Source organism: Cheilinus undulatus, linkage group 8 (assembly GCF_018320785.1).
Source record: "Cheilinus undulatus linkage group 8, ASM1832078v1, whole genome shotgun sequence".
Taxonomy (NCBI): Eukaryota; Metazoa; Chordata; class Actinopteri; order Labriformes; family Labridae; genus Cheilinus; species Cheilinus undulatus.
The window spans coordinates 53,160,149-53,231,494 of record NC_054872.1 but is presented as its reverse complement, the minus strand read 5'-3'; the positions used below and the strand labels follow the sequence as shown (position 1 = coordinate 53,231,494).

Here is a 71,346-nt window from a genome sequence, read left to right as displayed (position 1 = left end):
TGCTGTGGGGATGTTTCTCAGCAGCATCGTGCTGTGGGGATGTTTCTCAGCAGCATCATGCTGTGGGGATGTTTCTCAGCAGCATCATGCTGTGGGGATGTTTCTCAGCAGCATCATGCTGTGGGGATGTTTCTCAGCAGCCCGCCCTGAAGGCTTGTAAAAGTACAAGGTAAAATGAAATATAGGAAAATCCTGAGGACAGTCTTATTCAGTCTGACAGAGAACTACGGCTAAGAGAAGATTTATTTTCCAGTAAGTCAATACAAGGGTAAAATGTCACAGGGATCAATACTTTTATAAGAACTGTATCAATGATGTAAAGTTGATGATTATTAAATAATCAGGCGTAGTAATGATGTTTTAATAACATTACTGATGAAGAGTCTAACCTGGATTCCAGTCCATCATGGCGTCGTTCTGCTCGTTGTTGTGGTATTTATCCGAGTATCTCTCCACGTCTGACAGACAGAAGTGGGCTGATCAGCTGATGACCCATGTTACTCTGACTGTGTGTGTGTGTGTGTGTGTGCATGCGTGCGTTACCTCTGAGAGCGGCAGTGGGTTGGATGAAGCTGGGCAGAGTCTTCATGGCTCCTCTGAACTCTTGTTTTAGAGCTAACAGATACTCCGCCTCCTCGCCACCTATCAGGGGGAGGGGCTTCTGCTCCATCACCTGCAGAGAGCACACACAGTCAGGAACTGCTCTGAGTCTGTGCATGAGTGTTAGCGTTTCTTTTACTGTGTGTGAGTATCGTCCAGTTCAGACTCCAGATTTACGAGACCGTTCTGGAGCGTTATCAGCTGTTCCCCTGGTTTAGCGTTTGCCTATACCGCCTACGCCATGGGCTGGTCCTGTTTGTAAAATCCCCAGTACACTGAGTCCACGTCTCACCTGGTCACCAGTCTTTGGTCTGAACTGGACTGTACTGAGTGGGCTAAAACATTTATGATTCTTACAGGATAGATGGGCGTGGGCTGTTGGATGGATGGAGGTAAACTGTCTCCTCTGTTGATGCCTACAGCCTCGACGCTGAAACTCATCAGCCTGCGGCCCCGCCCCCGTCCTCGACCCGCCATCACGCCCGCGATGACCGAGACAGACAAGTACGGGTCAGGTCAGACCAGGTATCAGAGGAGAATCTAAATCCTGACAGATGAAACAAAGAAAAAACAAAACATTATAGTTCACATGAGCAGAACAACTCCTAAGAGGAGAACAGTCTGGGATTGGTCTTCAGTTTCAACTCCAATTTCATTTATCACTTTTAGTTTTTGATTTCATTCGTCTTTACTGCCGTTTGTTAGCTTGTTTTTGTCAGTTTTTACTGCTGTAGTTTAAAATGTTGTCATAGATATGAAACACTGAAACAGCTGGAACATAACGACAACTTAAAGCCTGTAAAGCAGGAGTCACCAGCCTGTAGATCTGGATCTGCTGGTACATCTGAGAGACATTTCCAGGAGATCTCCAGACTATCATGGATGAGCTCTGAGTCTTACTGAGTAGGGCTGAACGATTTGGGAAAAAAGTAGAAAAACGAAGAGAGTAGGATGTTTTTTAAAGACCAGTGATACTCAACGTGTGGCTCTTTAATGTCTTAATTTTAAATATTATTCACCCAGGAAACCTTAGAAAAGGGAAACTTTTTGACCTTTTTCACAATTTTTTGCCCTTTTTCATCCATTAAAGCTACCTTTTGCCAATAAACACCACTTTTTTCCCTACTTTGTGCCAATTTTTGACACTTTTTTTCCAATTTTACCCATCTTTTGCCACTTTGATCCCATTTTTCCCTTTTCACAGTTTTTTCTCCATATTTTCACCCACTTAAGCTACTATTTGTCCTTAAAATATCACTTTGTTCCTCGTTTTTGCCCATTTAATCCACTTCTTTTTGGCAATTTTATACCTTCTGTTGTAGCTATTCACATCATTTCTTTGTTTGATAATTTTATATTTATTCATTATTTGTTTGAGGAGAATTTAAGGATTAATTTTGATACAGCTGATGTTATCGTATAGAGTAATTAATTACTGATTGGGGCTTTTGTTTTGATATATTTGGTAGTTTGGCACAAGGTGACGTCTATATTATGGGCAGGTAGGATAGGATGGGCGTGCACCAGGGAAGGTGAATGGTTTTTTACCAGGAAGGCATGAGTCAGACAGACGGGGAGAACGCCAATTGTTTGTGAGAAGCTTTTGTGAATAAACGCCTCAAAAGTTATAATTTTTGCATGGACGTTGAAACTTTTGATCCTGCGTAAGATCGACTATCCCGGGCCACAGTGGTCGCTTTGATTTTTTGAGTTTTGAAATTGTTTGTTAATTGACAAGAACAAATCACCGCCACACCTTCTTTGCCCTTTTTCTTTTTTTATTGGCCACTTTTTGCCCATTGAAGCTACTTTTTGCCATTAGCTAAATAAATACCACTTGTTTCCTCTTATTTTGCCCGTTTCTGCCACCCCTTTCGCCACTTTTATCCCATTTTTGCCCTTTTACATCACTTTTCACCCATTTAAGCATCCTTTTGCCATCAAATACCACTTGTTTCCTATTGTTTGCCCATCTTTGCCACTCTTGACTGCTTTTTGCCCATTTTAGTCACTTTTCACTCATTTTTTACCTTGTTTTTGCCACTTTTGGACCTTTTTGGCTACCTGCTACTCATTTTTATGTCACTTCTCAACCATTTTTGCTCCTTTATGACCTTTTTTCATGTTTTCCTCCCCATTTTCACACATCTTTTTGCTTTTTGACCATTTTCGCCTCCTTTAACTTATTGTTATTGCTACTTCAAGGTTCTTTAGCCACTTGGCTCTTGCAAAGGTAGTTTTCGACAGTTTGGTTCTTTGGTTGGGTAGGGTTGAGTAACACTGTTATAGACTATTCTAAAAAAAAAAGGCACTTGAATGATTGCATGATTGTGCATTGCATAGCATCTCTGCTGCAAAAAAAAGCTTTAAACTGACATTTTGACATAAATTTCAGGTTAAAAAATTTTTGCCTATTCCGCAATTTGAAAATTGTAGCAGGCCACATTGCGATTTATTCTTATTTTTGATTAATTGCCCAGCCCCATTACTGAGTTTTCTTAACCCCTTTAGTTTTCAGCATGGGCCAGTGATCATACAGTTAAAAATGTGTTTAGTTCAAGTCTTACACTGAAAAAAATATTATGTGACAGAGCTGACAATAATCTGATCAAGGTGACAATGGTGATGTCTTAAACTAGCCTTTTGAAACAGACATAAACACCTTTATTGACTATAGATAAAGAAAAATGATGAAAATGAATGCTGAAACCAAGCTCTCTGCATGCTCTGATTAATATTTTGATCTACTGATTACTGTATCTACCTCAGGTTTTGATCCTGGTTCTTGTAAATGTAATTTTTAATTTTTTTGGCTCTTTGGTTGATCAGGTTAGAATAACTCTGGTTTAGTCAGTGTACAGGAGTCAGAGCAGCTTTAGATACAAGACTATCTGGGATAATAGATGCAGTTTGATTAAAGTTTTCAGTACGTCTCAGTACTTAAAATCACGGAGGACCAAACCTGCCAAAATTAAAAATATGCCTTTACAGCCCCAGTGAGGGTACTGGTGTCTGTGGAAAGACAAACTATTTTGAGGTTTAGCGTACCAAACCAAATAAACTTTAGGTTAGCTAAAGTGAGAAGTAAATGGATAACTAGTTACAGAAGAGAATGAACTGTTCTAAGTAGGGGTGCACCGATCGATCGGCCAAGATCGGCATCGGCCTCGATTTCCTTGATTTTGGGAGATCAGTGACCGGCTGATCCTTGTAAAATAAGATCGGTGAATAAGATCAGTTTCATATGCCTCTACCAACTCAAATGTGAAAAATGAAAGACTAACAGAACTGATATTATTTAGTAGTTTGGACAGCAATGCTTTAAACTTTTCATTTATATTTGAGAGAACTACCTCATGTGCAGTTAAAAAACAAGTTTGTATTGTTTCACAGGTATTGTTCAATGTTATTCAATAAAATAAGACTGGAACATTGAAGGTGTACGCTGTCAGTTAAAAAGAAAATCGGTGTCGGACAAAATCAGAATCGGCAGGTCAGGCTTTTTAAAGATCGGTGATCGGCCAGAAAATTGCAATCGGTGCACCCCTAGTTCTAAGGCTTCATATTCACAAAACTTCAGCATTAATTTCGTTTCTCATCCATCGTGGATAGACCAGGCTGTTATGAGCCTTCAGGCTTCGTGTTTTTAAAATCAGGTCCAGAAAAACGTCAGCAAACTTGATCTGTGGCCAGATACCAGTGTCCACAGACTAGGAAACAGTTTGGATCTCCGTCGAGTCCAAATATTCAAGCAGATATTAGTCCGTTGTCCTCCCGTTTTCACCGCTCCTCACAGAGCAGACTTCCATGTTTTCATGCAAAGAAGGTCTAAGGTTTAAAAGGTCCAAAAAATGACTTCCTAAGTTCTTTCCTATTCACTTTTCCTTAACACCAACGAAAAACGTCACAGAGTGAAGGAAAGGTGGGAATAAGAGGACAGGAAAGGAAAACTGTGGTGATTAAGGAATCTGACTGCACTTTCCCTCGGCGAATGTTACGGACGTGACGTGTGTTGTTTGTGTAAAACCACCACTCTGTGATTCTCTGTGTTATGTGCTGCGAATGAAACACTAAAACGTCAGAGATATGAGCTCATTAAGATTTTTATCTCCTAAAGTCTCTTCAGGAAGAGGAACAGTGACTGTGAACGTCAGGAACAGCAGATAATTTTCTCTTAATCTGGACTTTCTGCTACGTCAATACAACTAGATGAATAATGTTCAGGTCCTTTAATTTCACAACCATATTAGATTGTTTTGTTTTATTCCCCACCTATCCATTTTTTCTTTAATTTTCTCGTCTCTGTTATTTTACTAGTCTACTCTGGTCCTGTCTTTCTTTCAGCTCGTCATGTGAAAAGCTCTATAAACCTCGTCTTCCCTGCGTAATTATGATGATATAATATTCACAATATAGCAACACAATGACTTTATCGCTTTAATTGGTTGTGATTTACAAACTAATCACGTTTACTTTAATATTTCAAAATAGCAAAACAAATACAGTTTAAAATACTGACTGATCAGTTTACTGTTTGAATAAAATGGAAATGAGAAGAAATAAAATCATTACTATAAGTTGAATGAAATAGTTTTCATGTCTGTAATATTCCTGTGTTCGTCCCTACTGCCTTTCATTTATCACATGTATTATAAGTTTGACTGAATTTCAGGGTTTAAATCGGTGCTAGTAAAGTTACAGTCAAGTTATTCACCTGTTCTGATGAGCGGTCAACAGGTGCGTCACTTTAAATGAAGTTTACGCAAAGCATTGTGGGTCGTCTTTTCATCTCTCCTTTGGTAAAGGATGCTCCAGTGTTTCCTAGGCTAAAGGAGAGAATAAAGGAAATAGTTAAGCTCCTTTCCTTTTCAGTTGGAGAATTCGAACGGCCGTTATCATGGCCGACACTAAAATGCTTCTGGGTCGTTTCACTCAGTTAGGAACCTTCCTAAGAAAAACGGGCTATTCAAACAGACCCTAGATCTCTGCACTCACATGTCCATCAACCAATAGGCGAACAGTTCAACCCAAGACACACTTAGGACCGCCCCCTCATTTGAATATTATTTTCGGCTGTATTTCATGCTGACAGTGTCTGCAGCATGAAATAAAAAAATGTGAGAGCAGAGCACTTTTATTTATTGATATTTAATTCTATTTATTTTTGTATTTATTTCCACTTTTATTTTTATTTATTTTTTTTGAGTCTCATTTTCTTATTTCAGTATTTATTTTCACTTTTATTTAGTTATTTATTTATATTTAATTTTTGAGTCTCATTTTTCATTTGTGTATTTATTTTCACTTTTATTTATTTATTTATATTTAACTTTTGAGTCTCATTTTTTATTTTTGTATTTATTTTCACTTTTATTTATTTATTATTTTTATATATATACATATACATATATACACACACACACAAATATAGTATTTACTTTTTGAATTTTTTTACTTTTTTATTAATTAATCAATTTTAAATTTTGGCAGGTTCGGTCCTCCATATCAAATAGATAAAGTTCCTCAGATATAATCATAAAACTGTGGTATCTGTGAAGTAGACAGAACCACTACAGGACTATTACAGCTGTATAAGAGCACAAATACAGCTCTGAACCTGCTGCTTGTTCTCTGTTTCTCTGGTTTGTTCAGATTTAGTGGTTTGGTCACTGGTTCACGTTATTAGCTCAGTTAGCTCAGTTAGCTCTGTTAGCTCAGTTAGCTCAGTTAGCTCTGTTAGCTCAGTTAGCTCAGTTAGCTCTGTTAGCTCAGTTAGCTCAGTTAGCTCTGCTAGCCCGGTTAGCTCCGTTAGCCCGGTTAGCTCCGTTAGCATGTTTCTCGGTGTTTCTCTCACCGGTTCAATGAAGCTGCTTCTTCCTCTTCTTCCTCTCTTTTCATTTTCACACCAGGGGTTAAAAAATCACCATAAAAACATCCTAAAACGATAAAACATCTTTGTTTACATCCACCATCGCGCCATCTTTTTCTTCTTCGTTTGGCACAGACGAACTCGACGTCCACATACCGCCCCCTACCGCAGAGAAGGGCACTACAGGCCTGTGGTCAGGATTTTCTTCTTCTTCTGTGGAGTTTAATGGCGTCAGTATGTGTTATTGTCTCATTACTGCCACCTACTGGGCTTAGTGACAGTCTACATACAGGAACATCAGAGGACAGCACACATGATGATGATTTCTGCTATAAGAGGTGTAAATAGTCTTTTTTTATGATTATTTAATTAAAATCTTTGAATTTCATGGTCTATTGTGACTTTAATCTGTGATAACCACATTTTATCTTAACCTAAATGATCACCACTATAATTCAAGACACACAAAAAATGTATTAATTTATTTATGCTGCAAAGCAATATGGCATTTCTAAAATATAAACTCATTTTCTTAAAACAAAACCACTTTGTGGTGATTTTAACGATGAGGATGGGCCCATTAAACTAAAGCATTAGGGTCTTTAGGGGTCTTCTCTCTGGGTCTTTCTGGGTCTTCTCTCTGGGTCTTTCGGGGTCTTCTCTCTGGGTCTTCAGGGGTCTTCTCTCTGGGTCTTTCGGGGTCTTCTCTCTGGGTCTTTCGGGGTCTTCTCTCTGGGTCTTCAGGGGTCTTCTCTCTGGGTCTTTCGGGGTCTTCTCTCTGGGTCTTCAGGGGTCTTCTCTCTGGGTCTTTCTGGGTCTTCTCTCTGGGTCTTTCGGGGTCTTCTCTCTGGGTCTTTCGGGGTCTTCTCTCTGGGTCTTTCGGGGTCTTCTCTCTGGGTCTTTCGGGGTCTTCTCTCTGGGTCTTCAGGGGTCTTCTCTCTGGGTCTTTCGGGGTCTTCTCTCTGGGTCTTTCTGGGTCTTCTCTCTGGGTCTTTCGGGGTCTTCTCTCTGGGTCTTCAGGGGACTTCTCTCTGGGTCTTCAGGGGTCTTCTCTCTGGGTCTTTCGGGGTCTTCTCTCTGGGTCTTTCGGGGTCTTCTCTCTGGGTCTTCAGGGGTCTTCTCTCTGGGTCTTTCGGGGTCTTCTCTCTGGGTCTTTCGGGGTCTTCTCTCTGGGTCTTTCGGGGTCTTCTCTCTGGGTCTTTCGGGGTCTTCTTTCTGGGTCTTTCGGGGTCTTCTTTCTGGGTTTATCAGGGGCCCAGACACTTCTGCGAGCAGACCTGCCCCCTCTTCATTTCTGATGCCGTCCTCAGCTGTGAGGCCCCCCTTCACGTCTCCAGCTGACCCTAGGGTCATTGTCACCCCCACCCATCAGTCCCTGCCCCCTCTCTGTCCCAGCCCCCGCTCCCTCCTCCTCTGGTCCTGCAGGTCAGTTCAGTCCAGGTCTCTGAGAGAGGAGCAGCGAGAGGATCGGGGGACAATAATCCAAAGAGAAAGAAGCAGCAGAAACAGAAACAAGGAAGAAGAAGAAGAAGAAGAAGAAGAAGAGGAGGAAGAAGAAGAGGAAGAAGGATATTTCTGTGATATTTTTGATTGTTGGTGATGTGAGTGATGATCCGGGTCTAAAGATGAAGATGATGAAGATGCTTCTGCTGCTGCTGGGATTCTGCTGCTCAGGTCTGACACTAAACTCTTTATTTATTTAGTTATTAATTATTGATCATATTTATGTTTGATTTTATGGATCACAGACTCTAACAGGATAAATATCCATGTAGATTTGCTCCGTTCAGACCATGAACTCAGCTGAGAACAGAGTTATTGATGATGAAACCTCCAATAAAAGCCTTCTTCAAGACTTTGAAGATTCAGGACAATAATCCCAAAAACAGCAGAGATGATTTGTGTGTTTGTAAAGTCCTGGGATGTAGTTGCAGCTCTGAGGATCCACGGCTGTTCGCTGTCTTAATCTCAGTGAAGTTTTCTCATAAAGGTGAAATAAATCAGTGATAACAGATGGAATTAACCCTTTAAAGCTCATTATGATGATAGAATAAAGCCTCCATACTTTCGTCTGAGCCGTAGGCTGAATCATACCAATGTTGTCAGCTGAGTGAGGAGTAAGGGTTTCTGGAGTTGCCTTTATAATTTCAGAACCAAACATTACCAGCAAGGAGAGTCCAGGTTGGAATCAAACACCAGTCAGGCTGTTTTTACTGGAATCAGAACTCCATGAAGACCATTAAAGCTGGTAGAAGATTCTACGTCAGAGCAGGCTTTTAGTGAAGGTTTTACTGCGATGCTGATTGTTGACCATTAAAGTTTGTGTCTCAGAGAGCAGACGCTGTCAGCTCATCTACATATTCATGTCTTCATCTCCATACAGACGGGCCGGCTCTCTCTTTGTGGGGTTTGCTCTTGAACTTGAGCGCTGTGATGGAGAGGCCTCTCATTGTGTGTCAGTGTCAGTCGCTCTCATTGTTATTGGAGACGGACGGTCCTCCACAAAGATGAAGTTTTTATCTGATTACCACTAAATCATCTAAAACACATGGATGCTTTTACCATCGGATATAGATGGGTACCCTAACCCAGGTATTTTAGGTCTGCTTCACATATGAGGGTCCATCTAAACTTACTCTCACTGATATAGACGTGTTAATCAATGTCAATTAGAGGCCAAGAAAGAATAAAACAACATAAAGTAGAGCTGGATTCTCCTGAAAGTCCCTGAGGAGGACCCTGGATCCAACATCAAGGTCCAAACCCCTCACAGAGCCCCCAAAGATCAAAGCCCCCTATAGACAGACTTTACATTACCGAGTGGTAAAATGGATCAGTAAATCCACATGTGTGATCTGAGTCTGATTCAGATATCAGGATGGAATGGGGCTTACTTATGATGATATTTTAGACTGGGATGCATGGAAGACGCAAGGATGGAATGTTTTACAAGCGTTGATGACATCATCTTCAAAGATAAGAATGGAATGTTTTATAAGCTTTGACGACATCATCTTCAAAGATAAGAACGGAATGTTTTATAAGCTTTGATGACATCATCTTCAAAGATAAGAATGGAATGTTTTATAAGCTTTGACGACATCATCTTCAAAGATAAGAATGGAATGTTTTATAAGCTTTGACGACATCATCTTCAAAGATAAGAATGGAATGTTTTATTAGCTTTGACGACATCTTCTTCAAAGATAAGAAGGGAATGTTTTATAAGCTTTGATGACATCATCTTCAAAGATAAGAAGGGAATGTTTTATAAGCTTTGATGACATCATCTTCAAAGATAAGAATGGAATGTTTTATTAGCTTTGACGACATCTTCTTCAAAGATAAGAATGGAATGTTTTATAAGCTTTGACGACATCATCTTCAAAGATAAGAAGGGAATGTTTTATAAGCTTTGACGACATCATCTTCAAAGATAAGAATGGAATGTTTTATAAGCTTTGATGACATCATCTTCAAAGATAAGAATGGAATGTTTTATAAGCTTTGATGACATCATCTTCAAAGATAAGAATGGAATGTTTTATAAGCTTTGACGACATCATCTTCAAAGATAAGAATGGAATGTTTTATTAGCTTTGACGACATCTTCTTCAAAGATAAGAAGGGAATGTTTTATAAGCTTTGATGACATCATCTTCAAAGATAAGAAGGGAATGTTTTATAAGCTTTGATGACATCATCTTCAAAGATAAGAATGGAATGTTTTATTAGCTTTGACGACATCTTCTTCAAAGATAAGAAGGGAATGTTTTATAAGCTTTGACGACATCTTCTTCAAAGATAAGAAGGGAATGTTTTATAAGCTTTGACGACATCATCTTCAAAGATAAGAAGGGAATGTTTTATAAGCTTTGATGACATCATCTTCAAAGATAAGAATGGAATGTTTTATAAGCTTTGACGACATCATCTTCAAAGATAAGAATGGAATGTTTTATAAGCTTTGATGACATTATCTTCAAAGATCAGGATGGAAAGTTTTATAAGCTTTGATGAAATCACCTTCAAAAGCAGAATACAGGATGTTGGTGAAGTTTGGGATGTTTGGGTCTTTTGTCAAATAGTAGGCTATAGTTGGCAGCTTTTGGAAAACTGGAAGTGGAGGTGGAAGTGGTGAGAAGCAAGGTAAACCCTGGCTTCTCACCACTTCCACCAGCTTTTCTTAAACATATTCATCTCCTCATCTCCATACTGACTCTCTGGTCTGTCTCTTTGTGTGATTTGCTCTTGAACTTGAGCGCTGTGGTGAACAGACCTCTTCATTGTGGCTCCGTCTATTGTTGGTGAAGACGTGCAGACAGCCGGTCCTCCACAGGCATGAAGTTTAATTTCATTTGAGCTCACCACAGAAGAAGAAGAAGTGTGCAGTAAAAGGAATATGCTTGAATCTGTAGACAGAAAAAAAGTAAAAAAAAAAAAAAGTGTTAAATGGCTGAGAGAAAGTGAAAGCAAACGAGTCAGAAACAGTGAATAGGGAGTGTTAGAGTGACTGAGAGAGACAAAGAGGTGGACAAAAAAAAAAAAAAACAGAGATAGGAGACAACAAACAGCTGATCCAAACTTTTAACTAAGGTAAGCATCCAAGACATTAATCTTAATGGCAGGTCATCTGGAAGAAAGAATGTCAACAATGGCCCATTGGCAATAAGGAAGGAGAGCCCCCAACATCCCCAGCTTCTCCAACATGCCATCCACTGCCTTTGAAGATGATGTCATCAAACTTATAAAACATTCAGACGATTTCCTTTGAAGATGATGTCATCAAACTTATGAAACATTCAGACTATTGCCTTTGAAGATGATGTCATCAAACTTATGAAACATTGAGACTATTGCCTTTGAAGATGATGTCATCAAACTTATAAAACATTCAGACTATTTCCTTTGAAGATGATGTCATCAAACTTATAAAACATTCAGATTATTTCCTTTGAAGATGATGTAATCAAACTAAAAAAACATTGAGACTATTGCCTTTGAAGATGATGTCATCAAACTTATGAAACATTCAGACTATTGCCTTTGAAGATGATGTCATCAAACTAATAAAACATTCAGACGATTTCCTTTGAAGATGATGTCATCAAACTTATGATAATAATAATAATATCTTGAATTTATATAGCGCCTTTCAAGAAACCAAGTTACCAACTTATGAAACACTGAGACTATTGCCTTTGAAGATGTTGTCATCAAACTTATGAAACATTCAGACTATTGCCTTTGAAGATGTTGTCATCAAACTTATGAAACATTCAGACTATTGCCTTTGAAGATGATGTCATCAAACTTATGAAACATTCAGACTATTGCCTTTGAAGATGTTGTCATCAAACTTATGAAACATTGAGACTATTGCCTTTGAAGATGTTGTCATCAAACTTATGAAACATTGAGACTATTGCCTTTGAAGATGATGTCATCAAACTTATGAAACATTGAGACTATTGCCTTTGAAGATGTTGTCATTAAACTTATGAAACACTGAGACTATTGCCTTTGAAGATGTTGTCATCAAACTTATGAAACATTGAGACTATTGCCTTTGAAGATGTTGTCATCAAACTTATGAAACATTCAGACTATTGCCTTTGAAGATGATGTCATCAAACTTATGAAACATTCAGACTATTGCCTTTGAAGATGTTGTCATCAAACTTATGAAACATTGAGACTATTGCCTTTGAAGATGATGTCATCAAACTTATGAAACACTGAGACTATTGCCTTTGAAGATGTTGTCATCAAACTTATGAAACATTGAGACTATTGCCTTTGAAGATGTTGTCATCAAACTTATGAAACATTCAGACTATTGCCTTTGAAGATGTTGTCATCAAACTTATGAAACATTGAGACTATTGCCTTTGAAGATGTTGTCATCAAACTTATGAAACACTGAGACTATTGCCTTTGAAGATGTTGTCATCAAACTTATGAAACATTGAGACTATTGCCTTTGAAGATGTTGTCATCAAACTTATGAAACATTGAGACTATTGCCTTTGAAGATGTTGTCATCAAACTTATAAAACATTGAGACGATTGCCTTTGAAGATGTTGTGATGCTTATTTCATGTGAAAATCAGCTTCAGATTAGACCTGCAGGTTTTGGTATTGATGTGTGAAAATATAGGACATTACTGTGATTCTGACATGTTTGTGTGACGGATCGTTTTGTAAGCTTTGATGAAATCACCTTCAAAGGCAGAGGACAGGATGCTGGTGAAGTTTGGGATGTTTGGGTCTTTTGTCAAATAGTAGGCCATAGTTGGCAGCTTTTGGAAAACTGGGGTGGAAGTGGTGAGACGCCATTAAAACCGTGGCTTCACACCACTTCCACCAGCTTTTTCAGAAGCAGCCAACATATGAGAGTCAACATGAGAGAAAAATTGTTGGTTTGTGTTCTAATGATGATAGAGAGCTATAGGATGCTGTTTTTGTTATAAATCATCAGTTTTGGTTTGTTTGGATCAAGCTGGAGTTTGTGATCTTAAAGTTTTGTGCATCTCTGAGAGAGCAGATGTCTCAGCTGATTTACATATTCATCTCCTCATCTCCATACTGACTCTCTGGTCTGTCTCTTTGTGTGATTTACTCTTGAACTTGAGCGCTGTGGTGAACAGACCTCTTCATTGTGGCTCTGTCTATTGTTGGTGAGGACGTGCAGACAGCCGGTCCTCCACAGGCATGAAGTTTAATTTCATTTGAGCTACCACAGAAGAAGAAGTGTGCAGTAAAAGCAGAGGGAGTAGCAGACTATCCAGTTAAAGTTCAGTTACTTTAGTTAAATTCACAGCAGTAGAGGAAAAAGTTCTGCTCTATTGTGTGCTCTAGAAGTGTTCAAAGTTCAAGAGCAGTATAATAGATACCTTAGAAAGTTTAAAACTTAGACAGGATGTTTCCTTGAAGTGAAAAAGCAGGAGGATGAGTATTTCACCGTTATGCTGAGTTAAAGGTACATACAGAGCAGCTGTAAATGTTGGATATAATGTGAAAACTTTCCTCCTAGCTTCATTTTTGAATGTCACAGGTGTATGGAGAAATCTGCACCTATCAGATGTGACAGCCCTGAGCTCCATTTTACATGAACAGATATTATTATAACAACTTTATTTGGAGCATTTTTAACCCTCAGATGGACTAAAATAAAAAATGACGCTGGGACTGCACATGACCAAAAATGGCACCACTCATAAACAACAGAAATATATTTACAATATGTTTTTTTGTATTATTTTTAAGAATCAAGATCAGACCTGATCATTACTATTAAATATTTAATATTTTTTTGTGAATTTAGCCCCTTAAATGTAGGTTTATGTTAAAACTTGGCTGTTTGCGATGTAAAAACACAAACATTAAATATTTCTCATATACCATATGCAAACTGGATTTCCTTGAAGGGGATTAGCCCAGCCTTGAATATTCTAATAATGAGAGACAACCTTCATTAAAATGCATTATTATTATTTAATAAACAACAGTGCCCCTGCAGGAAACCAGAAAAATCAACTTATTTCCCTCATGCCAAATATGGTAAAATGTCTGATATTTGATGACTAAAACTGTAAATGTGAAACAGTGAGTCCAGAATAAAGAATAATATTATAAATTCATGATTTTTTAATGCAATGGCTGGAGCTTTAAATTTGTGGTTTTATTGGGACATTTTTGGTCACCAACAGGCTGAGAGGGTACAAAATACTACAGAGGTGATAACTGAGCCGTTACAGGCTCTCATAGTTAAATATTACACTGTCTTTGAAATGCTCCTTTAAATTTGAAGGCCCATAATGCACTGAAACATTAAATTATTATAATTGTTGTCATTCTCAGATCTTGCTCATGATTCCCAAGGCATTCTGGGAGATTTTCCATAACACTCACTTTCTTTAACACCTGCTAAGGTACTAAACCATGAACACGATTAAAATCTGCAGCTTTTTAATGTTATAAACCCGATCATTTAACGGTTGCCTTCTCTAACGTTCCTGGGGAATTATCACGTAATAATCAACGTGTAAAACTGCTTTAACGTCCCGTTAAATTTGATATTAACAGCCTTTAAAACTGCCAGTGGGTTCAACTTAAGCTCATGCCACATAAAAAACCAGTCATGGTGACTTTTGACTCGCCATCAAACAGGAAGTAGTTCCCAGAGTCTTAAAACTCTGGTGAAGCCATGAATCTGAGATCCCGTTTGGAGGGTTCTGCTAAATCCAAGGGCTCTTTCCTGGATTAATCCCTCAGAGCAGGTTCATCTGACCTAATGTGGTTTTACCGTTCATAAAGAGCTGATAAAAACAAACTTATATCACACACCATCCAAACTCACAGGACAAGGCTGCCCTGGCTCCCCCTGTTAAAACAAGAGACCGTGTCATACAGGGTTCAGGCTTCCCGAGACTAAAACCAGATTTTGTGAGGATGAGGATTTTAGTTTTTGTGGGTGAACCGTGTTTCTGTGGGTTATCTAGAATTTCCTCTAGAGCTGTTTTTGACACATTCATGGCTCTACCAGAGGTTCAGACCCTAACCCTGTTTCCTGCATTGCCCTAAGAGCTTGTGTTCTCTCACATCAGAGACTCGTAGTCCGGTCTAAGTGGACCACATTCACACTGCTGTTAGTGACACTGACCGTGTTTTCATGCAGTTTAGCCAGTGCGTGGGTGATCCTCTGCAGTTACTCATTAAAAAAATAAATTGCCCATTATTGTGAGTCAGGACTTCTGTAATTGTACAGGATACTGATCTGACCTAATCAGCTGATGACCAGGAAGTGACTCAGCAGTCATAATTAGCTCTAATTACCACCATCAAAGTCTGAGGGGGGTCTGGTTCTCACGATCCAGCCTCCATCATCGCCGCTGTCATTCTGATCACGTCTGAGCCTCCTCCAGCACAGACGGCCTGGGAGGGGGGATGATGACGATGGGGGGGGGGTCCTGATTAAAATGTGTGAAGTTCACGGTCAGATCTGGGCGTGCGACAATACGCCACAGAGAGAGAGAGGGAGGGGCGGAGCTTTAGGGTCTGAACTCAGGCTCTCATGACCTCTGAGGTCACCGTGTGTTGGAGGGGGGTCAGGGGATTTAGAGGGCAGGTCAGCATGAGGGGGGTGTATGTCTGCTCCTGTGTTTTAAACGACCCCCCTGTATAATGAGGACCCAGATGGAGGATTAATCCAGACCAGACTCACATCAGACCCTGACACCCACAGACTGCAGGTTCAGGGTTTTTACGTATCAGGAGGATTCACATGGATACTAAAACCTCTGACAATCAGAGTCCTGGAGAAGACATGAGAAGGTCCACACAGATCCTGAACTGTAGACCAGAACAGGTACATCCATCAGCCAATCAGACGCCTGCAGCAGGAAAACATGTTCAGACACCAATCACATGACCCTTCAGTCACAACGCTCCGGTTTAAAAACATCAAACACCTCTTCTGGTTCCATGATGGATGGTCTCTGACTAAAACCCCCACTTATTCTGGTCCTAAAAGCCGGTCTCAGCCTGCTTCCTCCTGACCCACATCGCTCAGACAAGACAGGGACTTCGACTACTCCACCCAAGGACAGTTCAGACTCAGACCTTCAGGTGTCCTCAAACGGGACAGGGACTTAGACCCTCCGGCCAAGGACGGTCTAGACTCAGACCCTCAGGTGTCCTCAGACAGGACAGGGACTTAGACCCCTCCGGCCAAGGACGGACTAGACTCAGACCCTCAGGTGTCCTCAGGCAGGACAGGGACTTAGACTCCTCCACCCAAGGACGGTCTAGACTCAGACCCTCAGGTGTCCTCAGGCAGGACAGGGACTTAGACTCCTCCACCCAAGGATGGTCTAGACTCAGACCCTCAGGTGTCCTCAGGCAGGACAGGGACTTAGACTCCTCCACCCAAGGACGGACTAGACTCAGACCCTCAGGTGTCCTCAGACAGGACAGGGACTTAGACTCCTTTGATCTTTGTTTTTCTGAGAATTATTGAATGTTTGGTAGTTTTGAGCAGGTCTGAGGTTGTTAAAGAAATTTATGAAAAAGAAGTAGAAAAAATATTGATGTACGCTGATTTAATGGCAGTTTTATTGTACGTGTACATTTTTGCCTCGAAGGTGTCCAGAGAGTGCTCTAATGTTTAAACTGGCACTACATAAAAAATAAAACTGCAATAAATCAATTTTTTTGCTAATCTTTGACCCATCCAAGACTCTCATCAGCACCAAAGCCCCATCTTTCTACTATTATTTTATGGGGAATAATTCACTTTTAGTGTTGTTTGTACTAAAAAATATTTCTAATAATCAAACTGGAATTTAAAGAGTTAAAATCTTTAAAATTATTGAATGTTTGGTAGTTTTGAGCAGGTCTGAAGTTGTTAAAGAGATTTATGAAAACAAAGTAAAAAAATATTGATGTATGCTGATTTAATAGCAGTGCTTTGTATGTGTACATTTTTGGCCTGAAGGTGTCCAGAGGGTAGAAAATTCACTGAGAGTCTGAAGGACATTTAAGAGTTAAACATGTTGGATTTACAACATTTAACTAGAAAGGAAAGTTCCCGTAAAAATTCATGCTACAAGCTGTAAAACTGACAAAGATAATCACAAAATGGGCAAAAATGTCTGAGGAGGGCACAAGGGTTAAACTGTTCATCAGACTCAGACACAAACAATGAAAATGGGTGATAGAAACAGGAGACGTGTTTGTTTACACTTTAAGATGAGTCAGATTTATAAACAACTAAAAAAACAACAAACAATAAACGTAAACATGAAGAACATAAACACAAACGTAAAGATGGAAAGAAAAGATCAACAACAAGATAAACGTAAACATGTAAACATCACAATAAAGCTGTAAACAAAATAAGCAACAAGATAAACGTAAACATGTAAACATCACAATAAAGCTGTAAACAAAATAAACAACAAGATAAACAAGATAAACGTAAACATGTAAACATCACAATAAAGCTGTAAACAAAATAAACAACAAGATAAACGTAAACATGTAAACATCACAATAAAGCTGTAAACAAAATAAACAACAAGATAAACGTAAACATGTAAACATCACAATAAAGCTGTAAACAAAATAAACAATAAGATAAACAAACATAAACCATAAACACAAACGAAGCTGAAAACTGCAGAAATGAGGAAGAGGAGCAGAGATGAAGGATGAAGGTTTGTACACCAGCAGCTGCAGGATGAAGAAGTTTTTGGGTTTGGGGGTTTTAGGTTGTTTTTGTGCTGGGGCTGTTGTGTCTGGTTTATGCTTTGTCGTCATTATTGTTGTCATTCTTGGGGGGGGGGGTCGGCTCGTTTCCTCCCACATGATGTCGCACTGCAGCTGAGACCAGAACAAGAGAAGGACGGGGAGGTCGGGGGGGGGGGGGGGGGTCAGCGGGGTCTAGATCAAGTTCAAGTTCAGAAGCAGAGACAGACGGACAGTAAAGGTTGAATGTAAAGAATTCTTCAATCAAAACTTTATTTATCCCTCAGTTTATTAACAGGACTCTGTGATTACCGTAAAACTTCTAATAAAAGCTCATCCTGATTGAAGGCAGAGGATGGAGACAGCCCAGGGCCACGGGCTCCTAGGGGCCCAATAAAGTCATTATAGGCAAAGCTGGACAACACATGGAGATTTATTGACTTATTGTCTAATCAGTTATCAGGTTGTTGATGATTTTAATCCTAAAATTCTACTACACATGATTAAAACTGCACAAAAACATTGGCAACATAATATTTAGTCATTCTTTATAGCAAATGAAAACCTGCAGACGATCTCCTGCATGGTGTTTTAATCAACTCTCTGCTGTGGACCTCTATAAAAATGTAAGGACACCTCAGAACAGCAGACCTCCAGCCCTCTGACTGGCCCTCTGGTTGCCATGGTAACTGTCAGATCTACTCACTGACATCTGAAAACATCCTGTCCTCATCCAGGTCTCTCTAAAAACCCCCTCTGAGTCAGGAAATGAGCTGCAGGACCAGGAACTGGCAGACAACCAGTGATTTTATCATGAATAGTAAATTAATACTGGATTTGGGTTAATGATCATCAACAGCTTCATCACCTTCATCATCAGCATCACCTTCATCATCATCATCACCACCTTCTTCATCATTATCATCATCATCCTCACATTCATCATCACCTTCACTCTGACAGTCAGTAAGTACTTCCTGTTTCCTCTTACTTCCATGTCGAATATTTCAATGGCCTTGAGTTTCCTGTTTGTTTATGTGCACAAACAAAACAAAGAAAGAAAACAACAACAACTGGTCAAACCAGATACTGAAGTCTCACAGAAGTGTCTTTTATTTTGAAAGGACTAATCAGTGATGGTGATGATTGATTATTATTGATCACATTTTTATGTCTCCATCACAGACGCTGTGACACAGTGTAGCTTTGGGTTGTTTTTTGTTGTTTGGTATTGTCGGGTTGCCTGTGAGACCTTACTGAGGGCAAACTGAGCTCACAGAGTTATTGTGCATTGTTGTGTGTTGTTGTAAACATTGTGTTGTTGTGTATTGTTGTTTATTTGTGTGATGCCTGTGAGGCTGTACTGAGGGCAAACTGAGCTCATGTGTACTTTGTACTGCTGTTTATTGTAGTCTATTTTTGTGCTGCCTGTGAGACCGTACTGAGGGCAAACTGAGCTCATGTGTACTATATGTTGCAGTTTATTGTAGTTTATTTTTGTGCTGCCTGTGAGACCGTACTGAGGGCAAACTGAGGTCACATGTACTATGTGTTGCTGTTTGTGTGCTGCCTGTGAGACCGTACTGAGGGCAAACTGATCTCATGTATACTTTGTGTTGTTGTTTATTATTGTTTATTTATGTGCTGCCTGTGAGACCATACTGAGGGCAAACTGATCTCATGTATACTTTGTGTTGTTGTTTATTATTGTTTATTTATGTGCTGCCTGTGAGACCATACTGAGGGCAAACTGAGGTCACATGTACTATGTGTTGCTGTTTGTGTGCTGCCTGTGAGACCGTACTGAGGGCAAACTGATCTCATGTATACTTTGTGTTGTTGTTTATTATTGTTTATTTATGTGCTGCCTGTGAGACCATCCTGAGGGCAAACTGATCTCACCATGTTTTTGTCTCAGGTGTGATGGGTGCCACCGAGCTTGCCTTCCTCAGAGAACCTGCTGATGTCATCGCTGTTAGAGACCGCCCCCTGATGTTGGACTGCCAGGTGGAGGGAGAGGGGCCTATCACCATCACCTGGAGACGAAATGGTGTTCCCGTGGTAACAGGTGACCGGGCCATGGTGCTCGCTAACGGAACCCTTCTGATCAGGAGCGTCGCCAAGAGACGAGAGAGCAATGAGACCGACGCTGGAGAGTACGACTGTGCCGCTCAGAACCACTATGGACGCCTGATCAGCCGCAAAGCCCGCGTACTGCTTGCCTGTGAGTCACATGACCTCTGAGGTCACAAACATGGTATCTACACAAACACACAGGTATGAATAACAGCTTTATTCCTACCCCACAGCTCTCCCTAAGTTCCTCTCACACCCTGAGTCCATGGCGGTGGATGAAGGGGGCGTGGCCAGACTCACCTGCCAGGTAAACGGAATCCCAGAAGCCAACATCACGTGGCAGAAAGACCGACGCCCACTGAGCCTTGATGATCCAAGGTACAGGTCACATGACCAGTGCATGATAAATACTGTGATCTAATTGACCAATAAATGATCAATAACAGGAAGTCACACACTGATTTATCATTAATCTACCTGATATCTTCCTCTCTCTCAGGTACACTCTGCTGCCCAATGGCGTGCTGCAGATCAACGGCGTACGGCGGACAGACAGCGGTTTGTTTCGATGTGTTGCCACAAACATCGCCAACACACGATACAGCCACGAGGCCCAGCTGTCCGTCACCGGTAAGACAGATGTAACCTTTATGCTGAGGTTAGCTTTAAGTTTAGTGTTAAATAAAGTAAAGGTAAGTGACTTTAATCTACAAGGGCTAGATAAGAAAAGAAGCTTCTAGGACTGACTGTGGAGCCTATAAGGTGCACCAAACAATACCACAAGAAACACACACAATAACTGATTTTAAAGGAAAAAAAAATCTCTCATTTAAACACAGTAACAATATTTTTCTAAATCTATAGATTCAAACTTATCAAACAACCAATAAATAGTGCACTTTAAATCACTTTACCAGTAATACAATAATGAAATAATGCACTTTACCGATCAAATAATGCATTCTTAAATGATTGTATGAGTAATCCAATAAAAAATGCACTTTACAAACCAAATAATGAACTTCAAATCACTGTATCAGTGATACAATAATTAAATAATGGTAACATTGTATACAAAAATAAATTAATTAATCTACACCATGTACTGGGGATTTAAACTCAAATTTGCCACACACTGAAGCCATTAACTGCTTCAGGTAACCAAAAATAAAATGCTTTTAACATTAAATAAAGTTGCTCTTTAAAGTGCTAAAAAGCAGTTCAGGGATTTAAACAAAGTAATGATTTACTCAGAGCATGAATAAATGTGTTGATCATTAAGCACATCAGATAATTCAACACGTGACACACCATTAAGATCCACTGAAGTTAGCATTGCTAATGTGTGCTAGCTTGGCTAATGGCTACAGCTAAATGAATAGAGTTTTGCTTGGGGAGTATTAGCCGCGGCTAGCAGAGCTAACATTAGCATCGTATTATAATATACATAGCTCAAGGTATTAGCAGCCGTGGCTAGCGGCGCTATCGTTAGCGTTAACTTTTGAAATGTTTGCATGATAAATGATGCTCACCATGCGATTCTTTTACTGCAACTGACTCTTCAGTCTTCTTCTCTTCCAGGAGGTAGCACGTTGCAGGAGATGGTTCTGACATTCCATCCTTGTCATCCTTTAAGATATTAAAACATTCCATCCTAGTCATCCTTTAAGATATTTAAACATTCCATCCTTGTCATCCTTTAAGATAGTAAAACATTCCATCCTTGTCATCCTTTAAGATATTAAAACATTCCATCCTTGTCATCCTTTAAGATAATTAAACATTCCATCCTTGTCATCCTTTTAAGATAATAAAATATTCCATCCTTGTCATCCTTTAAGATATTTAAACATTCCATCCTTGTCATCCTTTAAGATATTAAAACATTCCATCCTAGTCATCCTTTAAGATATTAAAACATTCCATCCTTGTCATCCTTTAAGATATTAAAACATTCCATCCTTGTCATCCTTTAAGATAATTAAACATTCCATCCTTGTCATCCTTTTAAGATAATAAAATATTCCATCCTTGTCATCCTTTAAGATATTAAAACATTCCATCCTTGTCATCCTTTAAGATGTTAAAACATTCCAGCCTTGTCATCCTTTAAGATATTAAAACATTCCATCCTTGTCATCCTTTAAGATAATTAAACATTCCATCCTTGTCATCCTTTAAGATAATTAAACATTCCATCCTTGTCATCCTTTAAGATAATTAAACATTCCATCCTTGTCATCCTTTAAGATATTAAAACATTCCATCCTTGTCATCCTTTAAGATAATTAAACATTCCATCCTTGTCATCCTTTTAAGATAATAAAACATTCCATCCTTGTCATCCTTTAAGATAATTAAACATTCCATCCTTGTCATCCTTTAAGATATTAAAACATTCCAGCCTTGTCATCCTTTAAGATATTAAAACATTCCATCCTTGTCATCCTTTAAGATAATTAAACATTCCATCCTTGTCATCCTTTAAGATAATTAAACATTCCATCCTTGTCATCCTTTAAGATAATTAAACATTCCATCCTTGTCATCCTTTTAAGATAATAAAATATTCCATCCTTGTCATCCTTTAAGATATTAAAACATTCCATCCTTGTCATCCTTTAAGATAATTAAACATTCCATCCTTGTCATCCTTTAAGATATTAAAACATTCCATCCTTGTCATCCTTTAAGATAATTAAACATTCCATCCTTGTCATCCTTTAAGATATTAAAACATTCCATCCTTGTCATCCTTTAAGATAATTAAACATTCCATTCTGTCATCCTTTAAGATAATTAAACATTCCATCCTTGTCATCCTTTAAGATAATAAAACATTCCATCCTTGTCATCCTTTTAAGATAATAAAACATTCCATCCTTGTCATCCTTTAAGATATTAAAACATTCCATCCTTGTCATCCTTTAAGATATTAAAACATTCCAGCCTTGTCATCCTTTAAGATATTAAAACATTCCATCCTTGTCATCCTTTAAGATAATTAAACATTCCATCCTTGTCATCCTTTAAGATAATTAAACATTCCATCCTTGTCATCCTTTAAGATAATTAAACATTCCATCCTTGTCATCCTTTTAAGATAATAAAATATTCCATCCTTGTCATCCTTTAAGATATTAAAACATTCCATCCTTGTCATCCTTTAAGATAATTAAACATTCCATCCTTGTCATCCTTTAAGATATTAAAACATTCCATCCTTGTCATCCTTTAAGATAATTAAACATTCCATCCTTGTCATCCTTTAAGATATTAAAACATTCCATCCTTGTCATCCTTTAAGATAATTAAACATTCCATCCTTGTCATCCTTTAAGATAATTAAACATTCCATCCTTGTCATCCTTTTAAGATAATAAAACATTCCATCCTTGTCATCCTTTAAGATATTAAAACATTCCATCCTTGTCATCCTTTAAGATGTTAAAACATTCCATCCTTGTCATCCTTTAAGATATTAAAACATTCCAGCCTTGTCATCCTTTAAGATATTAAAACATTCCATCCTTGTCATCCTTTAAGATAATTAAACATTCCATCCTTGTCATCCTTTAAGATAATTAAACATTCCATCCTTGTCATCCTTTAAGATAATTAAACATTCCATCCTTGTCATCCTTTAAGATAATAAAATATTCCATCCTTGTCATCCTTTAAGATATTAAAACATTCCATCCTTGTCATCCTTTAAGATAATTAAACATTCCATCCTTGTCATCCTTTAAGATATTAAAACATTCCATCCTTGTCATCCTTTAAGATAATTAAACATTCCGTCCTTGTCATCCTTTAAGATAATTAAACATTCCATCCTTGTCATCCTTTTAAGATAATAAAATATTCCATCCTTGCCTTTAAAGATGATGAAATCAAAGCATATGAAGCATTCTGAAACAGTTAATGTGAATCTTGTCCTGTGAAGCCAGGCTGTTGTAACTCATTTAGAAAATCTCTCAGTACTAATGATGGTTTCGTGGTTCTGTTCCAGTTGCAGGATCCAGGATCTACAGAGAGCCCGTCATCCTGTCGGGTCCTCAGAACCTCACCATCAATGTGCACCAGACCGCCATCTTGGAATGCATCGCCACAGGCAACCCGCGCCCCATCGTGTCCTGGAGCCGCCTCGGTGAGACCAGAGATCCATCAGAAACCAGACTGTGATTCTGACGGTCTGGTTACCGTGGTAACATCATGTGTTTGTTCCAGATGGGCGGTCAATCGGTGTGGAGGGGATCCAGGTGTTGGGGACAGGTAACCTGATGATCTCTGACGCTACACTACAGCACTCGGGGGTCTACGTCTGCTCCGCTAACAGACCTGGGAGCAGGTCCAGGAGGACGGCACTTGGACGACTCGTAGTGCAAGGTACACGTCCAAAAACCTGGATCAGAACCAGACTGGGCAGACATTAATGTTAATAATGTCAGTAAATGGATCTGGTCTTCTTGAACCTTTATAACCCTCAGACCTCAGTAACATAAAGTTCCTTATCAACTCTTTAGTAACATAAACATCGTCATCTAAAAACTTCCATAACATAAAAATCAAATTCTCAAATTTCCTTTAGAATACCTTAAACTCTGAAGCAAATACCCCAAAAAATTGTAATAAAATTCTCCAAAACACCAGAAAATTTCCAGAAAAAAAAGAAGGTCCAGGAAAAAAAAAAAAATCCTGAAACATCTGAAAAAAAAAATCCAGATTTGTAATATAAATACTCAAAGATTTTTTGGCAACAAGCTTCCAAAGAAACAGTCAGAAATATCCTTGAAAATTGCTAAAAATGTCATAGCAAATCCTCTCAGTATTTTAAGTGAATTTTTAGGGTCTTAGGAGGTTAATGAACAGAACAACTGATTGTAAAACATGTTTCATTTATTTTTTCAGATAAAAACATTTGTGATATTGAGTGACATGAATGTTGTCATCCAAAAACTACTATTCAATTATTATTATTATTTCGTTGTCATTTTTATTATTAATATTATTATTTTTTATTATTATTATTATTTCATTTTATTGTTATTTTTTTCATTATTATTATCATTATTATTATTATTATTATCATTATTATTATTATTATTATTATTATTATTATTATTATCATTATTATTATTATTATTATTATCATTATTATTATTATTATTATTATCATTATTATTATTATTATTATTATTATTATTATTATTATCATTATTATTATTATTATTATTATTATCATTATTATTATTATTATTATTATTATTATTATTATTATCATTATTATTATTATTATTATTATTATCATTATTATTATTATTATTATTATCATTATTATTATTATCATTATTATTATTATTATCATTATTATTATTATTATTATTATTATTATTATTATTATTATTATCATTATTATTATTATTATTATTATTATTATCATTATTATTATTATTATTATTATTATTATTATCATTATTATTATTATTATTATTATTATTATTATTATTATTATTATTATTATTATTATTATCATTATTATTATTATTATCATTATTATTATTATTATTATTATTATTATTATTATTATTATTATCATTATTATGCTTGCTGTACATGCAGAAGTGGAAACAAGCTAAACCAGAGAATTCTATTAAATTAGAATAATGAATTTTTTTTTCTTTGAAATACTCTGTTTTGGCCATCTTCAGTCCTGGTGATTAAACATAAATACTCACATTTTTATTTATTTATTTTAGAATTTTAACCCCTTAAATGCCAATCTAGGGGCTAAAACCCACCTAGTAAAAGATACAAAGAAGTCTTGATTTCCACATTCTTTGTGGTAGGTGAGATGTTTTTAATACATGGACACAGTGGTAGAGATGTCACTGATGCATTAGTTCACGTTCAGAAAAATGTGGAACCAAAAACGACATTTTCAGTGGTTTTCAACGGGACATTTCTTGTCCTTAGGAACAGGGTTTTGGTGTAGCTCAGCCATTTTAGGCTAATGTAAGGAACTGAGACTAAAATCCTGAAAATTTTACAAATGAATATCCTCTGGCAAGTTGAGCTTTTTTCATTCAACAATGCCAAAATGGTTTGAAAATAAAAAACTGAATGGCATTAGATATTCCTAAGGTCTCTCAAGGGTTAAACTCCCTCTGTCCATCTATAGATCCTGATCCTGATCAATAACCTGACTGATCAGCTGGAGTTCATCTTCAGCTCTCATCAACGCTGCTGTTTACAGATGAACTTGAACTCATCACGCTGCCTTGAGGAACGTTTGTTTGTTTTGCTCTCAGAGTGTGTGAAAGGTCAAAGGTTGGCTCTCCATGAATCAACTTTATTTCTATGTTAATGACCCCCCCCACACACTCTGACCTCTGACCCCCCCTTATAGCAGAGTGGGCGGTCCTTCAGGAGGTTATTTAAGGTGACAGAGACCCTTGTGATGTAGTGTCGCTGGTGGTTACCGTGGAGATGGAGCAGACGGAGGCGAGACAGCACCTGCCAGTCTTTGGGGGGGGGGGTCAGGGGTCAGAGGTCCACATGGTGCTCTAGCACAAAGACAAGTTCAAGTTCGGGGGGGCAGAGAGGGAGGGGGTTCTCACAGATGATGAAGAGACAGAAACTCTGAGAGCCAATCAGAGAGACAGAAATTATCAATACATAAAAATACACATAAGAGCCTCTGAAATTAATCAGTCTGTAAATAAATAAAGATAAGAGCTCTTACTAGAAGGATAATAGTGACTAATAAATAGAATAATAATCATTTATTCATGTTCACAGCAAAAATAAAAACAGAAATTTGAGATAATTTTGTGTCTACTCTCCACCAGATGGTGTCGTTTTAACCAAATGTGTAGAAAAAACTTGAAAAAAAAAAGCATAAAACTGAATGTTGCTGCTTCTCATTGACATAACCTAGGCTGTAATAATTCAACACAAAAACTGCTTTCCATGTAGTATACTGAAAATAAATCATTTTTCTGTTTTTTTTCATCATAAAGATGGTGGCATCATGCCAAAAAAAAAAGACATTCAAAGGGTTAAAATCATCAAAAATTAATAATTATTTAATATCAATAATTAGGCCTGCTGTGGATAAATAAGCTTAATGACAGTAGAATAAAATATTAATGTAGAATTTTTTTTTTAGCTACTGTATGAAATGATTAGCAGCTTGAGTGTGACTAATATTAAACTAACCCTAAAGGCTTAATAATGGTGTCTTCTTATCCCAGTTTATTTATCGTCATCATCTCTAGGGGAGCTGAGAGATCCTGTAGAACTGATCCTGGAGTCTGATCCTGAATGTCAGGTCCTGGACTCTGAGAGTTCAGTTTTGTTTCTTTGAGTGTGCCGCCCCCTGCTGGTCACATCAGCCTCTGATAACAGCTCATACTGCAGAGAAGTTCCTTGTCTCCATAGTAACAGCAGTGATGTCACTCATTGTTTCCCAACCTGGGGTCCAGGGTCCCTGGAGATCCCCAAAGACAGAGAGGCTGTGTGTGTGTGTGTGTGTGTGTGTGTGTGGGGGGGGTAATATTTATGACCCTGGACCCTCAGTATGAATGTCCTGGAGGATAAAAGGGGCGGGGCTAACCCTAACCCCATATTCAGAGGGAGTAAAAGAGACCAGGGTGGGGGAAAGGAGTGACATCAGCAGTTTCCACCAAATATCATCAGCATCACCCTGTAGTCACAGCGGCTGGAGGGCAAAAAGAGTTTAGGCCTGTAGTACTCAGAGACAGATGTAGGTCAAACAATGACCTCTGATCTGATATCTACAGCTGACTGTTTCTGGTGTAAATGTAAGACAGAGAGTCTAGAGAGTTTAGAAAAAGGAAGGATGGATGTTTGGGGAACTGGACTGAGGAAAATTCTTCACAGCAGGGTTCACTTTGTGGTTTCATGGGTCAAGGAGAACTTCTGGAGTCACTGCTGTAACAATCCTGTTCTCTCTTTTCCTTTATCCTGTCCCGGTCTCTCCCGGTCTCTCCCGGTCTCTCCTGGTCTCTTCCGGTCTCTTCCGGTCTTTCCCGGTCTCTCCTGGTCTCTCCCGGTCTCTCAGCTCCTCCAGAGTTCGTGCAGTGGCCACAGTCCGTCTCCAGACCACCAGGGGGCAGTGCGGTCTTCAGCTGTACGGCATCTGGAGCTCCTGAACCTCACCTGATCTGGCTGAAGAACGGCAAACTGTTGACACCGAGTGGCAACGTCAAACTGACCAACGGAAACACGTAAGAACCCGGAGATACGTGGACGTGTTCATAGGCGTCAGACAGAGTTAGCATGACTGCTAATTTAGTTCAGCCATGCAGGAATGAGATAAACATGCTAATCTGAGTCAAAGCGATATTTTTAACACGTTTGTTGCTAACATGAGTCCAGAACCAGGGTACAGGTTACAGAAAGTTTTTAAAATAGTAACTAGATCAAAATTGCAATGTCAGCTGAAATTGCATGGGGATGCTGAGAGCTGAATTGTGGAAGAACTGCTGAAAATAGCGTAAGGCACAAAAATAGCTGAAAATAGCATAAAGTAGCCTAAAATGGCATAAAAGTAGCTGAAAATGGCATTCAATAGCTCAAAAAAGGATAAAAATAGCTGAAATTAGCCTAAAAAAGCTGAAAATAGCATAAAAACAGCTGAAAGTAGCCTGAAAATAGCTGAAAACAGCATGAAAATACCTGATTTTGGCCTAAAAGTAGCTGAAAATTGCATTCAATGGCTGAAAAAGCATAGAAAAAGCTGAAAATAGCATGAAAATAGTTATATTTTACAAAATTATAAAAGTTAGAAATGAGAAATGTCATAGCAGTTGAAACTGAATTTCTAAAAGTTTAAATGTGTCGATATGACAAAGTTTGAAGGAGGAGATAGCTGGCGTGGAAGAAGAATAATAAACAAAATGGCCAACATGAAAATCAACAGTTTGGACTAATAACAACAAACCGTGGCTCCCAGCAGCACTGAAGGGCCCTCGCAGCCTGGTGCATGCTGGGATGTGTTGCAGCTGCAGGAGTGTGGTATTAGTCCATGCAGTGTTCGGCAGAGAGAACATGGAGATCCTCCTAGGATGGTTATTTATCACATGAAATTAAGAAAAAAGAGTTCCTTTCAGTAGATGGCGCTATAGCAATAAACATTCCCATGTGTACAGGAGCAGACCCTGATAATACTGTATATGTGAGCTTTAATGAAATCAGATTTTTGTGACAGTTAAGTCTACTTCCTGTTTGTTGGTGAAACACCAGAATGTTCGCCATAGCCGCTGAGGCGTCCTTCAGTGAACCCTGTCAGTGTTATAGACAAATACAGCCTTTCTTGATTTTTAAAAACAGACTTAGAGGAGTGAAGAAATGACTACACTGTTTGCCTTTCTTTTTTTTATGTAGGTCTAGTCCAGATGTATAAGCCCACCAATGTTCATAGTCCTGCATTCAACCTGGAAAAAAATATTCCAATCCACTTTGTTGCACAGTTTACTAAATATTATAGAAGGCACCTTTGAGCCATTAGGCCACACCCACTAATCACAATCATATGGTATGTAAGTTATTTCCAAGGATCATGTGACATTTAAATGTGTAGAGGAGCGGACCCTGATAATATCTGTGAGATATTAAGGAATTCAGATATTTTCTATGGGAGTTAAGTCTACTTCCTGTTTGTTGGCGAGCCACCAGGAGTTCACCATAGCCTCAGAGGTTTTCTTCAGTGAACCTTGTCAGTGCAACAGTGACTGAATAAAGGCCTTTCTTTACAAATATGAGATTTATGTTTTAAAAAGAGAGAAGTGAAGAAATGACTACACTGTTTGACTTCCTGTTGTCATCAGAGGGCGCTGTGGTTACATATTTACATGGTCAGGTTCAGTCAGAGACAGTGGTGTTAGGAATGATGGTGTTTGTTCACTGCTAAAAAGTAGACCAACTTTGGGCCCAGTTGTGTATCTGACAAATGTGGTTTAAGGTCGGTCGTTACGGGTCATTTACAGGTTAAATTAAAAAGGTCACAGGTTCAACACAGCCCATTTTCTCAGCCACTCTATCGCCCCCTGCAGGACTCTGGCCATCACCCGTATCACCCCTGAGGACGAGGCCATCTATCAGTGTATCGCAGAGAACAGCGCCGGCACCAACCAGGCCAGCGCCCGCCTCGCCATCAGCCAGGGGCCCGAGCTGCCCGAGGCCCCCGCTGGCCTGAAGGCCACCGCTCTAAGCTCTGGCAGCCTGCAGCTGAGCTGGGATCAGCCTGCAGAGGGCGCCACCCAGCAAATCATTGGATATGTCATACACATCAGGCGACTGGGAGGTAAGAACACGAGAGAGAGAGGATGTACCAATCAGAAACAAGCCTCAGTCTAACATCTGACCTTTGACCCCTCAGAGCCTGACAGCGCTGAGCTCCAGGAGGCTGTCAGCACGACTACGTTCAAACACGACTTCATCAACCTGGAGCCTGCCACCACCTACTCCATCTACCTGAAGGCCTACTCTGCCCAGGGAGGCAGCCAGCGCTCTGACACCATCACCGCCACCACACAGGGTGGAGGTATGTATGGCTTGGCATGCTCAGACCGCCACCTTTGACCGCCGACCACCTGAACCTAACCTTAACCTGCTCTTCTCTATCTGCCCCACAGTTCCCAGTCCTCCCAGTTTCTTCACCAAGGTGTTGAACCAGACCGCCATGCAGGTGTACTGGGAGCTGCCCAGTAAGCCAGGGAAGCTGGAGGGCTTTAGACTGGAGTACCATGGGGTCTCCAACCCAGAGGTCAAGGGGCAGGAAACCTTCCCGGCTCACATCAACACCCACACCATCTCCCATCTAGGTCAGTCTCTTAAAGGGACAGTACGTCAGTAACCCTAGAGCATTGTTTGTGTTGTCTGGGTTTTGCTCAAATCAGCTTTAACCTTCAGCTTCAGAGAGTCATGAGATGTTGTTTGCTCAGGCTCTGATTGGTCCATAAATATGTGTTTAGATTGCTAATATGCTAACTGTTGCTAACATCCCCACAGAGCCAGCAGACGTTTATGAGATCCAGCTGGTGGCGTTTAACGGGAACGGGGACAGTCCGTCGAACCGGCGCCTGGTGTCGCTGTCAGAGGGAGGCAACACTGCACCAGGTAAGAGCCTCACCTGGACTCACCTGAGCCTCCAGTGAAACAGTAACACCAGTTTAATGATGCGCTCTGTGTCCCACAGCTGGCCCCACCTGTAACTGTGACCATTCCTCCGGCGCCACGTCACCCCTGCTGGTCGGGATCCACAGCAGCCTGGCCTGCATCCTCTGCTGCCTGCTGCTCGTCCTGCTGGGATACAGACGCAGGTAGGACCTCTGTCACCATCTTCATCATCATCACCACCATCAGTATCCCCATTATCACCCCCAGATTTTTAGCAGAGGGTTAAAGAAAGGCCAGGTGCAATCTGATAATGTCATCATGACCTACTGATGATGTCATCTCTGCTCCTTGTTCAGTCTGTTCTGCAGGAAGGAAGTGAACTGGGAGACTCCACCCACTCTGAATGGTGTCAGAGGTCACAAAGGTCAAACACATGAGAGCATGGAGCTGAGCCAGGTAATACATCGGCTCTATCACAGGTGTTTTAGTGTTGATAGGTATGGTTACCATGGTTACAGTTGTTACTCCCATCAGGGTCTTTACAGGTTTGATCATATTTAGTTTTATTTTGGTAGTCTGTAGAGGAAATGCCTCATCCTGTCCCTCTCCTCCGCCCACAGAGATGTGACCCCAGCCCTCAACCACTGATGGTCATGGTTGAACCGACCCCACTGGTCCGACACGGCACAGGATAACCAGCAGACCGACCCCCCCACCCCCATCCCCACCAGCCTGTTTGTGCCTCCTCTGCTCTGACAGCCTTACAGCCTTTAGAATGAGTGAGATTATAGAGTTTATTATTGATTATTAATGATGAGGAACATCTGGAGAGCATCTGACACCACCAGGAACTAGAAACCTACCAGACTGTCAGATGTCCACGAGCTAAAACTACAATTCATTCACCAAAACCCAGACCTGAACTCGTCAGACCTTCTCTGTAGGCTGGCTTAATATCAGACAGTTTATAGTCTGTCTGAACCCCGATGATGGGAGTCTGACCTACTGACCCTGAATGGATCAGTGTCTCATGTGTAGCCAGCCTAGAGACTCTTATGTTTGAACCATGGGGAAGATGGTCACCTGGTTCCTGGCCACATGGTTTCATGGTTCCTGGTCTCCTGGGTACTTGTCACATGGTTTTTAAACTCATGGTTCCTTGTCATCTGGTTCCAGGTCACATGGTTCCTAGTCACATGGTTCCAGGTCACATGGTTCCAGGTCACATGGTTCCAGGTCACATGGTTCCAGGCCACATGGTTCTAGGCCACATGCTTCCAGGTCACATGGTTCCAGGTCACATGGTTCCAGGTCACATGGTTCCTAGTCACATGGTTCCAGGCCACATGCTTCCAGGTCACATGGTTCCAGGTCACATGGTTCCTAGTCACATGGTTCCAGGTCACATGGTTCCAGGCCAAATGCTTCCAGGTCACATGGTTCCAGGTCACATGGTTCCTAGTCACATGGTTCCAGGTCACATGGTTCCAGGTCACATGGTTCCAGGCCACATGCTTCCAGGTCACATGGTTCCAGGTAACATGGTTCCTAGTCACATGGTTCCAGGTCACATGGTTCCAGGTCACATGGTTCCTGGTCACATGGTTCCAGGTCACATGGTTCCTAGTCACATGGTTCCAGGCCACATGGTTCCAGGCCACTGGCTTCCAGGTCACATGGTTCCAGGTCACATGGTTCCTAGTCACATGGTTCCAGGCCACATGCTTCCAGGTCACATGGTGTCAGGTCACATGGTTCCTAGTCACATGGTTCCAGGTCACATGGTTCCAGGCCACATGCTTCCAGGTCACATGGTTCCAGGTCACATGGTTCCTAGTCACATGGTTCCAGGCCACATGCTTCCAGGTCACATGGTTCCAGGTCACATGGTTCCTAGTCACATGGTTCCATGTCACATGGTTCCTAGTCACATTGTTCCAGGTCACATGGTTCCAGGTCACATGGTTCCAGGTCACATGGTTCCAGGTCATATGGTTCCAGGCCCCATGGTTCCAGGTCACATGGTTCCAGGTCACATGGTTCCTAGTCACATGGTTCCAGGTCACATGGTTCCAGGTCACATGGTTCCAGGTCACATTGTTCCAGGTCACATGGTTCCAGGTCACATGGTTCCAGGTCACATGGTTCCAGGTCATATGGTTCCAGGCCCCATGGTTCCAGGTCACATGGTTCCAGGTCACATGGTTCCAGGTCATATGGTTCCAGGCCCCATGGTTCCAGGTCACATGGTTCCAGGTCACATGGTTCTAGGCCACATGCTTCCAGGTCACATGGTTCCAGGTCACATGGTTCCAGGTCACATGGTTCCTAGTCACATGGTTCCAGGCCACATGCTTCCAGGTCACATGGTTCCAGGTCACATGGTTCCTAGTCACATGGTTCCAGGTCACATGGTTCCAGGCCAAATGCTTCCAGGTCACATGGTTCCAGGTCACATGGTTCCTAGTCACATGGTTCCAGGTCACATGGTTCCAGGTCACATGGTTCCAGGCCACATGCTTCCAGGTCACATGGTTCCAGGTAACATGGTTCCTAGTCACATGGTTCCAGGTCACATGGTTCCAGGTCACATGGTTCCTGGTCACATGGTTCCAGGTCACATGGTTCCTAGTCACATGGTTCCAGGCCACATGGTTCCAGGCCACATGCTTCCAGGTCACATGGTTCCAGGTCACATGGTTCCTAGTCACATGGTTCCAGGTCACATGGTTCCAGGCCACATGCTTCCAGGTCACATGGTTCCAGGTCACATGGTTCCTAGTCACATGGTTCCAGGCCACATGCTTCCAGGTCACATGGTTCCAGGTCACATGGTTCCTAGTCACATGGTTCCAGGTCACATGGTTCCTAGTCACATTGTTCCAGGTCACATGCTTCCAGGTCACATGGTTCCAGGTCACATGGTTCCAGGTCATATGGTTCCAGGCCCCATGGTTCCAGGTCACATGGTTCCAGGTCACATGGTTCCTAGTCACATGGTTCCAGGTCACATGGTTCCAGGTCACATGGTTCCAGGTCACATGGTTCCTAGTCACATTGTTCCAGGTCACATGGTTCCAGGTCACATGGTTCCAGGTCACATGGTTCCAGGTCATATGGTTCCAGGCCCCATGGTTCCAGGTCACATGGTTCCAGGTCACATGGTTCCAGGTCATATGGTTCCAGGCCCCATGGTTCCAGGTCACATGGTTCCAGGTCACATGGTTCCAGGTCACATGGTTCCAGGTCACATGGTTCCAGGCCCCATGGTTCCAGGTCACATGGTTCCAGGTCACATGGTTCCTAGTCACATGGTTCCAGGTCACATGGTTCCAGGTCACATGGTTCCAGGTCATATGGTTCCAGGCCCCATGGTTCCAGGTCACATGGTTCCAGGTCACATGGTTCCAGGTCATATGGTTCCAGGCCCCATGGTTCCAGGTCACATGGTTCCAGGTCACATGGTTCCAGGTCACATGGTTCCAGGTCACATGGTTCCAGGTCATATGGTTCCAGGCCCCATGGTTCCAGGTCACATGGTTCCAGGTCACATGGTTCCAGGTCACATAGTTCCAGGTCATATGATTCCAGGTCACATGGTTCCTGTGTGGTGTCAGACGCTGGCGCTGTGGTTTGCTGATGCTTCCTGTTTAAACCAAAACCTTTTTCTTCAGTTTGAGGTCATTTTGAGTTCGTCACCGCGCGTGCCCAGTTTGATGACGAGGCCTTCCACCGGTCTGACCAGAGTCCGGGTCCTCAGAGGGGTCGAGGTGGTTCCTCTGAGGCTCACAGCCAAAGGGATTTATTGTAGCTCTGGTCAGACGGTGTCTGTGGAGGATCCTAGTGTTCCTCTGCCATGCTTTAGCCTTTCAGTGTGTTTGTGTCACCAAGTTCGCCTCAGATCAGAGCAAAGAGGAGGCCAATAGTCCGCTGCCCCCCCCCCCCCGACACTTCCCCGTTCCTCCAAAGAGAGCTACCTCAGGCTCAACGCCAAACGCCTGACCTACAGGCCCTCGTTAGCCTCCTGCTGCTGGCCAAGCTAACCTACCTCAAACCAAAAGGCTCCTGTGGGGCCACGCTGCCATTTTACTGCCTTTTTGTACCAATGCTGAAGTCCTGTGCCCCCCACCCAAAAACTACCAGACTCTGAATGTCCTCTGAGCCCCTAGTGATGGATCAGTCCAGAGATGGATCAGTCCATTGAGGTTGAGTGAAACCGTCTCTACCAGGAAACCTCTGAAGAATTTTCGCTCTTATTTGACTTTAATGACTTCCTCCAGTGATGCTACCAGGACCCTGGAACTGTTCAGGATCGGATCCCCCAAAGTATGACACCATCTGAGCCTCTAAACCAGTTTATACTTGATAGTAGAACGGTCTGTGCTGAGTGTTCAGGTTTGAGTCTACCCTCTTTGCCAGCGGGGTTTAGAAGGTTTGAAAGTGCATCAATAGTCTGAAAAGAAGCAGTCCAAGGCTGGGTTCATGCCAGGGATCCAGTCCTGGTTTTAAGTACCCTTGACCTCAAAGTCCCCGTTCCATTTGATCTGGGAAAACGAAGCACACCGTACTCAGGAGACTTGCCCGATTCTGTACAGAGAGGTGGTCTTCAGTGTGATCCAGGTAGTCTTCAGGAGATGTGAGGGTTAAAACCGGTCTAGATCTAGTGTTAATGAAGACTGCCTGCTGGTTCCAGTGAAGAACCAAAGTTCTGACCTTTGACCCCAAACAAACTCAAAGAACCTCAGCTCAGACTGACCACAGCCCAAAAACCAGGTCCTGTATCTGATCCAAAGTATTTGCAGGTGTTGATCCGTGAACAGTTCTGGTCTGGAAGCTCTGGACTTGTTTGAGACTGAACCGTGTCCATTAATGGCACCTGTCCTGGTCGTCATGGAGACGCCTCCTCCGTAAACATCTCACCTCCACCTGATGAAGAGGAGATCAGCGTCAGACCGGCAGGTGATCCAGGATGGTCGGACTCAGAAGACGTCTCACTGTGAGACGTAACCAAACGAAATGTTTCGATGTTTTATTTTGTAGGAGGCAACCACTGCCTGTCACCTGTGTGCAGGTGTGTGTAGCCTCGTCGGCCATGTTTAAAGTGACCTCCTTCTGTCTTTTAAAGTACTTTAATGTTTTTGTAGATGAACAGCAGCTTTCTGTCAAGTTTTAGCCAAACATCCAAATATTCTTTAAAAAATACGACCGATGACGTCCAAAGATAAAAACAAATATCGTTCCACCACTTCCTGTTGACGTTTGTTTTCAGAGTCGAAGAACAAACAAACCAAAAGAAATTCTCATCTCTGATTTTAGATTTCAGATAAAAACTCTGGAGGAAAGAGAATTTATATTTTCATAAGTTTGAACATGAAGCTCTGTTTGTTTAGAGAGCCAAAAATAAAATAAGATAAAACCGAAAAACACTCCAACCAAACACTCCAGAAATAACCGAGAAATAAAAATAACTGAAATATAAAAATAACCGAAATATAGAAATACAAAAACATGAGCTCAGATCTCTGAGCATAAAAACACTCTGTCTTTATGACCGCCGAACATGGGAACACCCCCAAACCCTAAACCCCTAATCGTCTTAGAACCCTGGACCCCATGAACCCTGAATCCACCAAACCCCCCCAAATTAGAGAACCCCAAAACCTAACCATGAAACTCTTCAAATTCTAAACCACCCATGCTCTTAACCTCAAACCCTCCAGGCCCTGAACCCCACAATCCTAAAGCCCTTAAGCCTTGAAACTCTTGAAACCTTGGCCCTCCAACTTCCCAGTACCCTGAACCGCAATCCTTAAACCTCTCCATACCCCAAACCCCTAACCCTGAATCTGCCAAACCCTAAAACATTTCATACCCTGAACCCTTTGTCCCTTAAACCACCAACACCCTAAACCTCCCTGACCCCAAATCTGTCTTTACCCCAAATCCCAGAACTCCTAAAGCTGTTAAACACTGAAGTTCTCAAAGTCTGAAACTCTTCGGACCTTGGCCCCCTCCAGACCCTAAACCCCAAACTTCTCTGAACTGTTCAACCCGTAAACCCCAAAACCCCAACGACCCAAGCTCATTAACGTGCCAAACTACGGACCTATCCAAACCCTAAACCCTTCTGACCCTAAATCCCTCAAAATCCCAAACCCTAACCTTCTCAGAACCCTAAATTTCCACCAAACCATTGACCCCAGTATTCCCCAAAACCTTAATGACCCAAGCTCCTTATCATGCCAAACCATGAACTCATCCAAACCCTAAACCCCTCTGACCCTAAACCACCAAACCCTTAAACCCTTCCATGTACCATGAACCCCCTTTCCCTTAAACTACCCAGGCCCTTAACCCCCAAATCTGTCTTTACCCTAAATCCCAGAACTCCTAAAGCTGTTAAACACTGAAGTTCTCAAAGCCTGGTACTCTCCAGACCTTGGTCCTCTCCAAATCCCTAACCTCTACCAAACTACTAAACCCAGGAATCCCCCAGACCTGAACCCCCTAAACTCCCCAAAGTTCTAAACATGCTAAACACTAAATTTATCCAAATCCTGAACCCTTCCAAAACCCTGACCCCCTTACAAACCCCTGTTCCCTGTTCGTTACTGTCCTGTGCGGCGGTCGCCCCCTGACCCCGCCCCCTCTCATGTGTTTATAAATGTCCATTGCTGTTCTGTTTCTAGAACTTTCTTCTTTCAGTTCATTCGAATTTTTCCGTCGCCGTCGCTCGGCGGTGAAGAGGAAATTCTGCCAAAATGAAAAGCTGTGAAGAAGAGCATTCCATGATTATTGATAATAATATTATGATTATTACCTGTTTTTATATTCTTTGACTTTTCTGATTATTTTTGTAGTTGAATGATGTGAAGATATTTCTAGAAGGTCGAGTTTTCAGATGAAGGTAGAAGATTTTACTGTCAGCTTAAACTTTACAGCCATATTTAATAATAATGAAAAGCCATACATGTGAAAAGCCATAAAAAGCCCTACAGTGTGGTTCCTGCTGTAAAAATCCTCTTCATGTTCTCCATAGTCGCCATGATGTCATTACCATCTGCAGTAGACTGAACACGGGTCTAAACAGTGGTCAATGCTCCTGTAGAAGACAAAACTTGTGTTGTTGACCTTGTGGTTTCTTCAGAATGAGGGGGAAATGAACTACACTACCCACAATCCTCAAGCATTAAATACTACATGCACTAACGACCATGTTTCGCTGGGACCTCTTCGTCAACAAACATGATTTGTGGTCATAAATATTTGTCTTTATTAGCAGTTATTTTCATTATTTATATGTAGCGGTGTGGGATCCCCCCTGCCCTTCCAGGAGCCTTCACACGTTCCTGCCTTTCCTGTTCCTACCAGGGAAGTCTGAGGCAGGAAGAGAAGCAGCAGAAGCCCAGAGCAGAGCAGAATAACAATAACTAAATCAGATGTAGCTGGGGTGGAGGAGGGTTGGAAAAAGCAGCTTTCAGAGGGAGCAGGCTAGAACTGTTTAAATATGGCAGCATGTAGCCAATAGCATGCTTGGAGTGAATCAGCTGACTGTCAGCTGATGAGGGCTTTTGTGATGCTAACGCTATAAGCTCAATATGTTGACGTTATTATTATAATGTCAACATATTGAAATATATAACATATACATATATACATAACTTTATACCACAGTGAGATAAATGTAGAATGAAGGTCTTTGTATGGTTAAGAAGTTTAAAAACTATCATTTAGTGAGGGTGCTGAGCATCCACACTATTGATATATATTGGCCATTTTGTTTATTATTATTCTTCCGTGCCGGCTATCTCCTCCTTCATACTTTGTCGTATCGACATGGTTTGAACTTTAAAAAATTCAATTTCTCATTTCTAACTTTTAGCGTTTTTAAAATATAGCTATTTCATGCTATTTTCAGCTTTTTCTATGCTTTTTCAGCCATTGAATGCAATTTTCAGCTACTATTCGGCCAAAATCAGCTATTTTTATGCTGTTTTTAGCTATTTTCAGGCAACTTTCAGCTATTTTTAGGCTACTCCTAGCTATTTTAATCCTTTTTTGAGCTACTGAATGCCATTTTTCAGCTATTTTTGTGTCATTTTATGCTATTTTCAGCTATTTTTATGATATTTTCAGCTATTTCTTTGCTTTTTCAGTAATTGAATGCAATTTTCAGCTACTTTTAGGCTAAAATCAGGTATTTATCTTCTATTTTCAGGCTACTTTCAGCTATGTTTAGGCTATTTTCAGCTTTTTTGGGGGGCTACTTTCAGCTATTTTTATCCTTGTTTGAGCTATTGAATGCCATTTTCAGCTATGTTTGTGCATTTTAAGCTATTTTCAGCTATTTTTATGCTATTTTCAGCTATTTTTGTACTCTTGGCTATTTTCAGTAGTTCTTTCACAATTCAGTTCTCAGCATCCCCATGCAATTTAAGCTGAAATTACAATTTTGATCTAGCTAGTAATGAATTAAGGGAATCCCAATGGATTGTGGGAAGTGTAGTTCTTTCACCCTCAGAAAAACACGATACACCCAGCCTCATTCCTCTGCTTCATTCTCAGTTTTCCGGTCTGTTTTAGCGCTGAATTAAACATTTTCTAGTCAGGAGTGTTCAGGCCGTCTCCCTTTAAGATTAACCTCCTAAGACCCTGCATCCACATATGAGGACAATACAATACTATACATACTCTATAGTAACCATTTCTGTATTATAATTGATCAAATAATTGTCGTAGCTTTTAATTTATCAGATTTTCTTTTCCTTTCTTTTCTTTTCTTCTTCTTCTTCTTCTTCTTCTTCTTCTTCTTTTTTTTTTTTTTTGCATTTTCATGGAAAAATAAGGAATTTATGACTAAATATGGGGGGAATTGGATTGGAAATTTTGGGTTTAGGTTTGTCCTTTGAAATTTTCAGGATTTTTCTTAGAAATTTTAGGGGCTTGGGATGATTCCATCATTTTTATGGAATTTTGGAGAATTTTTTTAAAAGTCTGCCAAGAAATTTAATGGGGAATTTGCTTGAAAATTTTCAGGAATTTGCATTGGATTTTTTGGGGGAAAATTTGATTGGAATTTTCAGGCTTTATGACGGATTTTCCCAAAAAAAAAAAAAAAAATTGAGGACAATGTAAAGAAATAATTGGGTATTTTTCATAGGACTCTTTAAAAATATGTTGAAGAATTTTCATAATAAATTTTGATTTTTTTAAATTATGGAACTTTTTGGTTTTGGGAAGGAAAATTTTTTAAAAAATTCCTGTTCAATAACAAGACTGATGTTTGAACCTATCAGACTGTATTTATCCTAAATAAGTGGGAGAAACTGGAAATGCTCTCCAAACAAAGGCTCGGGTCTTAGGAGGTTAAGAAATGTAAATCAGGACTTTCTCAGATGTGATTGGAGGATTTGAACAGGCGGGTTTACAGCAGGACCAGGAGCTGCTGAAGTATTCTATTAAGAGTTTATATTCTGGGTTCTAATGAGACTACCTCGCCTGTTAAACCGCTGTAGAAACTAAACGTAGAGCTCGTAGTGACCGAAGGCTAGAACCAATGAGAAAAGTAATGCTTTAATATTTCTGATTTCTTTTCTCTCACATTTTATTTTCATAAATGTGTCATAAAAAGAAGAAAAGCATCTGTAAGCTTTAAAAGAGAGCAGACAGAAGGAGATGGGAACTTCAACCCTCAGGTTTGGTTTAAAAACTTTAATTTAGACAATTTTTGGTCTGAAGTTTTTCTCTGAATACCTCACACCGTCATGTTTATGTTCCTCTGTGGATGGACTTCTTCTTCTGTGGTTTTTAATGTTTCTGCTTCTTTCCTGTCTGTTCTCTGCTCTGATGTTTGGACACATGAAACCAAATAAAACTGAACTCCAGTAGAAAACCGTCTCTGTTCACTGACTGATTCAATTAAAACTTTAGTGTGTGTCCACTCACTGATTCAGCCCATCATCAGCCGCCTCTTTAACAGCTTTTCTCCCTCATAAACATGGATGATGGACTTCTAAATCTGTGATGTCACATGGTGCTTCAGCACACCTGTTCATCTCTGCAGACAGGTGAGACGTTTACACAGACTCACAGATTTAATCAGACATGAGCTCAGAGAGTCTGAGATGTTTAACAAATCAATAGATCAATTAAATAATACAACAACAATCAATCGATCAATGCTGGATCAATAAAAGGTCTCCTGAGGCTCCAGACCACCAGCTCTAAACAAAAAAAAGATTAAACTATAAATATGAAATATGTAGTCCTGTTATTTTTGTCCACCAGAGGGCGTATAACATCTGTTGCAGCCCCCAGTCCTGATCCACCTGTTTTCACTGTGACATCACCATAGTCATGGCCTCTGATTGGTCAGTCTGCAGCAGGCTGCTGGTTGGTGGGCGGGTCTGACCCCCTGCTGTAAGGCCTGGCGGACAGAAGGTCCGGAGAGCATGATGTCGTGTCTGTCCTACGGTGGCAGCAGGCGGCGAGGTCGGCCCTGAAGGACGGCGTGTAGAAGCCATAGATGACGGGGTCGCAGCACGTGTTCAGGTTTCCGAACAGGAAGAGGGCGTGGTGGACGTACTCAGGCGTGACCCGTAGCATGGCGGGCTGGAACCAGTACCAGATCCCTAGAAGGTAGTAAGGCGTCCAGCAGAGCACGAAGGTCAGCACGATGACCACGGTCATCTTCAGCGTCTTCATCCGAGCCTTCGGGATGATGTCAGTGCCGCTGCGCCTCAGGTATGACTCACCTGCTAAGAGAAGAGAGCAAGGTCACGACCTTGGCTATGATCTCAGGACTGAAAAGTGGGTCATGGAGTTGTGCTACATGAGTCTCAGGTGCTGCAGGTGTTCTTAATGTGCATACAGGTGTGTCCAGGTGAGATACCTCTGTCCCTCAGGTGTTGCAGGTGTGTTAAATGAGCACACAGGTGTGTCCAGGTGAGATACCTCTGTCCCACAGGTGTTGCAGGTGTGTTAAATGAGCACACAGGTGTGTCCAGGTGAGGTACCTCTGTCCCTCAGGTGTTACATGTGTGTTAAATGTGTGTTCAGGTGTGTCCAGGTGAGTTACCTCCGTCCCTCAGGTGTTGCAGGTGTGTTAAATGAGCACACAGGTGTGTCCAGGTGAGTTACCTCTGTCCCACAGGTGTTGCAGGTGTGTTAAATGAGCACACAGGTGTGTCCAGGTGAGATACCTCTGTCCCACAGGTGTTGCAGGTGTGTTAAATGAGCACACAGGTGTGTCCAGGTGAGGTACCTCTGTCCCTCAGGTGTTACATGTGTGTTAAATGTGTGTTCAGGTGTGTCCAGGTGAGTTACCTCCGTCCCTCAGGTGTTGCAGGTGTGTTAAATGAGCACACAGGTGTGTCCAGGTGAGGTACCTCTGTCCCTCAGGTGTTGCAGGTGTGTAAAATGTGTGTTCAGGTGTGTCCAGGTGAGATACCTCTGTCCCTCAGGTGTTACAGGAGTGTTAAATGTGTGTTCAGGTGTGTCCAGGTGAGTTACCTCCGTCCCTCAGGTGTTTCAGGTGTGGTAAATGTGCACACAGGGGTGTCCAGGTGAGATACCTCTGTCCCTCAGGTGTTACAGGAGTGTTAAATGTGTGTTCAGATGTGTCCAGGTGAGATACCTCTGTCTCTCAGGTGTTGCAGGTGTGAAAATGTGCACAAAGGTGTGTCCAGGTGAGATACCTCTGTCCCTCAGGTGTTGCAGGTGTGTAAAATGTGCACACAGGTGTGTCCAGGTGAGATACCTCTGTCCCTCAGGTGTTACAGGTGTGTTAAATGAGCACACATGTGTTTCCAGGTGAGATACCTCTGTCCCTCAGGTGTTGCAGGTGTGTTAAATGTGTGTTCAGGTGTTTCCAGGTGAGTTACCTCTGTCCCTCAGGTGTTACAGGAGTGTTAAATGTGTGTTCAGGTGTGTCCAGGTGAGTTACCTCTGTCCCTCAGGTGTTGCAGGTGTGTTAAATGAGCACACAGGTGTGTCCAGGTGAGGTACCTCTGTCCCTCAGGTGTTACAGGAGTGCTAAATGTGTGTTCAGGTGTGTCCAGGTGAGTTACCTCTGTCCCTCAGGTGTTTCAGGTGTGGTAAATGTGCACACAGGGGTGTCCAGGTGAGATACCTCAGTCCCTCAGGTGTTGCAGGTGTGTTAAATGTGTGTTCAGGTGTGTCCAGGTGAGATACCTCTGTCTCTCAGGTGTTGCAGGTGTGTTAAATGTGTGTTCAGGTGTGTCCAGGTGAGTTACCTCTGTCCCTGAGGTGTTGCAGGTGTGTAAAATGTGCACACAGGTGTGTCCAGGTGAGATACCTCTGTCCCTCAGGTGTTACAGGTGTGTTAAATGAGCACACATGTGTTTCCAGGTGAGATACCTCTGTCCCTCAGGTGTTGCAGGTGTGTTAAATGTGTGTTCAGGTGTGTCCAGGTGAGTTACCCCTGTCTCTCAGGTGTTGCAGGTGTGTTAAATGAGCACACAGGGGTGTCCAGGTGAGTTACCTCTGTCCCTCAGGTGTTGCAGGTGTGTTAAATGTGTGTTCAGGTGTGTCCAGGTGAGTTACCTCTGTCCCTCAGGTGTTGCAGGTGTGTTAAATGTGTGTTCAGGTGTGTCCAGGTGAGTTACCTCTGTCTCTCAGGTGTTGCAGGTGTGTTAAATGTGTGTTCAGGTGTGACCAGTTGAGTTACCTCTGTCCCTCAGGTGTTACATGTGTGTTCAGGTGTGCACACAGGTATGTCCAGGTGAGATACCTCTGTCCCTCAGGTGTTGCAGGTGTGTTAAATGTGCACACAGGTGTGTCCAGGTGAGATACCTCTGTCTCTCAGGTGTGTTAAATGTGTGTTCAGGTGTGTCCAGGTGAGATACCTCTGTCCCTCAGGTGTTTCAGGTGTGGTAAATGTGCACACAGGGGTGTCCAGGTGAGATACCTCTGTCCCTCAGGTGTTGCAGGTGTGTTAAATGTGTGTTCAGGTGTGTCCAGGTGAGTTACCTCTGTCCCTCAGGTGTTGCAGGTGTGTAAAATGTGTGTTCAGGTGTGTCCAGGTGAGATACCTCTGTCTCTCAGGTGTTGCAGGTGTGTTAAATGTGTGTTCAGGTGTGTCCAGTTGAGTTACCTCTGTCCCTCAGGTGTTACATGTGTGTTCAGGTGTGCACACAGGTATGTCCAGGTGAGATACCTCTGTCTCTCAGGTGTGTTAAATGTGTGTTCAGGTGTGTCCAGGTGAGATACCTCTGTCCCTCAGGTGTGTTAAATGTGCACACAGGTGTGTCCAGGTGAGATACCTCTGTCCCTCAGGTGTTGCAGGTGTGTAAAATGTGCACACAGGTGTGTCCAGGTGAGATACCTCTGTCCCTCAGGTGTTGCAGGTGTGTTAAATGTGTGTTCAGGTGTGTCCAGGTGAGTTACCTCTGTCCCTCAGGTGTTGCAGGTGTGTTAAATGTGTGTTCAGGTGTGTCCAGGTGAGTTACCTCTGTCTCTCAGGTGTTGCAGGTGTGTTAAATGTGTGTTCAGGTGTGACCAGTTGAGTTACCTCTGTCCCTCAGGTGTTACATGTGTGTTCAGGTGTGCACACAGGTATGTCCAGGTGAGATACCTCTGTCCCTCAGGTGTTGCAGGTGTGTTAAATGTGCACACAGGTGTGTCCAGGTGAGATACCTCTGTCTCTCAGGTGTGTTAAATGTGTGTTCAGGTGTGTCCAGGTGAGATACCTCTGTCCCTCAGGTGTTTCAGGTGTGGTAAATGTGCACACAGGGGTGTCCAGGTGAGATACCTCTGTCCCTCAGGTGTTGCAGGTGTGTTAAATGTGTGTTCAGGTGTGTCCAGGTGAGTTACCTCTGTCCCTCAGGTGTTGCAGGTGTGTAAAATGTGTGTTCAGGTGTGTCCAGGTGAGATACCTCTGTCTCTCAGGTGTTGCAGGTGTGTTAAATGTGTGTTCAGGTGTGTCCAGTTGAGTTACCTCTGTCCCTCAGGTGTTACATGTGTGTTCAGGTGTGCACACAGGTATGTCCAGGTGAGATACCTCTGTCTCTCAGGTGTGTTAAATGTGTGTTCAGGTGTGTCCAGGTGAGATACCTCTGTCCCTCAGGTGTTGCAGGTGTGTAAAATGTGCACACAGGTGTGTCCAGGTGAGATACCTCTCTCCCTCAGGTGTTACAGGTGTGTTAAATGTACACACAGGTGTGTCCAGGTGAGTTACCTCTGTCCCTCAGGTGTTGCAGGTGGATGTGCAGCAGGATGCGGCTGTAGCAGCAGCTCATGACCAGCAGGGGGACGATGTACAGCGTGGTGAAGTAGAACATGTTGAACAGAGTTTCCTGCCAGCGGCGGCTGAAGCTGCCATGAGTCGCACACTGAGTGAAGTCAACGCCGTCCAATCGGATTGCTCGGAAGAGAAAGAGCTGCAGGAGGACAGGAGGAGGGTCAGTATGAAACCTGAGCACAGGCAGAGTCCAGATGAATTAAATATTGATGCTTTTTTTGCATGCTCTCTCAGTTTGAGGATAGCCTGATCCAGGCAGATTTACACATTCCTCCATTTCTTGAGGATGATTTCACAGCGCTCTGGGGGATGATCAGAGCCTTGGAAATGTTTCCTTATCCATCCCCTGACTTAGACTTTTCAATCACCTTTTTTCTTGGTTATTCTTAGGACTGCTGTGACTTTTGTCAGATAGTGACATGTAAATAAAGTTCAGCTTAAGGTTTGGATATTATGTTTTCATGGAGTTACTAGGAGAAAAACATACATGAACGTTTAGGGTAAAATTAAATCATCTCTGTTTGGAGGTTTCCATTCTTTAGGTTAGGATTACATAAGAGTTAAAACTGTTAATCTGATTGACCGTATGACCTTGGTATGACCTTGGTTGTGGTCAGACATGGTTGTAGTTTTCAGTATCACTGTGATGAGGTCAAAGTGTCTCTGAGTGAACAGAGCTACAGTTTGACTCATCGATGACGTTAATTGTTGTTTAACTGCGTTTCCAGCTGCAGGTCTTTTAGTGTTGTTAGCATTCCTCATAGAAACCAAGGGGAGGTGTTAGCCCAAGCTAACAGCAGGAGGTCTGATTTAATCAGAAACATTCCTGCAGGGATTTCATGTTCCTGAGGGTCTGAGAGAACAGATACTGGAACCTGCAGCAGCAGAGACGAGGGTAGAGGAGAGTTTATTCAGTAGCAACGTCAGTGACACCAGGAAGAGATGATTAGATAATAAAGAATGAATCTGCTCTATGACCTCCAGATGTCCTTCAGAGCTGCTCTGCAGATGACCCACTGGTTAATATTCATGTTAAACAGCATGATGTAAAGATAAGATCTGCAGCAGCTACATGAATTATTAAGCAGAAGAAGAAGAAGTGACAGCTCAGAGCCCTAACATGAAGAATGAACTCCACCAATCACAGAACAGTACCTACAGGGTAACCAATCACAGCGAAGACTGAACACTGCAGCAATTTTTGGTATCTGCACCGTCTGTATGATGTAAATGTGGAGTTTACAAGGGTTCACAGAAACCCTGAGTCTGTTTACTCTGAGTCCATTAATCCCGAGTCTGTTAACTCTGAGTCTATTAACTCTGAGTCAATACCCTGAGTCTATTAACTCCAAGTCTGTTAACTCTGAGTCTATAAACCCTGAGTCTGTTAACTTTGAGTCTATTAACCCTGAGTCTATTGACTCTGACTCTATTAACCCTGAGTCTGTTAACTCTGACTCTGTTTACTCTGAGTCTATAAACCCTGAGTCTATTGACTCTGAGTCTATAAACCCTGAGTCTGTTTATTCTGAGTCTACTAACCCTGAGTCTATTAACTCTGAGTCTGTCAACTCAGAGTCTATAAACCCTGAGCCTTTAAACCCTGAGTCTATTAACCCTGAGTCTCTTAACCCTGAGTCTGTTAACTCTGAGTCTCTTAACACTAAGTCTGTTAACTCTGAGTCTATGAACACTGAGTCTCTTAACCCCTAGTCTATTAACCGTGAGTCTCTTAACCCTGAGTCTGTCAACCCTGACTCTCATCATTTTTTTCATGTTTTTCATTTAAACATTCTTTCCACATCTATAACAAGTTTCATGTTGCCTTGATGTTAATCTGGTCTTAACTGGGCCTCATATACACCTGTGTGGTTTTGTTTCACCTGTGCTGATGTTACCTGTCTTTGTTTTACCTGTGCTGATGTTACCTGTGTTTGTTTTACCTGTGCTGATGTTACCTGTGGTGATGCGAGTAGAACGCTGAGGCTCCAGGCCATCAGCAGCATCCGGCGGTTCCTGTGGTGCGCACTCAGAGCATCGAGCGGGTGCAGGATGGCGTGCTGCCGGTCGAGGCTGATGACCACGAGGATGAAGGCGGCAGCGTGCATGGCAAACAGCTTCAGGAAGCAGAGCAGCTTACAGAGCACATCTCCTCCGTACCACTGCACTGTCACGTTCCAGACGGCGTCCAGAGGCATCACCACGAACGTCATCATCAGGTCGGCTGACGCCAAGCTCAGCATCAGCGGACGCAGGTGAGATGCCAGACGACGGCCACGCCCACACCACAGACTGACCAATAAGGCGAGGTTGCTGCAGGCTGCAAACAGGAAAAGGATGAAGGTGGCACCAACACGGAACTGAGCAGCCCGGGTGAAGCTGGGAGCCTCCCAGTCTGAGAGAGCTGGGAACTGGGAAGTGTTGGGAGAGAGTGGTGGAGGATGTGATGAAAGCCTCATGATGGGCCAATCTCCTGACATGCTGCAGAGCCAATCAGAACACACAGTAATACCAGTGTTAGTCACTGTAATTAATGTGGTGATGACCAAAATCAACAGAGAGCCAGACAACTCACCACAAACACACCATCTCCACTGTGAAGCATGGTGGTGGCAGCATCATGCTGTGGGGAAGCTTTTCAACAGCCAACCCTGGAAGGCCAGTGGAAAAGACTGGCATTTCTAGCATGCTTGGACCAGAGCATATGCTATGGAACTGCACAGGCTGACTGGAGAGGGAGTGATTTGGTCTTATGTGGATCGTTGTGCAGACAAAATATGTGTAAATTGTAGGTTACAAACAGTCTTATTTGTCATAATGGATCAGCACCAGGCTGGGAGCAGAGACCAGTCTGTGCATAGGGATGGGCTTTTATTACCATTTGTTCATTCTTTGTTTTTGTCAGATTTCCTGCTGAGCTTGGATGTTTCCTTCAAAATAAAAGCATTTGAAATAACACTACAGTCGTGAAGCAGACTGCATGTTCACCAGTGTGTCTGTCTTCAGTCTGTCTCAGTCCTATTGATCATCTCTCACAGAGGTCAGGTTTCTGCTGGCTATTTTTGGCTGTGTTTATTCTTGGTTTCACATTGAAAACCTCCAACAGAACCTTTGAACTGTTTCCGTCTGTATTTCTGCGTGTTCCCTTGAGGCTGAAGGATGTGCACCGAACATTGCAATACCACCAGTAATCACTGGGGGCAGTGTTGTGGGTGAAACTGTATAACTGTATAACATTCCATATGTCATCCTTCAAAACTATCACAACATTCCATTCTTGCCTTTAAAGATGTTAGCTTGCAATTAAAACATTCCATCCTTGCAATTCAATATGATGCCATACTTCATTGCCAATTAAACATTCAATCATTGCATTTAACAATTATGTCATTCTTTATAACCTATGTATCATTCCTTTCTTGCCGTTAAAGATGATGTCATTCTAATAATAACAATAATGATAATAACATTAATGATGACAATAATAATAATAATAATAACAACAACAACAACAACAATAATAATAATAATAATAATAATAATAATAATAATAATAATAATAATAATGTCTGAGAGGCTCTGACTGTGAAAGAGTTGATATTTTTACCCGATAAGCAGCTCAGATGTTCCTCATGTTCCTCCTTAAAGAACGTCAGAAAACCCAGAGAAGGATCAGTGTGTTGCTGCAGAGCCTCCTGAAACACTGAAGAGAAACCTGCAGAGCAGCACGCTCTGGGGGCGGGGCTTCAGCCCCCTCACTGTAGGTGTGTTAAAGGGACAAACAGGGCACACAGCCCTGACGATTAGTGGCTCTCAACTGGTGGGTCTGGGCCCAAAAGTGGGTCATGAATCATTCTTCCCATCTTCTTTGGAGGATCTTTGTGCTATATATACATGTATCAGCAGAGGTTATGCGTCACAAAGGTGAGAAGAAGTTGCTAATTTTATATTCATCTACTGTAATTGTTATCAATTACATGCTCTCTGCCGGCTGTAGCTGCTAGAGCCGGCGGCCGGTCCAATATTGAAGACAATTACAGTGCATGGAAAATAAAATTAGCAACTTCTTCTCACCTTTGTGAGGCATAACCCCTGCTGATACATGTCACGAGACACCAGGGGGAAGATAGGCCCCCCTGGCCCCTTTCCACAGGGCACTGCTTGATCCAGGTACTGGTGGCACTGGGTTTCAAACCCCAGCCTCTCCCGCCACAGGTGCTCATGCCCCCTCGGGTGCTTGAGAGTGTGCTGAACCCACTGCACCACCGGTACCTTTCACACTGGGTGATCTTCTCCTGGCACATTTATCATCATCATTGGGATGTTGGACTTTAAAATTCACAACCTCTCCTCTCAGACTTCCAGAGGTTTACCTTCTCACTTTGAACTCAAGTTGTCACCCAGCCCTGGTAAGACTTGAACCTGCAACCTTCAGACTCCCAGACAGACCTCTACCTCCCTAGCCCACATAGACAGACACCTGCTATCATCTCCTCAAGCCTTTCCCTTCTTTCTTCAGACTCAGCTCTTAAAAACTGACCAAGCCTAAGTAGGACTTGAACCTGCAACCTTCAGACTCCCAAGCAATCCTTTATCTCTCTAGACTACCAAAGCAGACACTTGCAACCTTCCAAAGTTCTCCTCTTGTTTATTTGGAGTCAAAGCTTGAAAATTGACAAAGTCGTCTGAAGATTTGAACCTGCCACCTTCAGACTGCCAGACAGACCGCTCTTCTTCTTTGCCACAGAGACAAACATCTCCTGAAGTTCCGAAAGGTTCTCCTTTTTCTCTTTGGACTCAAATCTTTAAGACTGACAACGTGTTGTTAAGATCTGAACCTGGACCCTGCAGTCTCCCTGGTAGTCCTGGATCCCTCTAGGCTACGGAAAGAGTTACAGATGAACGTCTGAGGTTTTCGTTACTTCCTTTGGACATTGGACTTCAAAATCAACCAGCCCCACCTGGATAAGGTCAGAACCAGGAACCTTTGGACTGCCAGTCAGTCTTCTATCACCTTCAGCCACAGGATCAGACTCTTGCTTCAGTTTCTCCAAAGCTTTCAGTGTTTCATTTGGATGTTGGACTTTCAAACTCATCAGTAGGGAATAAGAATTAGTCACAGACTTCCAGGTTGTCTTTTCAGGGTTTCCAAGAGCCTTTTCACCTTCCCTTGGTCTCGGTCTTGCAAAATTCTCCCTCAGGATCAAACACAGGATCTTTGATCAAATGAATCAGGCCTGGATGTGTGGTCTGAGACTGTACTCAGCTTTCCAAAAAATGTGATTAATCACAGTTAATTCATGATTTCACTAGAGGGCCTGGTAGGTTTGGATGGTGTTTTCCCCTAATAAATACAATCCTCAGTAAAAATCTGTATTTTGTTTTTACTCAGGTTATCTTTGGCAAATATTAAGATTAGTTCAATGATCTGAAGCATTTCATTCTGAAAAATATGCAGAAACATTAGGGATCAGGGAGGTTGAAAATGCTTTTTTGCCAGCATGAGCTTTTACAAACTTAAACAACAAACAATTCTATTTCCAGCTGGTATTTTTGTGCATAGTTGTGGCCTAATTTAGCGGTTAAAGGTACCAAAGACTGTCCTAAAAGAATTAGGCTTTATGGATAAAAGAGTTGGATATTCCTCCTTAACTTGGGTCAGTATTTTAATAGTTGGAGTTGCATGGCTTTATGGGGTAAAAACAGAAACCTCTCCAAGTGTATACTTTTGTCCCGCGTTGATTTTAGGAACATTAGTCACCAAAATAAAGAGATGAGGCACGTTTCCTCTCACTTTTAACCTCAAAATCAATGCTCAACCAAAAACGACAGGATCTTCTCCATGGCACAGATATGTGTTTATTGATTTATTTTTATGCCTTTGTAAGATAGAGGAGGACGGCAGGTAGAGTCGGAAACAGGGGGAGAAACATGCGGTGGAGGACCTCAGGGTGGATTTGAACCCGGGCCGCCTGCGGACATGGGGAGCGCTTTAACCACTAGGCCACCTGCTCCCTGTTTAGGCCTGTTGAGGTCTAGTCTGACCTGTATCAGTAGCTCCTGCTTCATCCCAGCCTCTCCTCTGTCTGTCCAAATGTCCCTCCTCCCCTCCGATGAAGCAGTTGTAATGTCAGTAGATGTCAACGGACCAGAAACCCTTGCCAGTCTGTAATCCTGAGTCAACACCCCATGACTCAGAGGTACACCACTGATGATGTGTCCCAAAGTTACACCTGTCCATATCCCAGGTGCACCTCCGATGGAGCTCTTAACATCGGGGAACCACCAGGAGGAACTACTAGGAGGACTCCCTGTCACTCTCAACACCAGGGAAACCCTCAGGTAAAGTGTATACCACCTATCGGCACAACGGACAGTTTAACGTGTTTCATGATTCCTTAGTAACCTGGAGATCATAGACAGTCAAGTGTAAATAAAATCAATGAGAAGGGATGGATGGATGGAGAAGGGCCATAGATCACACGGTGTCCACACTGACATATAATTAGCAATAAGACGTGCCACAGTGACAGAAGCAGGGTTTTCAACCGGGATTGTCAGACTTGAAGGAAAACTCAAAAGGAGGACCCAAAATGCAGAGAAATAAAGAACTGATTTAATTAAACAAAATAATTTACTTGAAACAAAAAAACAGGAATTAAAATCAACTAAACAAAATCTAAAATAAGCACAAGGAGAGATCACGAGGAGTAGCATGAGCAAAGACATCAACTATGAACCCACACAGACACAGGGAGACACAGAGCTATATACACAGGGAGTGATTAACAATGGCAGACAGGTGTGGACAATCAGACACAGGTGAAACTGGTGAAGGATAATCAAAGTGGAGGGAAACTCAAACACAGGGAGGAAAAACTAAAACATGAAACAAAACAAGAAGCACAGAGAAACTTAACATGAAACAGGGAAATAAACTAGACATGAAACACAAGGGCTGTAAAACTAAACATGGAACACAGGGAATTACTTAATACAATAAAAAACTAGACACATGGAAAATAACAAAAGCCCAAAATACACAGAAACACAAAGACTATATAAAACAGAAATGAACTGAACTAAAGACTAAAAAGCTGAACAAAGGAAACAGATAACATCTAAGAACTAAACCTAATACAAAGTCAATCTAGAAATCACAGAATTCACAAAGGAAAACCACGGGAAAACTCAGAAACATAATAAACCAAAACCTGGGTCATGACAGGGATGTTGGAGACAGATCTTATCGCTAAGGGGCGACACACCCACTGCACACGGTCTGCTCACACTTTACTTTATGGATCCGTGTCAAAGCTTCGTGTTTGTGTTGCTGGACGGAGGTGAATGTTGTCTGGAGGTATAAATGCAGGTCTGAGGTCCGTTTATGTCCAAGTGTAAGCTCAGAGTGGTTCTCCCTATGTAGGAATTATGGCTTAAAGAAGCAAGACTGGGGTGACAGCTGCTTTCATTCTCAGTCTTTTATTAAGCCGTCTTCATTTAAGGGCAGGGGTGTCAAACTCAATCACAGCAGGGGCCTGAGTCTGAGTCTGGGTCTAACCTGAGGGCCTACAGGGTCAACATTAACCATTAAATGCCAACCTAAATGATTGTGGGATTAAAAGTTGAACATGTTGAGTTAAAAACTCTGAATGTCATGTTTTTACCTTTAAAACTTATAAGTTTGACCTTTTATCTCAGATTTTAGGTAGATTAAAAAAAAAAAGTTTTTAAAAGGCAAAATATGAGATAGATTACTGAAACCATGATTTTTAACAGGCAAAAATCAGACAAAAGTCAAAATCATGACTTTAAAAGGTAAAATAGGGTTTAAATTTAAAATGATGAATCTAAAAGGTAAAAAGATGAGATAAAAAGTAAAGGTTATAGGATGTAAAGGTTAAATATGAAATAAACAGTCAAAACCATAACACTGAGTCATAACTGTGAGATGCAAACTTGATAAAAAAAAAAAGGTGGTAGAAATTTGTGTTCGGGATGTTTTCAAATTATTTTTACCGTTTAATTTTTAGAATTTTTATGAGACGACAAGGATGTTAGAAATCATCACACATATGTAAAAACATCATATGATCTGATGGGCCGGGCATAACTGCACCACGGGCCGGGTCTGGCCCCCGGGCCTTGAGTTTGACACCCCTGATTTAAGGGCAGTGTTGCTGCAAACACGTCTGTAGGAATCTTGGGTGGAACTGTGTGTGTTTGTCTAGCCTTGGAAAAGAGTGCTCAATCGTTCTGCCTTTGGACCGATGAAGCTGTGTGTGCATGACCAGATCTTGAACCTTGACAGATGTTTCCTCTTTGGGTAATAAAATGATCTACATTAACATTTAAAGGTCACATATTTGACCCTTTTAAGACAAGTTTATATCGCTGTCAGAGTCCCTAAAACATGCCTGTGAAGTTTGTTGCTGAAAAACCTCCAGTATTGGATTTCTGCATGTCTAAAAACCCCTCTGTTTCAGCCCTGCTCAGAACCAGCTGTTTCTGTGTCTGTGGCTCTGACTCCGCCCCTGACCACGCCCCTCTCCGGAAATGGATGTGGGTCTCCTGAACCTCCTATCAGCTGAGGGGAGGATCAGGAGATCAGGGAGGGCCGATCGAACCTGGGGGCGGAGCTAACTCCCCACACGACATCATGAGGGGAAAATCTGAGAACGGCTGATTTCAGCACAGAGCAGGGGGGAGGAGGGAACGGGATTATCTGATTCTGTTGTGTGGCGTTGTGTGTCATCTTTGAGGGGCTTCGACCGGAGGTGCTCCCTGGACCTTTCGTGGAAGATCTGCATCTATTTGAACAATCAGACATCACTTTGGTTTACCACCCTTTAACTTCATTATGGAACATTAAGTCCACTTTGATAATGTTTGACAAACCAAGGACAGATAAAAACCACCCCCGAGCACCGACCTCGGTGCGAGGACCCTATTATTATTCTTTTCCGGCCTGGGAAATGGCTCATTTGGGGCCTTAACATGCTCAGAAACTCACCAGACTTCACCCAAAACATTCCCTGCGAACTATAACAACCTTTTTGTTGTGTGTATGGTGATGTAGAACCCAGGATGCGGAGGCGGAGAAGCAGTTTTAACAGTTTTATTAGCACAGGTCAATAATCAGGGAATGTGAGTCCAAGAGTCCGGGGGGAAGAGAGTGCTGGAGCTGGCTGCAGTGAGCGGGGAGTGAGGCACTGGAAAAGAAAGGAGGAGGCACGTTAGAAACAGTCCACAAAACACAAGCACTGGAAATTTCTCAAAGGTCCAATAATAAATTCTGAAGACTTCTCTGAGGGTATCTCGAGAGAGCGTGAGAGCCTGGAGCAAAGGTTTACCGCGAGGGAAGGTAGTCAAAACTCAGGCGCTGGTGGAGAGCTGCAGCTGATCTTAAGTAGTCCCTCCTGATGAGAACTCGCTGCAGGTGTGATCTCTCCACAGCACCCGGGGGGAGGGGAGAATGCCTCAGGGAACACAAAGTCAGGTTAGCAGCCAGCAGTAGTGACTCCGAAACCGGAAGTTAACAAAATAATACAAAATGTGCAACGTGAAACACCACACTTTTGGTGGAACTGCAAATCCATCCAGCACTGGCAACGGGGCAAAAGTGAGTTAGGGCCGTGGGTAACACCTACACACACCAAAATTGGTACGCATATGTATCCTGATGAGACAAACAAAAAATTACATTATGGCCATCCTCTAAAATGTACAGGAAACGCACTACAAACCATTTTTTGTCAAATTTTGGCGTTTTTGGAAAACCGCACATTTCGCATTTGAACAAACTCGTCCTAGGCCTTTCATCTGATGGACTCCAGAATTTTTTTGCATAAACTAGACTACCTGGAGATCTAAAGTTGAGCTCTGCAGGAGTTTTCACCAGTAGGCAGGGCCGTAATAGGGGCCCGATTTTGCCTTATTTTTGATGTGATTTTACAGTCAAAGTTACACGACAAGGCCTTATAACCTTTTAGTGCTTATGTCAATCATCACCAAACGTCACATGGATAATCACACACTGGTCCTGAATACAACCATGCATCAATTACATCACTTTCTCACAGCGCCCCTTCTGCCAGGTGAAGATTTACACCCTTAATTTTTCATGACTGTTTTATGGGTTGTCACAAAAAAATTCACCAAAAATCAATCGTTCATCCTAGGCCTATGATTGTCGCTGTGCTTATGGATCATCATCAGAGCTACAAAAAAGTCATTTTGACCCATGCCAAAATCCCAAAAGGAAGTCCACTAGCTCCGCCCCAAATCCAATATACCTCCATTTTTTGGCTGGCTATAGCTGCAGAGCTCTGTGACCTGCTGATGTCAGCTTCTCGATGTCCTCCTCCTGAACCTCCTTCCTCCTCTCCTCTTTCCTCCTCCTCTTCTTCACCTTCTCCACCTTCTCACCTGGAGGAGACTCACCTGACGCCATGTTGGAGGAGGAGCCAAGCAGGTGTTACACCTGATGGATCCTGTTAAAACAACATCTTTGAAGAATCTGACTTTAAAGACATTCAAATGACCATAAAATCAGCTATTCCTAACTATTAAGTCTCTCCTGGACGTTTTCTCTTTAAAGCTTGTCAAACATCGACCCTGTGGTTCACAGTCAGGCTCTAAACATCCTTTAATCAGGACGACCTGGGCTGGAAGAACATGTGTGCTGCAGTAATGTCACTGGAATTAAAACAAAGTTATGGGACTGAAAAACAAAAGAAAACAAAAACTGAACAGAAATTAAAACTCAATGATTTTATGTTTTAAACACAGTCAAGTCAAAGCCTGGGTTTATCAGGGTCCAGTCTCTGGGTTTATCAGGGTCCAGTCTCTGGGTTTATCAGGGTCCAGTCTCTGGGTTTATCAGGGTCCATTCTCTGGATTTATCAGGGTCCAGTCTCTGGGTTTATCAGTCTCTGGGTCTCAGGGTCTATCAGGTCCAGGGTTTATCAGGGTCCAGTCTCTGGGTTTTTAGGGGCCCTGTTTAACTGCCTCCATGTTTACTCTGCTCCACTGTTATTTGTCTGATCATGGAGAAGGTTCATGAACATTTTTCTAACTTGAACAGATGTCTCATGTCGTGTCTGTAATCTGGACTCTTCTACTGAGTTTAACAGCCTTATATTGAAGCTAACAGCGCCCTCTGCTGGAGGAGGAACATGCCACTCAGTAACCAGAAACATGATTGAAGGACATTGTTATGAATTTCCCATGCTGTCAAAATGGCGGCATCTGGTGGCCGAGAGTGATACAGCTCTGAAAGGGGCAATAGTAATAATTGCTGGCAGGTGTGACAGCCACACAGGTGTGCCTGCAGCTAGAATCAAAGCTCAGCACAGTCAGAGCAGAGGTCTCTGACTTCAATCCACTGTCCCAGCCATGCGTCCTTAAGAAAGTAAGATTGTTACCTTGTTTTGTTGTATTTTCTTTACCATTTTATGTTAATTTATATCAATTGATACTTGATTATTCCAATTTATGTTAATCTATTACTTTAATTGTTTGTTAACACAGATACCATGGTCTGGATGGACAATAAAACTCAAAAGTGTTCCACTTGTTACTGACTCTTTAATTTGAGAAAACTAAGGTGGTCAGCTCCTATAATAAGAACCAATAACAAGTTTTAATAGACATGTCTGAGGATCTGTGAGGGACCGTTAAATCAGCTGTTTGGACATTCACTTCTTCTTTCACTCTTTTAGGTTTGTTAAAGTATCGTCTACTGAATCTCACACAGTTAAAACTACGGCAGCCTTAAAGGTTGACTGCAAAAAACATTTAACAGGATACAAAATAAAATAAATCAAATAAAACACAAGGACTTTTTAGTATGGCTAAATACATTATTAAAATCAAAAATGTCTTTAAAAACCAACATTTGATAAAGTAAAACACAGAAACGATTGATCAAACAAAATGTCAGTGAAGAACCGAGATATGCTGATAAAAATAGAGGTAATCTGATTAATCTGAGGTCAATTTGAAGACAGTTTTTATAACTGAATGAAAACAGATTCAAACCGGATCAATGAATTTAAAATAATTTCTCATTGAAGGAGCAGAGGGAAAGTAAAGAGATGATTATAATGTAGGAGATGAAAGTGAACTGAAACATTAAAATGTGCATTATTAAAATCATAATAAACAATAATCCAGATTATTTCTATTTATCACTATTTATCTATTTTTATTTATCTCAATTAGGGAGATGTTTTTACTGACCCTCAGGGCCACCGTAGTTTCCCATCCTCTTTGAAGGATCCCTCTGCTGGAGTAGCTAGTGCACCAATCAGAGCGTGGTTTCATAGTTTTTTATTGATCTTATGTAATATTCTAATTTTCTGAGACACTGAGTTTTGGGTTTTCTTATCTGTGAGCGATAATCATCAACATTTCAAGAAATAAAGGCTTGAAATATTTCACTCTGTGTGTAATGAGTCTTTATAATATACAGGTTTACCTTTCTGAAATGAGGGACAAAAAAATGGAACTTTTTCATGATATTCTCATTTTTTAAGCTGTACCTGTATGTATACAGTGTTGCACCTCTTCAACCTTGCAAATGTTCAAAAAAGAGCCAGTCAGAAAATTTGCTCCAAAATATGTTCATACAAAAATATTTATTTAAATCTGTTTCTGTTGCCTGGTTACCACTGGAAGGCCACGCCTCTAGACAACTTCACAACCCTGCGATTTTTATTGAAGGCTTGATGAGACAAGCTCCTCCCCATGCTCAGTGTTTCCATGGAAACCATAATTAATGATCCGAATGATCATCAGGAATCACGATCAATGGTTCTACATCACTGAACAGAACACAGATCCCCACCTGCCTACAGGAGGCGTGGCCTTTTTGATCACACCTGGGCTGGGAGCCTGTGGCTCCTGGACCAATGAGGCTTCACTGAAAGAAAACGACCAATCAGGTGTCAGCATTCAGGTCTGTGTTTACAGTTGGTGTGATTGACGGCTGTCAGTTACCTTTCAGTGGGCGGGTTCTCCCTGTCTGACCACAGCTCACCTGAGCCGTTCTCCTGAGTTCTGCTGAGACCTTTGATAACGGAAACATCAGGAGACATCAGAGAACATTTGGAGAACATCAGAAGAACATTTAGAGAACATCAGAAGAACATTTGGAGAACATCAGAAGAACATTTAGAGAACATCAGAAGAACATTTAGAGAACATCAGAAGAACATTTAGAGAACATCAGAAGAACATTTAAAGAACATCAGGAGACGTCAGAGAACATTTAGAGAACATCAGAAGAACATTTAGAGAACATCAGAAAAACATTTAGAGAACATCAGAAAAACATTTAGAGAACATCAGAAAAACATTTAGAGAACATCAGGGGACATCAGAGACATTTAGAGAAAATCAGAAGAACATTTAGAGAACATCAGAAGAACATTTAGAGAACATCAGAAGAACATTTAGAGAACATCAGGGGACATCAGAGAACATTTGGAGAACATCAGAAGAACATTTAGAGAACATCAGAAGAACATTTAGAGAACATCAGAAGAACATTTAGAGAACATCAGGGGACATCAGAGAACATTAGGAGAACATCAGAAGAACACCTGGGATCATCAGAGAACATCTAAAGATGACAGAGAGATGCAGCGTACTCACAGTTCTGCCACTGGTCGTTCCCCTCTGAACTATCAACAAAAAAATAGAGAAGTCTAAGGGTCTCAAACTGTGGTTCCAGACCTGTCAGTGGTCTCAGCTCATCTCTTCACTATTACTGTTACCTGTGAGGTACTGGGCTGGTGAGGCCAGATGCTACATTGGCTCCTCCCCTCATGGTGACCTGCTCTGTGGAGGGTGAAGAATGATGGGAAATGAACTCATGTGTCCTGACCAGGACTCTACTAAAAACCACATAAAGACCTGTACCACATAAAGACCTGTACCACATAAGGACCTGTACCACATAAAGACCTGTACCACATAAGGACCTGTACCACATAAGCACCTGTACCACATAGGGACCTGTACCACATAAGGACCTGTACCACATAAAGACCTGTACCACATAAGGACCTGTACCACATAAGGACCTGTACCACATAAAGACCTGTACCACATAAAGACCTGTACCACATAAGGACCTGTACCACATAAGGACCTGTACCACAGAAAGACCTGTACCACATAAAGACCTGTACCACATAAGGACCCGTACCACATAAGGACCTGTACCACATAAATACCCGTACCACATAAGGACCTGTACCACATAAGGACCCGTACCACATAAAGACCTGTACCACATAAAGACCTGTACCACATAAAGACCTGTACCACATAAAGACCTGTACCACATAAGGACCTGTACCACATAAGGACCTGTACCACATAAGGACCTGTACCACATAAAGACCTGTACCACATAAAGACCTGTACCACATAAGGACCTGTACCACATAAGGACCTGTACCACATAAGGACCTGTACCACATAAAGACCTGTACCACATAAAGACCTGTACCACATAAGGACCTGTACCACATAAGGACCTGTACCACATAAAGACCTGTACCACATAAAGACCTGTACCACATAAGGACCTGTACCACATAAGGACCTGTACCACATAAGGACCTGTACCACATAAAGACCTGTACCACATAAAGACCTGTACCACATAAGGACCTGTACCACATAAGGACCTGTACCACATAAAGACCTGTACCACATAAAGACCTGTACCACATAAAGACCTGTACCACATAAGGACCTGTACCACATAAGGACCTGTACCACATAAAGACCTGTACCACATAAAGACCTGTACCACATAAGGACCCGTACCACATAAAGACCTGTACCACATAAAGACCTGTACCACATAAAGACCCGTACCACATAAGGACCTGTACCACATAAGGACCTGTACCACATAAAGACCTGTACCACATAAAGACCTGTACCACATAAGGACCTGTACCACATAAAGACCTGTACCACATAAGGACCTGTACCACATAAGGACCTGTACCACATAAGGACCCGTACCACAGTGGAAGAGAAACAAACCTAACTTGATCTTGAACCTTTCCAGTTTTAGTCTCCAGTGAGAGTGGTGATGCATTGTGGGACGGTTCAGTAGGACCGGTCTGCTCCTGATTCAAACTCTAAATTCCGACCAGTCCTCCATAGATACCTCTGTATGAAGGATCGGGTAGACTAAATGTGACGTCAGATTAAGGATGGATGGTGGGAGAGGATGTGGTTTGGACTCACCTGGCCCTTCCCTCCCTTCATGATCTGGTTCCTGATTGGACACTCGGCCTGGACTCTGTGTGACATCACTCTTCCTGTAAGGAGGGCGGGGCTGATTTAGGATTTAGTTTGAGCACATGGCTGCAGGTAGATGCTACCTGGGCTGCTTCTATTCACTGGAGGGACATGTCTATATGGTAGCCATCTTGGAGAGGGGTCACTGCATCACTTTATTAATGACAGCAGGAGGTCTAATAGAATCAAAACATTCAGTCATGATTAAAATGTTCATAACTCACTGAAATGTTTTATTTTCCTTTTTAACTCCAGATATCATGTATTTATGTTTTTGTTCCTATATATTTATGATCTAGGATTCTTGCATCAATAAAAAAAACAGTTTTCCATACCAAAATGCTCTATCCAAGATCAAATAGCATTAAAATATAGTTCCACCACCATAGCTTTATAGCAGCAGCTTTAAACCTCTCCAAGATGGCGTCCTCGTAGTCACATATCACAGACCTGAAGGTGAAACCTACATGCCTATAGACTGATCACTAATCCAGGGAAGTATTGATTGATTTCATTAACAATGATTGGTTGTTACCTGGCATGATGTCCCAAAGGTGGGTTGTGAGGGTGTGGTCTGAGTGGGCGTGGCCTCTGGGTGTATAGATCCTGCTGCAGAGCGGCGGTCAGGTGTTCTACCAGACGATCTCGAATGTGACTAGAGGGATCCTAAAGTTCAGAGACAGACAGGCACAGATTACGCCTGCCACGGAGTCCATCATCCACCTCTCCAGTTTAAACGTCTGAACTGACAGGCGTTTAGGAACGCCACAGCAGTTTGAAGTTTAAACTTGTTTATCGTGGCTGTGAACGGGGCTTCACTGTAAACACAGACACACCTGTGGAGGTAGACTTCTGTGTTGTTACCTGGTAGTGAGTGAGTGCGCTCAGAGCCTCCTTGTAGAGCTGAACAGCCTTCCTCTTCTTCCTCTGCCTCAGGTAACACTCTGCTAACGCCTCACACACCTGAACCTGGGCCAGGTGGTCGTCTAGGAGACAGACAGGGAGGAACATTAAAGAGATGTTTAGTTTAAATATTCAAATCTGTCTCGTCCAATCAGCTTCATCGCTGACAGAGATCGACCTCGTCCACCCCCCAGAAATCCTGTAGCACAAATTATTCACTAAGGTTGTCAACATTTTAGATTCTTGTTGATGCCACAGCTAAAATGACAGAGTCTGGATGGCATCAAAAACACTAGAGCCCTGATGAAAAAGCAGATCTTTGGTTCACATTGGACACAGGAGTTTTTTCGCAAAATGTTAACTAAAAAAAATATAAATTAGCCAATAGGGTTGTAGGACTTATGCTTTTATTGCAGTTATGATGGTACTCAGTGATTTATGTGTATAAACATGACTGAATCTATAATAAAGATGTAAAAAAGAGCAGAGCTTAGGTCAGGGATGTACCGGTGTCTTTAAACCCTTGCAGAGCATGCATGAAGCTCTCTGCTGCCTCCTCTTCATCGCCCAGCTGACTGCACGCCAACGCCAAGTTACTGAAACACCGTGCCTGGTCACCACGGCAACCCAGAGAGCCTGCACACACACATCTATAGTGGTGATCATAGTAATTGATTGTTGATCTAAAGTATTGATCAATGGTTGACTCACCGTACAGCCCAGCAGCGAGGCGGTGGTACGTCACGGCTGCTGTGTACTGGCCCTCAGCGTTTAGAGCCGCTCCAAGGTTGTGCATCACTTTGGCCAGCAGAGGGGGCTGCTGAGCTGAGGGCCTGAGAGCCTGACGGAAAGTCAGAACAGCCTCAGGGAAACACCTGAGACGGCAGTAAGACACTCCCACTGACAGGTACAACTCACCTGGACAGAAGCAGCATGAGAACTGATTTAGATCAATCATTCAATCAATCAATCAATCAATCAATCAATCAATCAATCAAATAAAGAGTGCCGTAGGCTATTCATGTAACATTTAAACAGCAGGATGTATATGAAAGGGAGCATGCTGAACCCTATCATGCTGCAGTCGCTGTTGATTACCAAGAATCCCCAGGTCAGAGATGCTCTCAGTCAAACTCAGACACTCTGTCAAGACGCCGATGATGTCGTCAATGCTGAACTAATCTGATTGGACCATGTGACTCCTGCTTCTTTGAGGGCAACAGCTGCAAAATCCAACACGGCCGCAACATGGTAACTCTCTGCAGCACGCCGGAAACTCTGGACTGCCTGAACCGGGTCCTACAAAAAACACAAATCCACAAAACTACAGCATCACCAAACAGTATGGGTTGGTTTAGAACAGCTCAGTCCACCTCTAGTTGTAGATCTAAGTGTAGCTGTAGTCCTATGTGTGGTGCTGTAGTTGTAGTTCTAAGTGTAGTTGTAGTCCTATGTGTGGTGCTGTAGTTGTAGATCTAAGTGTAGTTGTAGTCTGATTTATGGTGCTGTAGTTGTAGATCTAAGTGTAGTTGTAGTCCTTTCTGTGGTGCTGTAGTTGTAGATCTAAGTGTAGTTGTAGTCTGATGTATGGTGCTGTAGTTGTAGTTCTAAGTGTAGTTGTAGTCCTATGTGTGGTGCTGTAGTTGTAGTTCTAAGTGTAGTTGTAGTCCGATGTGTGGTGCTGTAGTTGTAGTTCTAAGTGTAGTTGTAGTTCTTTCTGTGGTGCTGTAGTTGTAGATCTAAGTGTAGTTGTAGTCCTATGTGTGGTGCTGTAGTTGTAGATCTAAGTGTAGTTGTAGTCCTATGTGTGGTGCTGTAGTTGTAGTTCTAAGTGTAGTTGTAGTCCTATGTGTGGTGCTGTAGTTGTAGATCTAAGTGTAGTTGTAGTCTGATGTGTGGTGCTGTAGTTGTAGTTCTAAGTGTAGCTGTAGTCCTATGTGTGGTGCTGTAGTTGTAGTTCTAAGTGTAGTTGTACTCCTATGTGTGGTGCTGTAGTTGTAGTTCTAAGTGTAGTTGTAGTCCTTTCTGTGGTGCTGTGGTTGTAGTTCTAAGTGTGCTGATGTTACCTGTGTTTGTTTTACCTGTGCTGATGTTACCTGTGGTGATGCGAGTAGAACGCTGAGGCTCCAGGCCATCAGCAGCATCCGGCGGTTCCTGTGGTGCGCACTCAGAGCATCGAGCGGGTGCAGGATGGCGTGCTGCCGGTCGAGGCTGATGACCACGAGGATGAAGGCGGCAGCGTGCATGGCAAACAGCTTCAGGAAGCAGAGCAGCTTACAGAGCACATCTCCTCCGTACCACTGCACTGTCACGTTCCAGACGGCGTCCAGAGGCATCACCACGAACGTCATCATCAGGTCGGCTGACGCCAAGCTCAGCATCAGCGGACGCAGGTGAGATGCCAGACGACGGCCACGCCCACACCACAGACTGACCAATAAGGCGAGGTTGCTGCAGGCTGCAAACAGGAAAAGGATGAAGGTGGCACCAACACGGAACTGAGCAGCCCGGGTGAAGCTGGGAGCCTCCCAGTCTGAGAGAGCTGGGAACTGGGAAGTGTTGGGAGAGAGTGGTGGAGGATGTGATGAAAGCCTCATGATGGGCCAATCTCCTGACATGCTGCAGAGCCAATCAGAACACACAGTAATATCAGTGTTAGTCACTGTAATTAATGTGGTGATGACCAAAATCAACAGAGAGCCAGACAACTCACCACAAACACACCATCTCCACTGTGAAGCATGGTGGTGGCAGCATCATGCTGTGGGGAAGCTTTTCAACAGCCAACCCTGGAAGGCCAGTGGAAAAGACTGGCATTTCTAGCATGCTTGGACCAGAGAATATGCTATGGAACTGCACAGGCTGACTGGAGAGGGAGTGATTTGGTCTTATGTGGATCCAGCAGACAAAATATGTGTAAATTGTAGGTTACAAACAGTCTTATTTGTCATAATGGATCAGCACCAGGCTGGGTGTTATGTGAGTGTAAAGGTTGAACCCAGGATGCGGAGACGGAGAGCAGTTTTGAACAGGTTTATTGTGCAGGTAAGTGGGAACAGGAGGGGGGGGGGGGTTCCAAGAGTCCGAGAAGGTGAGAGAGTGCTGGAGCTGGCTGCGGTGATCTGGGCAGGAGGCACTGGAAGGGAATGGAGAGGCACGTTAGAGGAGAGCACAGGAATAAACAAGCACTAGAGAATACTCAAAATTCTCAATAGAAAAAACACTGGTGAACTTCTCTGGAGGAATCTCGTGAGAGAAGGAGCCTGGAGCTAACGATTACCGTGAGGTAAGTAAGGCGAGACTCAGGCGCTGTAGAGAGCCGCAGCAGGTCTTAAATAGTGCTCTTGATGCATGATAAGCTGCAGGTGTGAACTCTCCACAGCACCGGGGGGGGAAGGGGTGGAAGCCTCAGGAAGAACAAAGAAAGTTAGCAGCCAGTCACAGCCTCCGGAAACCGGAAGTTTCACAAAATAAAACAACTAAACAAAGTAAAACACCACAGTACCCCCCTCTCAACGGACGCCTCCTGGCGTCCTGCCAGGCTTGTCCGGGTGCTCCCTGTAGAAGTCTCGTAACAGGCTGTCATCCAAAATCAATTTTCTGGAGATCCAGGATCGTTCCTCCGGACCATACCCCTCCCAGTCGACCAGGAACTGGAATCCCCGGCCTTGGGGTCGCACATCCAGGATTTTGGAGACAGTAAAGGCAGGATGGTCATCGATGATCCGGGGGGGTGGAGGGGCGACGGTCGGAGGGCTCAGGTCACTGGTGGATACAGGTTTCAACAGAGATACGTGGAACGTGGGGTGGATCTTCATAGACTCGGGGAGTTTAAGCTGCACAGCAGAGGGGTTGATGATTTTGGTGATTTCGAATGGTCCAACGAAGCGGGGGGTATGTTTTCTGGATTCTGTTTCGAGAGGAAGGTCCTTGGAGGAGAGCCAAACCTTCTGGCCAGGACGGTATTCAGGGGCAGGAGTGCGGTGTGCGTCAGCTGATTTGCGATTGCGCTCCTCCGTGCGCGAGAGCGCAGCCTTGGCTGACCGCCACACCTCTCTGATCCGCTGAAGGTGTTGCTGCACAGAGGGTACCGATGCGGAGGCTTCTTGCTCGGGAAACAAGGGGGGCTGATAACCCAGGGAACACATGAATGGAGACATGCCGGTAGCCGAACAGGTGAGGGAGTTGTGAGCATATTCGACCCATGGAAGGTGAGAGCTCCAGGCGGTGGGGTGATGAGCAGCCACACAACGAAGAGCAGCTTCTAAACTTTGACTGGCTCTCTCAGTCTGACCGTTACTCTGCGGGTGATAACCGGAGGACAGGCTGACCGTGGCTCCCAGTTCGTTGCAGAACTCCCTCCAAACACGAGAAACAAACTGTGGACCGCGGTCCGACACAATGTCGCTGGGGATGCCATGAAGCCTGAAGACATGGAGAACAAGGAATTGAGCAGTCTCTAGGGCGGAAGGGAGCTTGGGGAGAGGAATATAGTGGACTCCCTTGGAAAACCGATCCACAACAGTGAGAATGACAGTGTTTCCATCAGAGGGCGGTAGACCGGTGATGAAATCCACAGCGATGTGGGACCAGGGACGACCAGGAGTAGAAAGGGGGCGCAGCAACCCAGCAGGAGGTTGATGAGAGGATTTCCCTCGGGCACAGATGGAACAAGCCGCCACGAACTCCCGGGTGTCTTTAGTCATGCCAGGCCACCAGAAACTCTGCTGGAGGAAACTGAGGGTCCTCTGAAAACCTGGGTGACATGTGAGCTTGGATGAATGAGCCCACTGGAGCACTGGAGAGCGAACTGAGTCTGGAACAAAGAGGCGATCAGGGGGGCCGGTACCGGGATCCGGCTGGAGAGTCTGGGCGCCTTAACAGTCTGAATTATGTCCCATGTAGCAGCTCCTACTACGCAGGACAGGGAAGAATCAGGTCAGGCTCCGTATCCTCTCGGGATGACGAGTCACGAGAGAGGGCATCAGGCTTAGTGTTGCGAGAACCTGGTCGGTATGAGAGGGTGAAGTGGAAACGGCTGAGGAATAGAGCCCACCGGGCCTGACGGGAGTTCAACCGCTGTGCGTAGGTAGGCGAGGTTCTTATGGTCCGTCCAAATGATGAAGGGGTGCTGCGTGCCCTCCAGCCAGTGCCTCCACTCCTGTAAAGCCCACACCACAGCCAGCAACTCTCTATTTCCAACGTCGTAATTCCTCTCAGACGGGGACAGCGAGAGAAGAAGGCACATGGGTGAAGATTCTGGGTCTAGGGGTCTCTTTGGGACAGTACCGCCCCAGCTCCGGTCTCAGAGGCATCCACCTCAACCACAAACTGGAGGTAGGAGTCAGGGTGTTTAAGGACAGGGGCTGAGGTAAACAGAGTCTTAAGGCGGGTGAAAGCCTCAGCAGCTTCAGGGGACCACCGATAGGGGAAGCTGGAGGAGGTGAGCCTAGTGAGAGGAGCAGCCACTCTACTATAGTCCCTAATGAACCTTCTATAGAAGTTGGCAAAACCTAGGAATCGCTGGAGCTCCTTACGGTTGCTAGGGACGGGCCACTCTGTCACTGCCCTGATCTTGGCTGGGTCTGGCTGTAGCTGGCCTTGAGCGATAATAAACCCTAGGAAACTCACAGAAGGGGTGTGAAACTCACACTTCTCAGGCTTGACATATAACTTGTTTTCCAAGAGTCTCTGGAGAACTAGCCTGACATGTTGCTGGTGTTCCTGGAGCGAACGAGAAAAGATCAATATATCGTCTAGATAGACGAACACGAAACGGTTTAACATGTCTCTGAGCACATCATTGATAAGGGCCTGAAAGACGGCGGGAGCATTAGTGAGACCGAAAGGCATGACTAGATATTCAAAGTGGCCGATAGGGGTCCTAAAGGCAGTCTTCCACTCATCCCCCTCCCTGATCCTGATGAGATGATAAGCGTTTCTCAGATCTAGCTTGGAAAAAACCTGAGCGGAGCAGAGGGGTTCAAAGGAGGGGTCAATCAAGGGCAGAGAGTACTTATTTTTAACGGTGATGTCATTGAGGCCTCTGAAATCAATGCAGGGACGGAGTGAGGAGTCCTTTTTCTTTACAAAAAAGAACCCAGCCCCTAGTGGAGACGAGGAGGGGCGTATGAGACCTGAAGCTAGCGAGTCATGAATATAAGTCTCCATGGCAGACCTCTCAGGGGCAGAGAGGTTATAGAGCCGACTGCTAGGCAAGGGTGCACCGGGGAGTAAATCAATCGCACAGTCGTACGGGCGATGCGGAGGCAGAGAGACAGCTAGCTCCTTGCTAAACACCTGTGCTAGGTCATGGTACTCAGGAGGAACATTAGACAGATCAGGAGGATTGGGAGCGACCGGGGGGCGACTAACTGAGGGAATGGCTGAACGGAGGCAGTGGGAGTGACAATGGACGCTCTAGTTGGTAATGGTGGCGGTTATCCAATTGATCTGTGGATTATGTAACCGGAGCCAGGGGAGACCTAAAACAATGGGAGCATGAGGAGACGGGATAACGAAAAGTTGAATGTTTTCACGGTGATTGCCAGAGATAATAAGGGTTATGGGAACAGTTCGGTGAGTGACCTTAGCAATGAGTCTGCCATCTAAGGCGGTGACGTTCTTGGGAGCGGATAAGGGTTCAAGGGGAATTTGGAGCTGTTGGACTAGGTCGTCTTGAATAAAATTATCATCTGCTCCGGAATCAATAAGTGCTTTGATGGGGACAGAATCGCGCCCCCAGAGGACACCGGAGGGAACAACTACACGCAGGGGAGGGCTAGAGGAGGAGGTCTGGCTCACACGAGTGCCCTGCTCACAGGGGTCCGCTCTGGTGGCGTCTGGGGACAGTTGACAAGAAAGTGGCCCGCCTGACCACAATAAATGCATAACCGGAGGCTAATACGTCTTTGGCGTTCACTGGGGGTTAACCTGGCACGGCCTAATTGCATGGGCTCGTCAACAGGGGTAGAGGAGGACTCACTGGAAGGTCTAGGCCTAATAGGGGAAGAAGGAGTGGGTTGACCAGAAGGGGGAGCTACAGTACGGGACCTGAACGACCTATACTGACTCTTCTCCCTCTGCCTCTCCCTCAAACGATTGTCAATACGAATGGCTAAAGAGATAAGGCCCTCAAGGGAATCGGGCTCATCCCGAGAAGCTAATTCATCCTTAAGTTCCTCTGAAAGACTCTTCAAAAACACACCCTTAAGTTCGGCCTCCCCCCACCCGCTCTCAGAAGCTACAATGCGAAAATCAATGGAAAAATCTGCCACCGACTGAGAACCCTGGGAGAGGGAAAATAAGCGTTTAGTAGATTCTTGACCCTGAAGAGGATGATCAAAGATGCGGCACAGTTCACTAGAAAATGCAGAATAAGAGGCTAACACTGGGGACTCACTATGCCACACAGCAGTGGCCCAGCGGGAGGCTTTCCCGCGTAACAGATTCATAACAAAGGCTATTTTAGCTCTGTCAGTGGGGTAACTCGAGGGTTGCTGGTCGAACACTAAAGAACAACGTAACAAAAAACCTCTGGCGTTACCTATCTCACCTGAAAAGAACTCAGGGTGAGGGACTTGAGGCTCTCTAAAGTGGGGGATGGGAGGAGAAGGTGAAGGATCTACTGAGGGTGGCTGATTGTTAACAGGTGGAGGCTCTGCTGTTTTGAGGGTGTCCGAGTCCGCTGAGTCCATATTCTGGCCTGAGTCTTCTGTTATGTGAGTGTAAAGGTTGAACCCAGGATGCGGAGACGGAGAGCAGTTTTGAACAGGTTTATTGTGCAGGTAAGTGGGAACAGGAGGGGGGGGGGGTTCCAAGAGTCCGAGAAGGTGAGAGAGTGCTGGAGCTGGCTGCGGTGATCTGGGCAGGAGGCACTGGAAGGGAATGGAGAGGCACGTTAGAGGAGAGCACAGGAAAAACGGCCGGCTGTAGCTGCTAGACCGGTCCAATATTGAAGACAATTACAGTGCATGGAAAATAAAATTAGCAACTTCTTCTCACCTTTGTGAGGCATAACCCCTGCTGATACATGTCACGAGACACCAGGGGGAAGATAGGCCCCCCTGGCCCCTTTCCACAGGGCACTGCTTGATCCAGGTACTGGTGGCACTGGGTTTCAAACCCCAGCCTCTCCCGCCACAGGTGCTCATGCCCCCTCGGGTGCTTGAGAGTGTGCTGAACCCACTGCACCACCGGTACCTTTCACACTGGGTGATCTTCTCCTGGCACATTTATCATCATCATTGGGATGTTGGACTTTAAAATTCACAACCTCTCCTCTCAGACTTCCAGAGGTTTACCTTCTCACTTTGAACTCAAGTTGTCACCCAGCCCTGGTAAGACTTGAACCTGCAACCTTCAGACTCCCAGACAGACCTCTACCTCCCTAGCCCACATAGACAGACACCTGCTATCATCTCCTCAAGCCTTTCCCTTCTTTCTTCAGACTCAGCTCTTAAAAACTGACCAAGCCTAAGTAGGACTTGAACCTGCAACCTTCAGACTCCCAAGCAATCCTTTATCTCTCTAGACTACCAAAGCAGACACTTGCAACCTTCCAAAGTTCTCCTCTTGTTTATTTGGAGTCAAAGCTTGAAAATTGACAAAGTCGTCTGAAGATTTGAACCTGCCACCTTCAGACTGCCAGACAGACCGCTCTTCTTCTTTGCCACAGAGACAAACATCTCCTGAAGTTCCGAAAGGTTCTCCTTTTTCTCTTTGGACTCAAATCTTTAAGACTGACAACGTGTTGTTAAGATCTGAACCTGGACCCTGCAGTCTCCCTGGTAGTCCTGGATCCTCTAGGCTACGGAAAGAGTTACAGATGAACGTCTGAGGTTTTCGTTACTTCCTTTGGACATTGGACTTCAAAATCAACCAGCCCCACCTGGATAAGGTCAGAACCAGGAACCTTTGGACTGCCAGTCAGTCTTCTATCACCTTCAGCCACAGGATCAGACTCTTGCTTCAGTTTCTCCAAAGCTTTCAGTGTTTCATTTGGATGTTGGACTTTCAAACTCATCAGTAGGGAATAAGAATTAGTCACAGACTTCCAGGTTGTCTTTTCAGGGTTTCCAAGAGCCTTTTCACCTTCCCTTGGTCTCGGTCTTGCAAAATTCTCCCTCAGGATCAAACACAGGATCTTTGATCAAATGAATCAGGCCTGGATGTGTGGTCTGAGACTGTACTCAGCTTTCCAAAAAATGTGATTAATCACAGTTAATTCATGATTTCACTAGAGGGCCTGGTAGGTTTGGATGGTGTTTTCCCCTAATAAATACAATCCTCAGTAAAAATCTGTATTTTGTTTTTACTCAGGTTATCTTTGGCAAATATTAAGATTAGTTCAATGATCTGAAGCATTTCATTCTGAAAAATATGCAGAAACATTAGGGATCAGGGAGGTTGAAAATGCTTTTTTGCCAGCATGAGCTTTTACAAACTTAAACAACAAACAATTCTATTTCCAGCTGGTATTTTTGTGCATAGTTGTGGCCTAATTTAGCGGTTAAAGGTACCAAAGACTGTCCTAAAAGAATTAGGCTTTATGGATAAAAGAGTTGGATATTCCTCCTTAACTTGGGTCAGTATTTTAATAGTTGGAGTTGCATGGCTTTATGGGGGACAAACAGAAACCTCTCCAAGTGTATACTTTTGTCCCGCTTTGATTTTAGGAACATTAGTCACCAAAATAAAGAGATGAGGCACGTTTCCTCTCACTTTTAACCTCAAAATCAATGCTCAACCAAAAACGACAGGATCTTCTCCATGGCACAGATATGTGTTTATTGATTTATTTTTATGCCTTTGTAAGATAGAGGAGGACGGCAGGTAGAGTCGGAAACAGGGGGAGAAACATGCGGTGGAGGACCTCAGGGTGGATTTGAACCCGGGCCGCCTGGACATGGGG

The 71,346-nt window shown here is 42.9% G+C and overlaps 4 protein-coding genes across 4 annotated transcripts in view; 1 reads left to right on the top strand and 3 right to left on the bottom strand.

The window, feature by feature from the left end:
* polr3glb (RNA polymerase III subunit GL b) overlaps window positions 1-6,620 on the bottom strand; it is an 11,490-nt gene extending 4,870 nt beyond the window's left edge. The window contains exons 1-4 of the mRNA XM_041793800.1: window positions 6,455-6,620; window positions 958-1,147; window positions 544-673; window positions 390-458 (exon numbers count right to left, since the gene is read on the bottom strand). Of these exons, the coding sequence (XP_041649734.1) occupies window positions 390-458; window positions 544-673; window positions 958-1,077 (319 nt within the window). The 5' untranslated portion in view covers window positions 1,078-1,147; window positions 6,455-6,620. The remainder of the gene's footprint in view (window positions 1-389; window positions 459-543; window positions 674-957; window positions 1,148-6,454) is intronic.
* A 13,022-nt stretch (window positions 6,621-19,642) lies between these two features.
* On the top strand, window positions 19,643-31,147 carry LOC121514287 (immunoglobulin superfamily DCC subclass member 3-like). Its single transcript, XM_041794424.1, has 11 exons — window positions 19,643-19,943; window positions 20,029-20,173; window positions 20,295-20,428; window positions 23,805-23,945; window positions 24,026-24,184; window positions 27,882-28,047; window positions 29,875-30,125; window positions 30,201-30,365; window positions 30,457-30,645; window positions 30,833-30,940; window positions 31,020-31,147. The coding sequence occupies exons 1-11, from the start codon at window positions 19,643-19,645 to the stop codon at window positions 31,145-31,147; spliced, it is 1,887 nt and encodes a 628-aa protein (XP_041650358.1).
* Window positions 31,148-41,311: 10,164 nt separating this feature from the next.
* On the bottom strand, window positions 41,312-47,953 carry LOC121513286 (gonadotropin-releasing hormone II receptor-like). The gene is made up of 4 exons (XM_041792922.1): window positions 47,776-47,953; window positions 47,159-47,681; window positions 45,138-45,339; window positions 41,312-41,697 (listed from the first exon to the last, which is right to left on the bottom strand). Exons 1-4 carry the CDS (start codon window positions 47,886-47,888, stop codon window positions 41,312-41,314), a joined length of 1,224 nt encoding a protein of 407 aa, XP_041648856.1. The 5' UTR covers window positions 47,889-47,953.
* A 9,921-nt stretch (window positions 47,954-57,874) lies between these two features.
* Window positions 57,875-64,241, bottom strand: LOC121514209. The gene is made up of 12 exons (XM_041794309.1): window positions 64,147-64,241; window positions 63,530-64,052; window positions 62,626-62,732; window positions 62,145-62,308; window positions 61,941-62,069; window positions 61,395-61,516; window positions 61,066-61,196; window positions 60,477-60,550; window positions 58,982-59,045; window positions 58,860-58,888; window positions 58,203-58,272; window positions 57,875-58,125 (listed from the first exon to the last, which is right to left on the bottom strand). Exons 1-12 carry the CDS (start codon window positions 64,191-64,193, stop codon window positions 58,020-58,022), a joined length of 1,566 nt encoding a protein of 521 aa, XP_041650243.1. The 5' UTR covers window positions 64,194-64,241; the 3' UTR covers window positions 57,875-58,019.
* Between the last annotated feature and the right edge of the window lie 7,105 nt (window positions 64,242-71,346).

Excerpts from the sequence above, each read along its gene's own strand:
- LOC121514287 (XM_041794424.1), top strand. The coding sequence starts at position 19,643 with ATGGGTGCCACCGAGCTTGCCTTCCTCAGAGAACCTGCTGATGTCATC. Across the intron at positions 23,946-24,025 it reads CGTGTCCTGGAGCCGCCTCG|ATGGGCGGTCAATCGGTGTG; the intron begins GTGAGACCAGAG and ends TGTTTGTTCCAG. Across the intron at positions 28,048-29,874 it reads AAACTGACCAACGGAAACAC|GACTCTGGCCATCACCCGTA; the intron begins GTAAGAACCCGG and ends CGCCCCCTGCAG.
- LOC121514209 (XM_041794309.1), bottom strand. The coding sequence starts at position 64,193 with ATGATGCTGCCACCACCATGCTTCACAGTGGAGATGGTGTGTTTGTG. Across the intron at positions 62,733-63,529 it reads TTCTACTCGCATCACCACAG|GACCCGGTTCAGGCAGTCCA; the intron begins GTAACATCAGCA and ends TGTTTTTTGTAG. Across the intron at positions 61,197-61,394 it reads GCGCACTCACTCACTACCAG|GATCCCTCTAGTCACATTCG; the intron begins GTAACAACACAG and ends TCTGAACTTTAG.
- LOC121513286 (XM_041792922.1), bottom strand. The coding sequence starts at position 47,888 with ATGCTAGAAATGCCAGTCTTTTCCACTGGCCTTCCAGGGTTGGCTGTT. Across the intron at positions 45,340-47,158 it reads TTCTACTCGCATCACCACAG|CTCTTTCTCTTCCGAGCAAT; the intron begins GTAACATCAGCA and ends GTCCTCCTGCAG. Across the intron at positions 41,698-45,137 it reads GCAACACCTGAGGGACAGAG|CAGGTGAGTCATACCTGAGG; the intron begins GTAACTCACCTG and ends CTCTTCTCTTAG.